Source organism: Tursiops truncatus, chromosome 5, assembly GCF_011762595.2.
Source record: "Tursiops truncatus isolate mTurTru1 chromosome 5, mTurTru1.mat.Y, whole genome shotgun sequence".
Lineage (NCBI taxonomy): Eukaryota > Metazoa > Chordata > Mammalia > Artiodactyla > Delphinidae > Tursiops > Tursiops truncatus.
Window position 1 is genome coordinate 86,388,478 of NC_047038.1, and position 72,089 is coordinate 86,460,566.

Genomic DNA, 72,089 nt, shown 5'->3' on the forward strand with positions numbered 1-72,089 from the left:
TGAATAAATCTGTGTATAAAAGAACAGATGATGCAGTCAAGAAAGAAAAGAAAATTAGTGAGCATGATACCAAAAGAGGCATTTAACAGAAGCTAATTTCTCTTTATCACCCTGTTCCCTTCTTATGACAACAAATGATCTCTAATACCCTCATCTAGTTCTAGAAGAATAGTCATTGAATATATATGATAATAACCATTGATGCATTTGTTAATCATTCTTAGTTCCCTTGTTATGTTTAGGTTTCAAATGAATTGTAAGAAATACATACCCTCCCCTAAGGACCTTATAACCTTTGCAAAGAGACAAAGTATATTGATGTACCATTTAACTAACAGGTGATAACAGACCCAAAAGAGTGGTGCAAGCATTAATTTCTACATGACTCCCCCAGGCAGATTTAGGACTACACTAATTCTCACTGCCTCTTATTTACTAGATTGCTATTACAATAACAAAATATGTCCATTTGCACGTCTCTCCACTCTTTACTAAGGGCATCCCTCTTTCCAGTTTGTACCACAGCTCCTAGTCAAAGTCTGATACAGAAAGTGCTCAATAAATGTCAAAACAGGGAAAGAGGTTAACATAGAGTTCAAGATAGAAAAGAGGACTGTATGTATAGTTCATCAAAAAAAAAAAAAGCAAGGCACAGTGACACAATTTAAGTAGCAGGCAAACTTAGAAACTGCTAGAATACTAAATCTTCTAGACATTTATTCTGTCTTTAAACATATACAGTGGAAATTTACATTAGTTACCTGTCAGAACATAGCTACATTGGCTTAACTGCCCTAATGTAATACAAAAAGAAAGTACAGTATTTTTTTGTTCTAAATTTGGGAAATTGCCTCCGAATGAAGGTTGTCTTACCTCACTGCTTGAAAGGCTTTTCACAGTCTGTAAAGGAAAAAAGAAATCAATAATCAGTTGAGTCTTCTACTAGATCATCAGAAATTGTTATTACTTTATGGTTGGAAATTTTTCTCTGAAGAAAAATATCTTACCTCACTGGATACAATGCGTTCTTCTTTCTATAGAGAAAAAACAACACCATTTTAGTTCCCATAGCTAACCCATTATTAAACATTTTTCCTACCTAATTTTTACCTTCCTTATGGAGAGCTATTTCACAAATTTGAGAAATAAAAAATGTTATATGTCTTTTGAAAGACTTGTAATTGCTTTTACGGCTTTCAAATTTAGTACCTTTTTATTGGTAGATTTTTATTTTACCTTAATGAAGAGTCTTTTTTATGGGTAACAGAAAAGGAGTTATTTTAATTTGTATTGAACACTTTTTTATTATGATTATGAATATGTTTATGATTATTCATCTTCTGGAGTACCATCCTCTGTTGAATATACACAGGTAAGAATCAGCCCAGTTCCCTAGAGTAAGAGATATGTATATTTCATCACTGGAATAAGATATATTTATCAAGATTGCACATGCATGCAATTGTATTTGTGCAATATTACTCATGTTTTTGTTCTTATGTGTGTTTCTTCTTGTTTGTCTGCTGCTTATTGGTCTGTTTGCTTTTCCTTTAGGTACTGGTGGCACAATACTGTAGAAGAATTTGACCCAGATTTGTGGTCCTATAGGATTCTGTTGAGATAGAGGGTGAATGTAAATGATTTTCTTCGAAGTCAAAAAAAAATCTGGGATCCTGCATTATTTATACATTTAAAATGTTGGTAATACTACATTCTGCAAATAGGCAGATAGTACTATTTCTTAGTTATTTCAAGATATTTTTCTGTACTTACCTCTCTTGCAAGGGCAAGAGCCAACAAGCAGGCAAGGATGAGGACCTTCATGGCTATTAAGTCCTGTGAATGGGGAAATGAGGAAATGGTATATTACTTGTCAATCTAATGCATTTTCTTATTTGGGTAGGATTACTTTCCTTTAAAAGAAACCAAAGATAATGTAAAACAAAAATGTCTGGGGACTTCCCTGGTGGTCCCGTGGTTAAGATTCCATGCTTCCACTGCAGGGGGTGCGGTTCAATCACTGGTTGGTGAATTAGGATGCCGCATGCCACATGGCATGACCAAAAAAAGAAAAAAAAAAGAAGAAGAAAATGTCTGTATTGTAGAAAAAATACTAATAGAAGTTTTATCGTATGACCAAGGTCAAAATCTACTATGGCTCCTTAATCTTACATACCAAGTTTATATTTCATTGCCAGCCATTCAGATATTTTCAGCTAACAGCCCTATCCTACTTTATTCGTTTTCATCTCATTCATGGTACTTATGAGGGCTTTTTAGAAAGACAGAAAAAAAGTTACAAATATTTACAGAAAGATTAATTAGTTGATTCATTTATTCAAAAATATTTATTTAGGGGCTTCCCTGGTGGTGCAGTGGTTAAGAATTCGCCTGCCAATGCAGGGGAGATGGGTTCGAGCCCTGACCCGGGAAGATCCCACATGCCACGGAGCAACTAAGCCCGTGCACCACAACTACCGAGCCTGCGCTCTAGACCTGCGAGCCACAACTACTGAGCCCACATGCCACAACTACTGAAGCCCACACGCCTAGAGCCTATGCTCCACAACAAGAGAGGCCACCACAATGAGAAGCCTGCACACTGCAACGAAGACCCAATGCAGCCAAAAATAAATAAAAATAAAATTTTAAAATATGTATATTTATTTAGCACCTTTTATTGTCAGACATTGCTTAGGTGCTGGGATTTTAGCAATGAGCAAAATATTAAGGTCTCAGTCCTGTTGGAGCTTCAGTTCTATTGAGAGGCAACTGATCAAAGAAAATGTATACAAAGAAGAAGATCATATTTTATTTTTATATTATTCATATCTTATTCATATCTTTATTTCCAATAAGACCACCATTTTCATTTTAGCATTTCTTTTATTTGCTCCACTTATCCAGACATTTTCTTGGACTGATTGGACTATCTCTTCTCCATGTATATCCACCTCTCAATCTTCATCCCCACATGCCTAATGCCATCTCTTCTCATTTGTCGCACATAATTTTAGAGATCATACACTCTGTTTATTTTCTCTCCATAAAAATGTATACTTATCCCTTGATGATTTACCAAGGTGTCAGGTTCTTTGGTCCAATCCCCACTCTAGGCTACTTCTCCTTGGAGCATAACGTAAAATATGTTATCACTTTTCACCAAAATGTACTAAATGGTTGGTCTTGTTGCATTTCTATAAGTTCTTGTAAAAAATAATGTTTGTGTCACCAATATCCCTTGACACACAATCTTCAATCCCGGATTTTCAAACTAAATTAAAAATTTTTTTCTAGATTTTTCTCATGGGTGTTAATTCTATATTAGTTTTACTTTACCTAACACTTCTATAAATTTCTAAAAATTTTTTATTGTCATGACTCAAAAAAAGAGTATGGTACTATACTAGAATTCATTACAAGTAGGAGAATATTATTACATTTTCTTTATTTTATAATTAACATTTTATATACAGATTTTCAAGCAAGAATTTTATTATTGACTAATATACTTTGAGCTATTCTTTCTTTCAGATCATATATTTCCTTAATTTTTGTTTCCTGGTCATCTCTGTCAGATCTAGAATTTTTGTACAAAGTAAAACACTTTGTTTCTTTTTAACTTAATTCTGTGTTTCATGTATCTATTTTAATATTTTTAAATAGTATAAACTAAATGATAAACTGGGAATTTGGATGTTCTAAACAATTTTGATAAATACACTCTTCTTCTAAAAATATTGTCCATTTCTTCACTACTCTATTTCTTGACTCAGTATGCTACTTCTATAAACTATTTGTTGGCTAACACTTTCTCAGTGAAGAACCTAGGGGTAAGACGAGAATAAAGACACAGACCTACTAGAGAATGGACTTGAGGATATGTGGAGGGGGAAGGGTAAGCTGTGACAAAGTGAGAGAGTGGCATGGACATATATACACTACCAAACGTAAAATAGATAGCTAGTGGGAAGCAGCCGCATAGCACAGGGAGATCAGCTTGGTGCTTTGTGATCTCCTAGAGGGGTGGGATAGAGAGGGTGGGAGGGAGGGAGACGCAAGAGGGAAGCGATATGGGAACATATGTATATGTATAGCTGATTCACTTTGTTATAAAGCAGAAACTACCACACCATTGTAAAGCAATTATACTCCAATAAAGATGTTTAAAAAAATTAAAAAATAAAAAATATTTACTTCAAGAAATAGATCTTTTAATATAGCCTGTTAACTAGTCATGTACTAAAGAAAATAGCAATCACTGTTACTACATTTTGTTAGACTCAGAAAACATATGCTGTCATTATAATTTTTATCAAATCTTTACAGGTACTTCTATTTTTTCAAGCTAAGTGCTAAAAATATTGTTAGAACTATCTTAAATACTCTAACGTTTAAAGATATATTTTAAGTAATTATATTCTTTCTATATCTCAACTTAGTTTGAAATAAAGATGAGGAGAGGATATATTGAATTATCTGAAATTCTTACCTTTTTTCTGAAGTAGAGGAAAAGAAGTGAAGAAGGAGCTGAGTGGATAATGGTCTGCTTTTGTGGCTCTTTATATAGAGTATTTAATGGCATGCTAATTTTGTGGTTGAAATAAAATCAATAGTGAGTTTGAATTCCAAGAAGTCTGCATGATTAGAAAATGAATTCTTCCTCTTATCTGTCCCCAGAAATTCTGGGGATCATTTTAACAAGGGAATAATTCACAATCTGATAAAGGAAGTGAAACTGTCCAGTACTTACAGACATTGGCTGGGGGACAGTGATGTTCTGGCCCAGTCCCCAAGTTATTGTAACCAAAATAAAGTCTCTTAGTACTTGGTGGGTCTTCAAGATCTTAATTGTGGGGAAATCCTAATAGACACCAGAGAGACACAAGCCACACAAAGGACACAATTTCATGCTAACCAGAATAGCTGTAGTGTTTTATGCTATAATGCAGAAAATGACAAGCTAACAAGTCCATGACGGTAGCTTAGACCCAAAGAGGGAAGAGAGTTATAGGCTAAAAAGAAAGGAAGAATAGGGTCTTGAATATGAGAAAGAAGACACTACAATTAAATCAAGTAGTGAATCTGGGTCATGAATTGCAAGGAGTAGGGAGTAAATGGAGATGAGAAGAGAGAAAGAGAAAGGGGTCAGATAATGATGGGCAAAGCATACAATGATCCTAAGGAACCTAAATTTCATTCTCTAGATAGTGCAGATTTGTTGAAGGGTATTAAGACAGAAAGTAACATTTAGAGAATACTTCTACAAAATGAATGATAGTGGTACAAATTTATTAAAATGGGGCAGCCCAGGTTTGGCCTCATATCTTTTACAGTGAGTCAATATTTATCAGCTAGTATACATGGAAGGACAAATGAGGGAAGGAAGGAAGAAAGAAAATGAAAACCCAAACAGGAGGAGGGTCTTACCCAAAGTACTACAATAGAGTCTGAGCCAGACCTCAAAAGTACTTTTTAGGTGCCCATTTACAAAAGCAGTCTTCAAGTTTCTTTGCCTCTTTAGCAATTGATGTTCATAAATGTAGTTGTATTTGACACTACTCATTTTTAGAAGGTTTGTTTCTTCTATTCATTGCCTGTAATAGATATATTCAGGGCTTCAGGACAGATAGATGCCCTTCTAAAGTAAGCACTTTAGCATAATTAATAATTTTTCTTCACAATATACTTCGCATTCATATCATGCTAGATGTGTGTGGGAGAGGAACACACCTGACTGTCATACAAGTTTTGTATTGCTTAGAAAACCCAAGTCAATGTCTGCTATGTATTTGAATTATTCAGCTAATCTTCATTTTAAGACTGTTCATAGGGAGCCAGGAGGAAGCCATGAAAAGAAATGACGAAATGACTTCAGTGTCATAGGTATAACTAAAAAAGGCCTTGGCTGCTCCATGTGCCTTTATGTGTTAGCTCTTGGTTGCCAAGGCCACAGCCAAAAAAGTGTGATTTCTGAGAAAAGGAATACAAAAGCAAGCATGCCCTACTCATTCAACACTTCCTTTTTATTTTCTCAGCAAGATAGTTTACATATTGTGCAATAAACACAGCATTGCCTTATGACTGTCTCTCACCAAGTTTGAATTATATTAATTGTTATATTTATGGACTCAATTGGGTCAGAAAAGTAGGTTAAAACCTTGATCAAGGAAATCACTAACAATACACTAGAGAAAGGAGCTTGTCCAAGGGAACATTAAAAAGACTGAGATTTAAGATGACATCAGGTGTCACTGGCCAGGTAAGCTTCAGAACACAAAGACCAATAAGAAGTAAAGTGCCATGTGGGCAACCCAAGCTTTTGCAATGTATAACTTAAGAGTTACCATTTTTATAAGGCAAAATGAGAATTTCGTACAGGGAAATTTTATAAGATAATCCTGGGTGAGGAGCAAGATATAATCTAAGCAAGATGTTCTAGTACTATTTGTTATAAGCAGAATTTGTTCAGCCAATGCTTTTTCCCATATTGAATGATGGATCTGAAATATGCAGTCATTCGTTCTGGATATATTCTAGCTGAAACCATGTAAGTAATACCCTCAAGAAAGAGAGCAATAGAAAAGTTGGATAAAGAGTACAATAAAGGGACCAAAAAATGTTCAGAAAATAAGAACTAGAAGAGATATCAGGAATTCCCTAGTGGTCCAGTGATTAGGACTCTGCGTTCCCATTGTGGCGGGCATGGGTTTGATCCCTGGTCAGGAAACTAAGATCCTGCAAGCTGTGTGGCATCGCCAAAAAAAAAAAAGTTAAGAGATATCATCCATTTGATGTCTTAAATACATTTTAGAGAAGAGGAAAATGAGGACCTGGGAATTTGTATTATTTTTTCAGGATACTATAGCTATTTAGAGATAGAGCTGTTAACTAAAAACTTCAGTTTCCTAAAAAATATTTGAGGTACTGTTTAATAACTTCTAAAACATGGGGGCAGGGAGAAGGAAAATAAATAGGATTTATATAATAATTTAGACTTAGGAACAACAGAACACAGAATTACTTAATTCTGACAAATTATTAGGTAGGGATATATAGTTTAGCTTAGCATTATTTATATAGTTGGAGTATTTTAATTCTTTCCATTTGATTATCCAAATATAATAAAATAACATCTTGTCTATGTGAAATATAGCTATTAAGATTAATTTATAAAGTTAATCAAGAATCAGGGAATAAGAAATATGTTCTGTGAGCAAGCAGACACCATGAAAGCATAAAACCCAGAACCCTGATTCATAGGACAGGCTCTTAATCCTAATTACTCTCCCTTTACATATGAATCACCACTCAAGTTCAAGATACATTTATTGAGCACATACTAGACCAGTATTTTTCAACCTTCATGCTATTGATATTTTGGGCAGGAGAATTCTTTGTTGTGGGGGTTATCCTGTGTGTTGTAGGATGTTTAGCAACTTCCCTGGCCTCTACCCATAAGAAGCCAGTAGCACCAACCACACAGCTATTAGAACCCAAAATGTCTCAAGAAATTTCCAAATGTCTCCTGGGACAGGACAGTGAAAAATCATCTCACATTTAGAAGCACTGTACTGGATGACTTGAAAAGTCACACAAAGAAAAAAGACAAAGATGGTGTGGTTCCATCCTGTCAGTGTTTCAGTGCCTTTGAATTCCTTATGTCTATATGCCCCTCTTTTCCCACTTTGAATTTCAAGGGAATTGCTATTATCACACTTGTATACAGATATTCAAATCCCCTACTTGTCTCTGATTTTACTATACTGTCTTACCTAAATCATATCCCAGGTTAATCCGAATTCTACCTTCTGCCCCTGTGAATGTAGCTGACAAAACATATTCAACCATGGCAATTGTTCTCACTATAAAATGAAGTGCAGCAGTCACATATTCTCCCCAACTTTCTTAGACTATTTAACATTCAAAGCAACAACACCTCTACATACTGCCTTTCATTGGTTTCCTGACACTCCCAGATTAAAATCCAAAAGTCATTACAATGACCTAAAATACCTTACATCATCAGGCCCCCTGTTGCCTCTTTGACCTCATGTTCTGTATATTCTCGGTCTAGTTCCTGCTCTGTCCTGCTGGCCTCTTTGCTATTCCTTGAGCACAGTAGGTGAGCTGCCACCTGATAGCTTTCCATTAGTCTTTTCCTCAGTCCGGAATTCTTTCCCCAGGTAAATGCATGGACCACTCCCCACTCTTCTCTTATGTCTCTACTTAATTTTTCTGTGAGGCTTTTCCTGACCATCTTCCCCAGTACTCCTCCTGACATTTCCTACCCCACTTCCTTTACCTATTTTTCTTCTTTTCATATAATATAATGTAAATACTATACATTTTACTTTTTATCGTGATTTTTTTTTGCTACTTGTCTTCAATTGTTTGTGTTTCTGTAGCTCTGTACACTTATTAATCTGTTTCCCTTAAAAGAATGTAAGTTTCATGAGGGCTATATCCCAGGAGCCTAGAATAATACATCTAGTTACTTGTAAATAAGTCTAAGTAGCTTATGTAATAAAATTAAATTCATTTATTTACATAGTTTAAATAACTGTTGACTGAGTAAATGAATTAATTAACATGTGACTGACTAAAATACAGCATCAGTGTAAATACTCTCTTAAAGAACACACCAAATAAGCAAGCACTAGACCTACCCGAGGCTTGGAGGATATTGTCACAGAAATGTTCAAATTTCAACTTTGTCTTGGAAAATACATAGGAGTTTGTAAGTCAGAGAATGTGAAGAGAGAGCATTCTCTGTCAGAAGGAAAGACATGAAGACATGAAATTATGGAATGGAAAAGTTGTATATGAGACATAAGGAGAGGCAAGAAGTAAGGCCAGAAATATCTCCCCAGAAAGCTGTGAAATGGTCTTGAATGCTGTGTTAAGACCTTGGATATTATTCCATATATAATATGAAACAATTAAAATAGTTTTTGCAGTAAAATGGCTTCTCACAACAGTTTTTGCAAAATAATTCTGAGAATAATGTGGATAATGACCTAGAAAACTGTTAGGTTAGAAGTGGAAAGACCAATTAGGAAACAAATTACAATTACCTAAGAAAGAACAAAAGATGTGAATGAGGTGAAAGTTGAATGTACAAGTTATGGAGCAAAATCTACAAATGTAAATCTTTTCGGTTGCTCATCTAAGTATTTGATGGTAACTGGTAGGAGAAAACTGGTGATGTAGCTGAAGAAACAGGAAATTATGAGACAGTATTTGTAGAATATAGAATGGGGCAAAACTGATGGTTTGTCTAGGCTAAAGAAAGACCACTGGAAATGAAGCAAAGATGTAAGAGAGAAAAGGGATAAAATAGAATGGTGATGATCATGTAGGAGGTATTAAGAGCCGATCTACCCAAGACAAATGACTGATTCAGAGCTTCTCTGGAGAGTTAGAGAAATGAACAAGCATGGTTGTGAAGCCCCCAAACTAATGGATGGAGATGCAAAAATGATTAAAACAGATCAGATATCTTGCCCTCAGGAAACAAAGCTTTTTAAAATAGATCCATACAAAACATTATGACTGATAAGCAGTCATAAAAATGCATAAGCAAAACAATATGGTTAATAGGAGACATAAAAATCAGAAACAGGAAAAAAAGCAATTTCAGGAAAATAATTTTATGGTGCTGAACTACTTTAAATTTGTCAATGACTGTAAATAACATATATATATATAAATTCATTATATTTAGTGTTTCAGAATGTAGTAAGGTGTGGTAAATTTTAAAAATTCTTCTACATAAAATAATTAGGAAATTAAAAAATATCATTATGCTTAAAAGTTAATTTTTAAGTTGATTCCACTTAGCTTGCCAGAATGATTCATTCTCCAGTAACACAGAATCACATTTGTGATCTCTTTATTTTAGCAAACCCAGCCCTTCAATGTGTTTTTTTGGCAAAGAAGATATTTTAAGGCATGTTTTAAATTTGTTGATAGCCTGTAAATATCAGAAGAATTCACACTTTAAAAACTCCAGACTTCTGATTTATCTCCTAAAATAATTTGCAGAATCTGGTAATACAGAGTAATAATTTTTCCATGTCAAAAACTGGCTGGAGCTGAATATTAACTGCTTCCTTCGACCCAGGCTCGAACTTTCTAGGAGGCCATAATCCATATTTTATCTTACCTTTTTTTTTTTTCTTTTTTGCGCTACGCGGGCCTCTCACTGTTGTGGCCTCTCCCATTGCGGAGCACAGGCTCCAGACGTGCAGGCCCAGCGACCATGGCTCATGGGCCTAGCCGCTCTGCCGCATGTGGGATCTTCTGGACCGGGGCACGAACCCGTGTCCCCTGCACGGACCCCCCACCACTGTGCCACCAGGGAAGCCCTATCTTACCTTTTTTATGTCTAGTGCTGTTTTATTCATTTAAATCACTTGGTTGGTCTCTATGGTTATTTGAATTTGTAAATATTTTCTGATTTAGCATCTTCCACCTAAAAAATAATATTTTCTATTACATACACTATTGCTAAACTTTGCAATAATACACACACACACATATATTTAATTGACACCATCTTACAGATGAAAAACCTGAAGACAAAACTTATCTACTCAGTTTATAGTGCTAATAAGTAGTGGATACAAGTCATTACATTGTGTGGCTTGTCATTTAGGTAGACCAAGTTTTTATATTTGATAGATGGCTACCAAGCTTCAGTTCTTCATTCATTCAAATAATGAAGCACATTTATTTTTATAATAATGAAATTTTATTACATATCCAAATGTTTTTCAGATACGTGTTCAAAGAAAATAGAAAACATCTGCGAAATTCTTTTTGCCTGTAGCCAACTAAATTTATGCAAATGAGAAAATGAGACTAGGAAAGACTTATGAACTTCCTTGAACCAAAAAACTAGACCATGGCAGAGGTGAGGTTACATAAAAACAGAATGTTAATAATCAATGAACGTAATAACGTCTTCATTTCCTCTAATCATGTTCTAAATCATCCTGTATGAAATACTCCTTAGAATATGTGGGTACAAAAATTGGTCAGAAAAACAACATGTGATCATAGTGAGTTCTTCTTAGAATTCAAGTAGGTTACTTGTATTTTAAACCACAGAATTACCACATGATGGAGAAACAAGGTTTAAATAGTTTTAAGATGAACTATCTTAGCACATTCACTGTCTGGACTTCTTTTCTTTGTTTTACAAAACAAGGTAATATTTTCATATATCCTTTCTCTCATACTTCTTACCTATGAAGAATATCTGTACAACAAATACTATTATTTAGAAAAAAATACAAACAGTATTTTAAAAGATAATAAAATGTTTTAAAGAAGGTTTCTTCTAATTAGCCCAAGACTCTTATTTATCATTCTTTACCAGGTTTTTCTTGATGAAACTGACATTTAGACACTAGAAACAGTTTATTGTATTTTTTTTTTATTATTATGTGCTCAGACCTTGCTTTTGATGCAGGTAATTCAAAATAAAGATTACAGAAACTCAGGAAAATCTTCATCTGTAAAATAGAAAAAAAATTATTCACCTTACATTACTCTGGTGCAGAAAATACACATAACATGACTAGCAGAGTGAAAATAGCAGATGCTGAGTGATTAGTAGATCTTTTGTTTTATTTTTTAAACCTACATTTTAAGAAAATTTGTTTCTCATTTAATTTTTTATGATACAATTTATTTCATTAATCTAAAGAAAATTCCTAACTATAACATATTGGGAACAGCTGTGGTGAATAAGCTTATTTCACATCATTAAATGTCACATAATATTAAAGATGTTCTAATGAAAATGTCCTTTGTTATATGAAATTTAACTTTAATGTGCAATGTTAAGGAAAATACAATTTTAATCTGTCTACTTAAATATAAGTAAATTTATTTATTTATATCAAAACTATGTAACAAATATACTATATGAAAAAGAGAAATTATGCAGCTTACTACTTGGAAATTATTTATTAATGCAAATCTTAAGATAGAAAATTGAGGGAAGGAGCTTCAAGATGGCTGAAGAGTAAGACATGGAGATCACCTTCCTCCACACAAGTACATCAGAAATACATCTACGTGTGGAACAACTCCTACAGAACACCTACTGAACGCTGGCAGAAGATCTCAGACCTCCCTAAAGGCAAGAAACTCCCCACGTACCTGGGTAGGGCAAAAGAAAAAAGAAAAGACAAAAGAATAGGCACGGGACCTTGCACCAGTGGGAGGGAGCTGTGAAGGAGGAAAGGTTTCCACACACTAGAAGCCCCTTCGTGGGGCGGAGACTGTGGGGGGGCGGAGGGGGAAGCTTCAGAGCTATGGAGGAGAGCGCAGCGACAGGGGTGCAGAGGGCAAAGTGGAGAGATTCTCACACAGAACATCGCTGCTGACCAGCACTCACCAGCCCGAGAGGCTTGTCTGCTCACCCGCTGGGACAGGTGAGGGCTGGGAGCTGAGGCACGGCCTTCAGAGGTCGGATCCCAGGGAGAGGACTGGGGTTGGCTGTGTGAACACAGCCTGAAGGGGGCTGGTGCACCACAGCTAGCCGGGAGGGCGTCCAGGAAAAGGTCTGGAGCTGCTGAAGAGGCAAGAGACTTTTTCTTGCCTCTTTGTTTCCTGGTGTGAGAGGAGAGGGGATTCAGAACACCGCTTAAAGGAGCTCCAGAGATGGGTGCGAGCTGCGGCTATCAGCGCGGATCTCAGAGACGAGCATGAGCCGCTAAGGTTGCTGCTGCTGCAGCCACCAAGAACCCTGTGTGTGAGCACAGGTCACTATCCACACCGTCCCTCCCGGGAGCCTGTGCAGCCTGCCACTGCCAGGGTCCTGTGATTCAGGCAGAGGTGAGGCTTACCCAGGAGAACAAACAGCAGGTCTCAGGCTGCTGCAACATCACGTCAGCCTCTGCCACCGCAGGCTCACCCTGAACTCTGTACACCTCCCTCCCCCCAGCCTGAGGGAGCCAGAGCCCACGAACCAGCTACTCCTTTAACCCCATCCTGTCTGAGTGAAAAACAGATGCCCTCAGGCGACCTACATGCAGAGGTGTGTCCAAATCCAAAGCTGAACCCCGGGAGCTGTGAGAAAAAGAAGAGAAAAGGAAATTTCTCCCAGCAGCCTCAGGAGGAGCGGATTAAATCTCCACAGTCAACTCGATGTACCCTGCATCTGTGGAATACCTGAAGAGACAACGAATCATCCAAAATTGAGGAGGTGGACTTTGGGAGCAACGATATACTTTTTTTTTCTCTCTCTCTCTCTTTTTCTCTTTTTGTGAGTGTGTACTTGTATGCTTCTGTGTGTGATTTTGTCTGTATAGCTTTGCTTTTACCATTTGTCCCAGGGTTCTTCTGTCCGTTTTTTGTTTTGTTTTGTTTTTTAGTACAGTTCTTAGTACTTGTAATCATTGGTGGATTTGTTTTTTGGTTTGGTTACACTCTTCTTTTGTTCTTTCTTTTTTGTTACTTCTTAAATTTTTTTTAATAATTATTTTTTGTTTTAATTATTTTATTTTACTTTATGTCATTTTACATTATTTTATTTTATCTTCTTCTTTCTTTCCTTCTTTATTTCCTCCCTTTTATTCTGAGCTGTGGGGATGACAGGTTCCTGGCGCTCCAGCCAGGCATCAGGGCTGTGCCTCTGAGGTGGGAAAGCCAAGTTCAGGACACTGGACCACAAGAGACCTCCCAGCTCCATGTAATATCAAATGGTGAAAACTTCCCAGAGATCTCCATCTCAATGCCAAGACCCAGCTCCACTCAATGACCAGCAAGCTACAGTGCTGGACACCCTATGCCAAACAAGTAGCAAGACAGGAAAAAAACACCATCCATTGGCAGAGAGGCTGACTAAAATCATAATAAGGCCACAGACACCACAAAACACACCACCAGACATGGACCTGCCCATGAGAAAGAAAAGATCTGGCCTCATCCACCAGAACACAGGCACTAGTACCCTCCACCAGGAAGCTTACACAACACACTGAACCAACCTTAGCCACTGTGGACATACAGCCTGCGAAAAGGAGACCCCAAACAGAGTAAGTGAAGCAAAATGAGAAGACAGAGAAACACACCGCAGATGAAAGAGCAAGGCAAAAACTCACCAGACCTGAAAAATGAAGAGGAAATAAACAGTCTACCTGAAAAATAATTCAGAATAATGATAGTAAAGATGATCTAAAATCTTGGAAATAAAATGGAGAACATACATGAAAAGCTTAACAGGAACCTAGAAGAACTAAAGAGCAAACAAACAGTGATGAACAACACAATAAATGAAATTAAAAATTCTCTAGAAGGGATCAATAGCAGAATAACTGAGGCAGAAGAACGGATAAGTGACCTGGAAGATAAAATAGTGGAAATAACTACTGCAGAGCAGAATAAAGAAAAAAGAATGAAAAGAATTGAGGACAGTCTCAGAGACTTCAGAGACAACATTAAACACACCAACAGTCAAATTATATGGGTCCCAGAAGAATAAGAGAAAAAGAAAGGGACTGAGAAAATATTTGAAGATATTATAGTTGAAAACTTCCCTAATATGGGAAAGGAAATAATTAATCAAGTCCAGGAAGCACAGAGAGTCCCATACAGGATAAATCCAAGGAGAAACACACCAAGACACATATTATTCAAGCTATCAAAAATTAAATACAAAGAAAAACTATTAAAAGCAGCAAGGGAAAAACAACAAGTAACACATAAGGGAATCTCCATAAGGTTAACAGCTGATCTTTCAGCAGAAACTCTGCAAGCCAGAAGGGCATGCCAGGACATATTTAAAGTGATGAAGGAGAAAAACCTACAACCAAGATTACTCTACCCAGCAAGGACCTCATTCAGACTTGATGAAGAAATTTAAAGCTTTACAGACAAGCAAAACATAAGAGAATTCAGCACTACTACACCAGCTTTACAAGTGCAAAGGAACTTCTCTAGGCAGAAAACACAAAAGAAGGAAAAGATTTACAATAATAAACCCAAAACAATTAAGAAAATGGTAATAGGAACACACATATTGATAATTACCTTAAATGTAAATGGATTAAATGTTCCAACCAAAAGACATAGACTGGCTGAATGGATACAAAAATAAGACCTGTGTATATGCTGTCTACAAGAGACCCACTTCAGACCTAGGGACACATACAGACTGAAAGTGAGGGGATGGAAAAAGATATTGCATGCAAAGGGAAATCAAAAGAAAGCTAGAGGGCTTCCCTGGTGGTGCAGTGGTTGAGAGTCTGCCTGCCAATGCAGGGGACACGGGTTCGTGCCCCGGTCCGGGAAGATCCCACATGCCGTGGAGCGGCTGGGCCCGTGAGCCATGGCCGCTGAGCCTGCGCATCTGGAGCCTGTGCTCCACAACGGGAGAGGCCACAACAGTGAGGGGCCCGCATACCACCCCCCCAAAATAAAAAGCTATAGTAGCAATTCTCATAACAGACAAAATAGACTTTAAAACAAAGACTATTACAAGAGACAAAGAAGGACACTACATAATGATCAAGGGATCAATCCAAGAAGAAGATATAACAATTGTAAATATTCATGCACCAAACATAGCAGCACCTCAATACATAAGGCAAATACGAACAAGCATAAAACGGGAAATCGACAGTAACACAATCATAGTAGGGGACTTTAACACCACACTTTCACCAATGCACAGATCAACCAAAATGAAAATAAATAAGGAAACACAAGCTTTAAATGATACATTATACAGGATGGAATTCATTGATATTTATAGGACATTCCTTCCAAAAACAATAGAATACACATTCTTCTCAAGTGCTTATGGAACATTCTTCAGGATAGATCATATCTTGGGTCACAAATCAAGCTTTGGTAAATTTAAGAAAATTGAAATCATATCACGTATCTTTTCCAACCACAATGCTATGCAACTAGATATCAATTACAGGAAAAAATTTGTAAGCAATACAAACACATGGAGGCTAAACAACACACTACTTAATAACCAAGAGATCACTGAAGAAATCAAAGAGGAAATCAAAAAATTCTTAGAAAAAAATGACAATGAAAACACAATGACCCAAAACCTATGAGATGCAGCAAAAGCAGTTCTAAGAGGGACTTTTATAGCAATACAATCCTACCTCAAGAAAGAAGAAACATCTCAAATAAACAACCTAAAGCAAGTAGAGAAAGAAAAACAAAAAAAAAACAAGAGTTAGCAGAAGGAAAGAAATCATATAGATCAGATCAGAAATAAATGAAAAAGAAATGAATGAAATGATAGCAAAGATCAATAAAACTGAAAGCTGGTTCTTTGAGAAGATAAACTCAATTGATAAGCCATTAGCCAGACTGATCAAGAAAAAAAGGGAGGGCTTCCCTGGTGATGCAGTGGTTGGGAATCTTCCTGCCAATGCAGGGGACACGGGGTCTAACCCTGGTCTGGGAAGATCCCACATGCCGCGAAGCAACTAGGCCCGTGAGCCACAACTGCTGAGCCTGTGTGTCTGGAGCCTGTGCCCTGCAACAAGAGAGGCTGCGACAGTGAAAGGCCCGTGCACCGTGATGAAGAGTGGCCCCCACTTGCCACAACTAGAAAAAGCCCTCACACAGAAATGAAGACCCAACACAGCCAAAAATAAAAATAAATAAATACAAATTAAAAGAAAAATGTATAGCATTGTCTAGAGTCTGTGCCTGTACTTTATTTCTAAAAAAAAGAAAAAAAGGGAGAAGATTAAAATCAGCAGAATTAGAAATGAAAAAGGAAAAGTACCAAATGACACTGCAGAAATACAAAGAATCATGAGAGATTACTATAAGCGACTATATGCCAATAAAATGGACAACCTGGACTAAATGGACAAATTCTTAGAAATGCACAACCTTCAGAGACTTAACCAGGAAGAAATAGAAAATATGAACAGACCAATGACAAGCACTGAAATTGAGATTAAAAATCTTCCAACAAACAAAAGCCCAGGACCAGATGGCTTCACAGGGGAATTCTATCAAACATTTAGAGAAGAGCTAACACCTATCCTTCTCAAACTCTTCCAAAATATAGCAGAGATAGGAACACTCCCAAACTCATTCTACGAGGCCACCATCACCCTGATTCCAAAACCAGACAAAGATGTCACAAAGAAAGAAAACTACAGGCCAATATCACTGATGAACATAGATGCAAAAATCCTCAACAAAATACTTGCAAAAAGAATCCAACAGAACATTAAAAGGATCCTACACCATGAATAAGTGGGGTTTATCCCAGGAATGCCAGGATTCTTCAATATATGCAAATCAATCAATGTGATACACCATATTAACAAATTGAAGGAGAAAAAACATATGATTATCTCAATAGATGCAGAGAAAACTTTCGACAAAATTCAACACCGATTTATGACAAAAACCCTCCAGAAAGTAGGCATAGAGGGAAATTTCCTCAACATAATAAAGGCTATATATGACAAACCCACAGCCAACATCGTCCTCAATGGTGAAAAAATGAAACAATTTCCACTAAGATCAGGAACAAGACAAGGTTGCCCACTCTCACCACTATTATTCAACATAGTTTTGGAAGCTGTAGCCACAGTAATCAGAGAGGAAAAGAAATAAAAGGAATCCAAATCAGAAAAGAAGAAGTAAAGCTGTCACTGTTTGCAGGTGACTTGATTCTATACATAGAGAATCCTAAAGATGCCACCAGAAAACTACTAGAGCTAATCAATGAATTTAGTAAAGTAGCAGGATACAAAATTAATGTACAGATTTCTTGCATTCCTATACATTAATGATGAAAAATCTGAAGGTGAAATAAAGAAAACACTCCCATTTACCATTGCAACAAAAGGAATAAAATATCTAGGAATAAACGTACCTAAGGAGACAAAAGACTATGCAGAAAATTACAAGACACTGATGAAAGAAATTAAAGATGATACAAAGAGATGGAGAGATATACTATGTTCTTGGATTGGAAGAATCAACACACTGAAAATTACTATACTACCCAAAGCAATCAGTAGATTCAATGAAATCCCTATCAAACTACCACTGGCATTTTTCACAGAACCAGAACAAAAATTTTCACAATTTGTATGGAAACATAAAAGACCCTGAAGAGCAAAAGCAATATTGAGAAATTAACACAGAGCTGGAGGAATCAGGCTCCCTGACTTCAGACTATACTACAAAGCTACAGTAATCAAGACAGTATGGTACTGGCACAAAAAAAAGAAATATAGATCAATGGAACAGGATAGAAAGCCCAGAGATAAACCAACACACCTATGGTCACCTTATATTTGCAAAAGTAGGCAAGACTATACAGTGGAGAAAAGACAGCCTCTTCAATAAGTGGTGCTGGGAAAACTGGACAGCATGTAAAAGAATGAAATTAGAACACTCTCTAACACCATACACAAAAATAAACTCAAAATAGATTAAAGACTTAAATGTAAGGCCAGACACCATGAAACTGTTAGAGGAAAACATAGGCAGAACACTCTATGACATAAATCACAGCAAGATCCTTTTTGACCCACCTCCTAGAGAAATGGAAATAAAAACAAAACTAAACAAATGGGACCTAATGAAACAAATGCTTTTGCAAAGCAAAGGAAACCATAAACAAGACCAAAAGACAACCCTGAGAATGGGAGAAAATATTTGCAAATGAAGCAACTGACAAAGGATTAATCTCCAAAATTTACAAGTAGATCATGCAGCTCAATATCAAAAAAAAAACAACCCAATCCAAAAATGGGCAGAAGACCTAAATAGACATTTCTCCAAAGAAGATATACAGATTGCCAACAAACACATGAAAGAATGCTCAACATCATTAATCATTAGTGAAATCCAAATCAAAACTACAATGAGATATCATCTCACACCAGTCAGAATGGCCATTATCAAAAAATCTAGAAACAATAAATGCTGGAGAGGGTGTGGAGAAAAGGGAACACTCTTGCACTTTTGGTGGGAATGTAAATTGATACAGCCACTATGGAGAACAGTATGAAAGTTCCTTAAAAAACTAAAAATAGAACTGCCTTATGACCCAGCAATCCCACTACTGGGCATACACACTGAGAAAACCATAATTCAAAAAGAGTCATGTACCAAAATATTCATTGCAGCTCTATTTACAATAGCCAGGACATGGAAACAACCAAAGTGTCCATCAACAGTTGAATGGATAAAGAAGAAGTGGCACATATATACAATGGAATATTACTCAACCATAAAAAGAAATGAAATTGAGTTATTTGTAGTGAGGTGGATGGACCTAGAGTCTGTCGTACAGAGTGAAGCAAGTCAGAAAGAGATAAACAAATACCATATGCTAACACGTATATATGGAATCTAAAAACAAAAAAAAAAGGTCATGAAGAACCTAGGGGCAACACGGGAATAAAGACCCAGACCTACTAGAGAAAGGACTTGAGGATACAGGGAGGGGTAAGGGGAAGCTGGGACAAAGTGAGTGGCATGGACATATATACACTACCAAACGTAAAATAGATAGCTAGTGGGAAGCAGCCGCATAGCACAGGGAGATCAGCTCGGTGCTTTTTGACCACCTAGAGGGGTGGGATAGGGAGGGTGGGAGGGAGGGAGACACAAGAGGGAAGAGATTTGGGAACATATGTATATGTATAACTGATTCACTTTGTTATAAAGCAGAAACTACCACACCATTGTAAAGCAATTATAGTGCAATAGAGATGTTAAAATAAATAAATAAATCAATAAATAAAATAAAGATACAGTTTTGTAAAACAAAAAGAAAAAGATTGCTCAGTAAAGAAGTGGGGTGACAGAATACTCTTGAATATAAAAATCATTGGAATAAAAGTCAGTGTTTCCTTGCATGAGTCCAACTGTGTCTTTATACTCATCAGAAGACTTCCCTGGACCTCACTTCCACTTCTGGTAAAATTAGAGAACCTTCTACCTCAGGTATTCCTTGTATCTAATTACTGGGAACATCATACACAATTAGTGGCAATACTCCAAATACTAACACATGCTGTATTCTGAGTTTAAAATTACAAATGAGTTATGAAACTATCATTTACTACCACCTCATATGGCATGGAAAAGAAAGGGGGGGGAAAACAGAAAAGAAGAAAAATAAGCAGCTTAATGAGCCTATCAGTAAAGCAAATATTTGAATTTAAGAAATTCTTGTTTTTTGAAACTGGGAAACATCTTTATTTTAATATGTCATCACTAGTTATATAATGTCTTTAAATAGAATTTGTTTGTTTAATATACAAATTATCGAATGATCTGTATCAATTCTATGTTTAATCATGATAGTGGCACTGTGGTCATTTTAATTTTACCTTAGGAAATTATTTGACAGTCTATGTAAATATTCAATGTGCATATACCATGTGACACAGCCATACCATTCCTCTGCCTTATCAGAGATTAAAAAAAAAGTCTTCAAAAATCCTTGTACAAATAATATTATAATATCTTTATTCATGATAGTCCCAAACTAGAAATAGCCATGGTGTCCTTCTAGAGGAGAGGCATAAACAAAGTGCATACATTCTTACAATAGACAACTCAGCAATAATTACCCTGGATAAATCTCAAAAACATTATGTCATGAGACAAAAGCTAGATACCACAAAGTGTATGCTTTATGATTACATACAAAAGATGCTCTAAAACAGAAAAAATGAATTATTGATCAATTCAGATGAGTGATGGTTTCTGAGAGGGGTGATCAAGTGGGAAAGGGTAGGAGGAAACTTCATGGGGTAATAAGAAAGTAACATACTTCGACCATGGTAACTGATCCACCTATACACTTAAAATATGTGCATTTCATCACTCATAAATAATACTTTATTAAAAGACTTTAGTTAATGAAAAGAAAATAAATTTTGTCACTACAACTGAAGCTTCATTGTCCCCACTCAATTCCATTCCCATCCCTAACTCCTCAGAGGTAATCAGGATTTTGAAATTAGTATGTATGTTTCCCAGGCATTATATTACGCCTGTACTACACATGCATATAGCTCTTCCAATAGATAGCAGACATTTCATTTAAAAGGGTTTTTTTCTGTGTAATAAAGTAACATTTTGACATTAAAAATAGAAATAACTGGGCTTCCCTGGTGGCGCAGTAGTTGAGAGTCCGCCTGCTGATGCAGAGGACACGGGTTCGTGCCCCGGTCCGGGAAGATCCCACATGCCGTGGAGCAGCTAGGCCCGTGAGCCATGGCCACTGAACCTGCGCGTCTGGAGCCTGTGTTCCGCAACGGGAGAGGCCACAACAGTGAGAGGCCCGCATAACGCAAAAAAAAAAAAAAAAAGAAAGAACTGTGTATGTTTTAAGTTTTCATAAGACTACATTCATGGATTTCTCAAAGTGTATAAAATATATTGAATTAAACTTCTTTTTAGAAAAAATGGTTAGATACATTTCCCATAAGTTATTCTTCACAGCTTACATAGCTAATGTATTTTTCTGCCAGAGACCATTTCATTTTAGACTTAGAAACTAATGAAAGTTTCCACATTTTCAATGAGCCAATATTCACTAATCAAGTAGTAACATTTTTTAATGATAATTAACATTTATTGAATTATTTCTAGCTCTTATGAACCTGTGTTCAAGTTTCATTTCCATCCTCAGAGGTCTGTTGGCCTTTTTGTTTGCTTATGACCTAACTCTCAATTCCCTCAACTTTGCACAAACTCCCTCCATTCATTATTTTCTTTCTGGACTACCTGATTCTTATACTTACGGACAGTTCTGTATATAAGTAAGTGTCTTGATGAACTATCGATATAGTCATTGTAATGTATTAAACATATGACAAGAGATATATACCCATTGAAATAATATGGGACTTCCTATATTTTAGGATTTCCTTTCTTTTTTTATTTACTTATATCCTACAGAACTTATCTACTCCAGGCCTTTTATTTCTAACTGGTGGTAAGATTTTCCTTTTCTTTATGTTCTCATATTAGTTGTACATCAGTAGCATCAGAAAAGGCTGAAATCATGATGGTTGGTAACACTGATAAGAGCTTTGCCTGTAGTCTGTTCTTTAATAATTTTCATCAATCCCATTAGGTAGTTAAGTATTGTTGTACACTGTTTACTCTGTATTCCAACCTAAATTTCTAACTGGAACTTCAAATTTAACTTTTATAAAACTAAGCTCCTAAAAGAATAGATATATGTGTATATATAACTGAATCACTTTGCTGTACACCTGAAATAACACAACATTGTAACTCCCATGTAAAATAAATATTTAAAAATTTAAAATTAAACACATAAATAAGATAAGGGGGGGAAAATATCTAAGCTCCTAATAGTTTTCCCCTAAACTAGCTCCTCTCTCAATATTTGTCATATCAGTAGGTAGTAACTACATTATTCCAGGTGATCAGAACAAAAACCTGGAGTAATTGTTGACCTTTTCCTTTCTCTCACACCTCACCTTTAATCTATTAAATTCTATCTTCTTTAAGTTTCAAAGTATATCTAGAATATTACAATTTCTCACCATCCCCTCTGCTGGCATAAACACATCTAGATTATTACAATAGGCTCCAAATTGATCATATTTCTTCCTTTGACCCTTTCAGTCTACTTTTTAGTAGGTAATCCCAAGTTATCTTCTACTTGACATCACTTTCCAGTCAGTGTAACTGTTTCCTAAAGTCTTTTCAATACCTAAGAACCTTGCCTTATTGGTCCCATTTGCCCCTTTGACTTTGTTTCCACCAAATTCACTATTTTTCAACCATGCTGGTTTATCCAAAAATTTTCAAACTTGCCAGGAATACTCATAAATCAGGGCCTTTGCAGATGAGTTCTTCCCGAACTATCTACAGTACAAGGTTTATTTCCTTTAAGTTTTTACTCTTTTGCTCATGGAGACATTTCCTGGCCACACTATCTAACAGTGACCACCCCATCCCTGCTAATACTTCCTATCCTCTTTCTCCAGTTTTCTCCTTAGCATGCATCATAATCAAACCAAGAATGTCTTACTTATCATGGGTCTATCTCTTTCAGCCAGTTGAAGTATAAGCCCCATGAAAGCAGAGATTTCTCTTTTGTTTATGGCTTTCTCCTAGATGCTTAGAATAATTCCTGGCACATACTCAAGAATTATTCACCGATTATATCTTAACTACATTTCCAACTTCAACAACTGTCCAAATATTTCATTCATAGCATATATTAACAAGTTCAAGTACATCGAAGATTTGGGAAATCTTTTCACAGATGGCTCAAATTTCAACTGTATCTTCAGGAACACTTGGGCATTTGCAAGGCAGGTAATGTGATAGAAGCGCATTCCCGGTCAGAAGGATCATGGGACATTTCATGGTGCCCTGGAAAGATTGTGAATGAGGAATACAACATGTCAAGAAATGAGGCCAGAAAAATCTCCTGGGAAGATTTTGAATGACCTTGAATTCTATGTTAAATATCTTGAACATTACCCTCCACAGTATAAAAAAAACATAGAAATGTTTTGATTCAGTAAAATTACTTGTTACATTGATTATAGAAAGAAAATATTTGTGGAATTTATGGAAAATGCATTTTGGAGATAACAGATGAGAGGTTACAAGATCTGTTAGAAACTGTAGTTATCTAAACAGTGGAAGATAAATTGGCACAGAAACAATAGATTGAAGAGGTTAGGAGGAATAAGTCACAAGTATGAAGACTTCCAAGAAATTTGGTGGTGAGTGAAAGGAAAAAAATGGGTGCAGTGTCCAGTTAGTGACAGAATGATGAAATGGTATCTGTAGAATGAAGGCGAATTCAGGATATTGTAAGCTAAGCAAAGGAGCAAGTACAAATGAAGCAAATAAAACTGTAAGATGAAAAGGGGATAAACGTATAGGTAAGTGCTTAGAGGATGAGAGAGAAGCAGGTGGACCCACATCTCATAGAGAAGCTACTCATAAAACAGTTACTGGAGAGCCACACAAATGAACAAGCATGGTTGTCTGATTTTCACACTCTCAAAAGTTAAAAGCAATGGAAAACTGTGGCTTCTAAAGGCAAGTAGTCCTGATTGTAAAGGGAAATTAAAGTGTTTACTAAGTATCCACCAAGTGTCAGGCCAACTTAAACAGCAAATATGTAAAGATGAAAAGCCAGATTTCTTCTGCTCCAGAGGACAAAGTGATTTAAATAATTCCATAAAAACAAGATGATTGCTAAGCAGAAGCAAAGGAGACATAGAAATCAGAAACAGATTTAAAAAGGGCAGTTTCATGAAACATAATCCTATGGGGGAAACAGCTTTAAGCTCTTAAATACCATGTGTAATAATTGGTTTTCTCTAGTTTTAAGAATGCAGTCACACTGTAGTAAATTTCACAAAGATTTCTATGGAAACTTAGGAATTTTAATAACTTGATGCCTAAACATTAATGCTTTGTTTAACCAGAATATGTGGTTTTCCAAAATGATTCATTTTTCAATAATTACATGTATCTAGAAACTAACATTATCTCCAAAGATCTCAAATTGGCAGCACTTGGGCAAAATCTAACTGCGCATGGGTTCTGTCTTCAGACACTATATTTTAAAATAGTTTTAACGTATTGACAATCAATATACAAAAATGTTCTGAATAAATAATAAAACACTTAGACTAGCCTAAAAAGTGGAAGATTTGGCAACAATGGGGCATATATATTACATGTCAAAATTGACTGGAGCTGAGTATTTCCAGGCTTGCACTTTCAGGAAGACCACATTACAGTCCCTGTGATACATTCTTTTTCTTAAACCTAGGCCTACTTCAGGTAATTACGTTACCTGCCTGGTTATTATAGCCATTTCATTCTGTGATTTCTGAAAAAGTAGGTGCCATGTAGATACCAATTCACTTTACATAAATTATTTCTAATCATTACAATTTTATAAATTGGATTCAATATGAATATTATTATTTTAAAGATTCAGAAAATACTGAGAAAAGTTAAGAAAGTAAATGCTTATGAAAGTTACTGCTAACTAGTTGGAGCGCTGAGTTTTCCAGTATATCACATAGACTTGCATATGGCTAACCATATTTTTAGTGTTGGCAAATGATAAGCAATGAATATGAAAAATGTATTTTTTCACATATTAATGAAATTTTAGTTGAAATATCCAAAATTTCATGTGAGACATTTATTTAAAATGTTTTAGATTAGAAGAGGTACTGAGGTACTTCTAGGAAAACAAACAAACAAAAAGTTTATCCTGAACGACCCAACTAGTACATGGAAGAGGTGAGCTACACAAACATGAAATATAGATAATCACTATACATTATAAACTCCTCCTTACCTGTTATCATGTTCTAAATCAACCTGAGCGGAAGCACCCCTTGGACTATATGGTACAAAAATTGGATGGAAAAACAATTCTAATCTTCATGACTTCTTAGAATTTGAATTCTGTTTAGGAATTTCAAACCACAGAATTACCATGTTATGGAGGAACAAGGTTTAAATAGCACTGTGATAACCCGTCATAGATCTCCCACTCTCTGGACTACTTGTCTTCCTTTTAGGAAACAAGGTAATATTTTCATTTATCTTTTTATTATTCTATATAACTTGTAATATTGTAAAACCTAATAACATTGTTCTAAAAAGTATTTTTAAAGAAACCAATGTCAGTGTACCTTAAGATTCTTTGAGAAATTGGTAACTAACATAGCTACTGATTTATCTCCTTTTCAGTGCTTCTGAATACAATCAACATATAGACACTGGAAACTATTATAGTGCTCTATCTTATGATGAAATGCCACAATCTTATTTTAAGGATGAGCTCATCATAATGAGGTTTTTGGAAATCCACGGTACTGTGTATTTGATGTATGACCTCCTGAATCATTTTCTTCATCTGTTAATCAGACTCATGTACCTAACAAAATTGTTCCAGAGACTAGACAAAGAACTTACAACATACCTAGCACAATGTCTGGCAATAGCAGTTGCTTAGTAACTACAACTATTTCTATGGTTCTCATTTATCAACATGCTAAAAGCATTTCTTTAACTTTTAGTTAATGTTTGCCCATGTTCCAATTTCTTTCATCCATGGAAAATAAAATCTTAAGTAAAATTGAGGTAAATGGCTATATATAATAAATTTATTTCAGAATTTATATTATAAAATTTAATATATATCTAATCTTATTTTAAAACGTACTCATTATGAAATGCTTCTAAAGTGAGTGTCATATGCCTCACCCTGTAAGAGTAAACAAACATATCTGAGATTCTTTAGTAGGAATGAGAAATTAATAACAAAATCAGGCAATGCAAATCTTAAGATAGAGAATAATTCCCATGCATACACATTCTCTAGATGTGCATAGGTAGAGATCACCAGTAAATTTAGCAGTTTGAGTGAAATAAAATCTTGCCCTTTAAGAATAATTAATTTCATATTTGTAGATCTACAGAGTAAAACACTGTTATATGTCAAAAAGGCATTAGAATAACTTTACTTCACTTTTCAGTTCTCTGTTTATCCACTGGAAAAGTTGAACTGATATGTGGTCAGCAAACCTGGGGGACTTATATGTAGTCACAGTATTAGAGATGGAGCTGGAGGAGGTCTTATTAATCAAATATTTTTAGTTAAACCTCTCTTTGGCTAGATATTCAAAGTGAGGTTCAGTGATGTTCAGTGACTTGCTCAAGGTTCAGCAGCCTGTCCCAGGCTGATCTGGGATCAGCAGGCCTCCTTGTACCCATCACAGTGTTATTTCTACCTGCTAATTCTTCCCCTTATGAGGGAGCCAGGCTCTTTTTGCCTCACCTGAAATCTGATTTCAAAATGATTTTGCATTTCTGATAGTGATTCTCTACAAGATTAAAGAAGAATTGTAAATAATGTGGCCTTATTAGTATAAGCATAACTTATTATTTTCACCACTGTATCTTCATGTCTAGAATGGTACCTGACACAGGGTAGCAAGTATTCATTGAATAAGTGAGTAAATTAATAAATAAATTAACCATTTATACATAGGGTCAATTATTCTACTAACTTGCTAAACCCCAAAGGAACTTCCACAATTTAGAAACTAAGATTTTTCATTATGTTGTGTTAATTTCTCCTTATAAAAAACTCATCATATTCATATCCATGTGTTTCTCGGTGAATCTGCTTTTATCAGTCTTCATTTCCCTTTCCTAATTAACTGGTACAAAGATAAATAACACATAATTAACAAGGAAATATGTGATTTTAAGGAGAGTAAAACTATTATTGATTAGCTCCCTATCTATTTCACAGGACCAAGTAAACATGAAGTTCTTCCTTTTTACCTGCCTTTTGGCTGTTGCTCTTGCAAAGCATGTAAGTATAATAAGATATTTATGAGTATCTATTACCTGAATATAAGAATAGTGAATCTTTTATGCAGACAACGGCAGGGGTAGGCAGCAAGGAAGTGTGACGTTTAAAACCTATAATCAAAGATGGCGTTGGCCTCACCTTACACAAGATATCAAGGTGGACAAAAATACTTTTTATAAAGTATTCTCCTTGTAGGGTTGGAAAGATTTTAGTCTTAGGTTAAAAGGCATACACTTTCTTCCATATCTGTTTGAATTTACTGGGGAACTATTTTCACTCCAAGAACCACTTCCTAAAAGTTAGAAACATATTAAACCATAACACGGACATCGTTCAAAGTTCGGGAGAGCGACAGGTAAAATGTAGATTCCCAAACCATCTCTCAAGCACATGTCAGAATTCCGTCATTCTTGACTACAGTACCTCAGCAGATATGATTCTTAGACAGGAAACAAGCAGGTGTTGAAGAGTGCTAACTTTGAAAATTACTTGCCAAATAACCTAACGCAAAGTCATCCCTTAACTTCTCAAAGCATCTTATTCTTCTAGTGAGAATGTAATAATAATATTCATATCACATGATGACAAAGAAGGACTAGATTCTTCATGTGAAGTGCTTCGAATACACAGGCACACAATCTATTAACTTCCTCAGGAGTAACTCAGTTTTTCCCTTACCCTGCAGCCTGTGCTGCCAATCCCTCTCTCATACCCAGTGTCTCACTCCCTACAAATGCACTATATCATCAGGGTAACCAGAGTTCTTTGCCTCCTTTGCATTTCCATATCTCACATATCAATCTTGAAAGGTTTTTGTTATTAAGTTTACAGCCAATCCAAGAGCATAGCCAGAGTAAGAATTCTAGTTAGGCAAACAGAAAAACATAGTAATAATGCTTCAGTGATCAATTTTACACCAAGCTTCATTGTTTCTTTCTTCTGTTTATAATCTCCTAGTCTTAACTACTCTTCTCCCTTTCTCTCTAAATCAGTAATTGTCAGTATTTTCCTTAAGATTAATTAAATCTATCAATTAACATAAATGAAATAAAACAAAATGTGATGGTATTATAATATTTTAAGATTCTGTAGCACATCTGCACATACATCATATTATATTTTAAAATGTGACATGATTAATATCAAATACTGAAAAACTAAGAACCCAACACTTCCTAAAAGCAATAAATACATTAAGCTATAAAAAGGATTCATTTGAAGTACAGAATGATTTGCTTATTAATATTAGAGCATAGAATATTACAATAATAATAAAAAAATCAACTAAACACTACACATTTCCAGAAACAAATTTCTAAAAGTCTCTTGCCATCAAAACAAGAACAATAAAAACAAAACAAAATAAAAATAGTGAGATAGCTTGGCATTTAAAATCTACCATAAAACTGAAACTTGTATTTGTTTTTGTTTCTTTTATAGGAGATGGAACATGTCTCCTCCAGTGAGGTAAGACACTTTGGTGTCAACATAAAATCCTTTCACTTAGTAAAAACATAATATGTCCTAAACTCTTGTCCTTAAAATATTTTTTCACAAGTGAGTCTAGAACTACAGTCAGAGACAATTAGAAGTGAAGTCATAAGAAAAAAGTAGATATGGAGGAGTAAAGACCAAGAAATCTACACATTCAAATCACCAAGATTAGATTTGTGCATTTTTTCTGAAGACCTCTCAATATTAATGATGTTTGTTCACAAGTCGTGATGAACATTTTGTGAGTACAATGACAGGAATCCATTCTATGTTTCTGCAATGAGGACTCAAGCTTTTCTGGAACTATGTTAAATGCTACTTTCCAAATGACTTCCTGGCCATAACAGATGCCCACAGACAACTTCAAGGTCACCTAAGCATTTTCTTGTTTTCTTGTGATGTATTTAATCTCTTTTAAAAAGACAAAACATGATAACAATAAAAAAAAAGAACATTGGAAATTGTACAGGGGAAATATTTTCTTTCTTCCCTGTGGCTGATATTTGGGAGAGATTTTGATTCAGTTATTCATAAACCAAAGCACAATGCGAAATTAGTTAGTTATCTGAAATATAATAATTATGTAGAGGGAGTGAAACTTTGGCTAACTTTGTTGTGTAATTCAGGTAAAAACTAATATGTTATCTACCCAATGGATAATGGTTGTAGATTGATATTGTATTAAGCTAGAATGAATTTAATTTAGGTAAATAAGTAATATTGTCTTTCTCTTTCTAAGGAATCTATCAACATGTCCCAGGAAGTAAGTCCTAAATTCTTAAATTAAATATATTTTAACTTTCTTTTTTTAATCAAAGTTATAAAATAAATTTATTTAGTTCGTAGAAATATAAGCAGGGAAAGAATGTGGTCCTTCATCCTAGCAAGGTACATCCTGATTACTTTAGTCTGTTAATCTTCGATTGATGAGACTGCTTTTTCTATCAAACATGGGTCACTTTCTCATTCAGCCAAAAAGATTATTATTTTTAATTATGATTGTGAAAATGGTGATGTTTTCATTGTTTTGCCAAAATGCTATGGACTAATATGAAAAGAATTCCAGGAAAAGACTTGTGAGCCATTTTTGAGCCACAATTTTAAAGCAGAATATCTTAGAAAGAATTTCTTGTTAAAAGTTCATCACCTTTACTTTTCTTCCTTAATTCTGTACCCTTTTGTTCAAAAAATTATATTTTCTTTGCTATCACTTTATGCTCAAGAATATTACCCTGGATTTCAGTAAATGCTATATCCTTTTGGTTTTGTTTTCTTTTAGGAGAACATTTGTTCCACATCCTGTGAGGTATATATTGATTTCACATCAGTAGTACAATGTGAAGTAAAATATAGTATTAGAACCACATTGAAATTAACCTGGATTTGGAAAATATATTTCAAGTCAATCAAATTTGAAAACCAAGATTATCTTTAAAGAATGAGACCAAAAGTATACCATCTTCTCTTAATTCTATGACTAATTCAAATGAAGAAAATATATCTTCCCATGAATCAACTAATACATTTCATTCCCAGATTCTATGAGGAATGAAGAACTTGTCTTTTAATGGTTTTCATTCTTGAAGTCTCAAACTTATTTTCTTCTTTTTAAAATTATTTTTCTATTGCAATATTTTCTTAAAATTGACTCAATCAATTTGTGTATCACAGAAACAATATATATTTACTTCCAAAGGCATGTTAGTTGGGTTAATGATTTATTTTTCCTAATACATAATAAAATAAGTAAGGACTATTACAATGAGAAAGAAAAGCTTATCCATGCCTTGCCTAAAATTATCTTGTGCATCCATTCATTCCCTTGACAAAGCATTTATTCAACAAGAACTATGTCCCCAACACTACCTTAGCCTCTAGGAGTACAATAATAAATATGATAGTCTCTGGAGATACAACAATAAATGCAATAAACAATGATAAATACCACTGGTTGTATGTTTATCACCAAATAGAAAATTCTATTATAATTCATACAAAACTCTTACAATGTATATTGGTGCTCTTTGACAGACATATCAGGTATCTGACTCCAGAGGAAAGTACATTTTAAATCAAGCCAGTGTCAAATCAAGAACCTATCATTCACCTTCAGTGTAGTTTTAGCCTGAAAAACCTCTTAATATTGCGTAGGGCAGTGTTTCTCAAAGCGCTACCTTTCAACTAGCAGCATCAGCATCACCTGGGCATGCTTATGCACTTTAAAATTTGAGAACCTCTTGTTTAAGCGGGGGTGAAAGAGGGAATGGTCACTAGTATAATAAAGACATGCTGTGGTAGAAATATCCAAGCAATGAGCACAGTGGGAAAAAGTGTCTGGAAAGGAAGAAGCATAGCCATGGCCCGGAGCTTTGTGTCCTGAGGCATAGCCTGAAGACTTCCTACTTAGTGTCTAGGAAGTCTGCTTTACGGTTTCTCTAAGCTTCAGGTCTGTCTCAAACGGAGAGCCAATAGCGGCCTCTCATAAATAACAATTGTGTCCTGTAGAAAGGGTTTGCAGGATTTAGTTTGTCACACACCTCACTAGTCCTACTTTGTAATATTTTTATCACCTGTCTACACTCCCTAGGCATCTGATATTGTATGAATAACATAGAATTGATGAAAACTTTAAAATGAAACATACTTTCAGTCACATGTTATTAATTTGACATAGAGTGAGGGCTCTCAGTAATTTATTTAATCTGTAATAAATAACATAATTTCTCAGTAATAGTAGCTTGGGCCATAAATATATTTAAGTAACTGCCCCTTCTACTCTAGTACAACTTTAAGGCTAAATCATGCAAGTTAAGTTAATTCTTCTTTTCTTCCCCTAAGGAACCTGCTGAAGTTCCCAGGGAGGTAAGTAATTTTCATTCAAATAAAATGGAATTCATATCACCCAGCCCTGTTTTCTTTTTGTGTATTTTTATAGCAAGTGTTTTTGTTTTCTTAACAGAAAGTTAAGGTTACTGTGGAAGATAAGCAATACCTGAAACAACTGGTAAATTTCTCGTACAAATTATAATTTCAAGTAAACCATGATAGTATTGCTGTTTCTTCTCCCAAATGTTCACACAACTCATTCCATCCCAATGAGTTATTTACCCCCAATTTATAGTAAGTAATATATTTTTTGTTACTTTAATTTCCAGCTATTATCTTATCAAACTTGTGGATTTATAGTTTAAGAAAAATGAGTGTTGAGCAATTATCCAACTGATTTTGAAGGAATTACAAACTTTAGAAAATGTGTTTCAAGTTTAAATGGTGTGAGTGAGATACCAGTGTAGTTGAGGTGTCACATTTTTGTCCACTCAACTTTTCTTTGACAACAGTGTCATAGAAAGACATCGCAAGTGTAAAGGTTTCCAAGCCATATATAGGAGGTCATGTAACCCATCCTCTGCGGATTAGAGAAGCTTGCTGTGTGCACAAGGAAAGAGCACCTGCTTTGGAGTTAGCAACTTGTATTCCAACCACAACTTCACAAATCATTACTTAACCTCTCCAAGCTACAGTTTCCTCAACTAAAAATGAAGATAGTTATATTGACCCTGAGGAATTACATTAGATGATATGTATTTCAATTATGCAAAAAATTACTTGGAGCACAGTAGTTAGGTGCATCTAAAAAGAAGGTAACAATTATTGTTATCATATCCCTACACAGAGCAGACATACCTGCTAAAACCTTTAGAACAGAAGCAGTCTTTCTTTGAATACTTAAAAATTGGGACTCCCCAGATAAGACCTCTCTTTTTAGGAAATTCTGACTGCTAGAAAGACCATTCTTAACTTTATCAAAATGCTTCTAGTAGCATTTTCCTTTTGTACCACTCTTTTAAGGTAATTCTGAATTCATCCAATAATTATTCCCAGGCAATTCTAAAGACCAGTTGACATTCTACATGCCCATTTATTTTCAAATCTCTATGAAATTAAAATTCTCCTGAGTGAAGATGCCACTGTGGCTTTATATTTAGTCTCTAAAAAAATCATCAGAGTCAGATCAAAGGCTCTGGAATTTACTAGAATATTTATTGAGCCTGATAGATAGATAGATAGAAGATATATAGATAGATAGACATAGCAGGCACTATGAAAACTGCTATATATTTTAACAAATATAATCCTACATGGTAAATAATGCTCAGATAAATTAAGCAATATGAGCAGGGTCATGGATTCCAATACCCAGGATTAAGGGAATTAAAGTTCAGTTCTATCAGACTCCAAAGACCAGACTTCTTACATACATGGAAAAGAAAATGACAGACACTTACCTTCTAATTCAAGAAATGTTCCTTTCCTTTCTTATACATACCTTTGTTTTTTCCACATAGATATTGTTCTGGAGGCCTTAATAATCAGACAATTTCTTTAATTTTGCAATTTATTATAAATGTAGGAACAGTTACAATAAATGTTATGTTACTAAATTATTCTTGTTAGGTAAATTTGCCACCATTTATAAATAATCTAATTCAATAAAGTTCTAAGTAACTTGGTTCTTCCAAAATCTGCTTTTGACACAAGGAGGAAATTCAGCATTGGAGTAAATATCGATAATTTTCTTTCTCTCTAGAGCAAAATAAGTCAGTTTTATCAGAAGTTCCCCCAATATATCCAGGCTCTATATCAAGGTGCAACTCTTATGAACCCATGGGTTCAAGAGAAGTGCTGAGCCCTTTATTCCCACTGTGGTGAGTGCTGCTTTTTTGTTTGTTGTTTGCTTGTTTGTTTTTCTTTTTGTTTTTGGTGAGGGATGAGATCAGGATAAATATATGTAAAATAGCTAGAGACAAAATGTCCCAATGAGTTGTAACTGAGAAAGCAGAACAAATGCAAATAAAATCTTGTAGTTCAGAAATTAAATAGCAAACAAAAAATAGCCCAAATGTAGTAACAAATAACAATAGTAACCATAGTGACAAATAAGAAATTTAATTTGAATTGTTCTAAGTGTATGTTCCTACATCATTTTGCTTGGCTCCTCAAACAAGTCTCTAATATATGAGGGGATAGTAATCATTAATTTCATGTAACAAAAATATTGTATTATTAAGAAAATATGAGAAAGTGAAGTAACTTGCCCAAGTTCCAAGTACTGTCTACCATTTTGTTTCATAAAACAGTCTGTCTTAAGGAACTTTTTCTCATATGAGGAATAAATAACAAAAGTTTTCCTGACCCTTTTTTTGGTTACAAAGCACACAGCAGATCTCTACCAGTGAGGTAAGGCATTTTCCTACAAAGTCAATACCCTGGTAACTAGCAAGATATTATACACTAGGGCTTCCCTGGTGGCGTAGCGGTTGAGAGTCTGCCTGCCGATGCAGGGGACGCGGGTTCGTGCCCCGGTCCGGGAAGATCCCACATGCCGTGGAGCAGCTGGGCCCATGAGCCATGACCGCTGAGCCTGTGTGTCCGGAGCCTGTGCTCCGCAAAGGGAGAGGCCACAACAGTGAGAGGCCCGCATACCAAAAAAAAAAAAAGATATTATACACTTATTATACACTGTACTAGACAGTTTTTGATGTAGTTTTTAAGCAATAAATCTAGATTTACATAATATAGGAAAATCGGATCTTCAGATCTCAAAGAAAAATCTGGGAAAGGCAGAACAAAAGTGTACACATCCAAGGATACAAAGATTAGATCTGTGCTAGTAGACCTTGCCAAAAATGTTAACACTACTTCTTTTTTAAATGTCACCATTAATATTGCTATCACACCAGAAGACATGGTGTAGATATTACATTTTATAAACAGAGTGGGAGGAATCCAATGTATCATTCTGAAATAAGAACTCTAATTCATCCAGATCCATACAAAGTGCTGTTATCCAAACGTCTTCCAGCATATCACACATGATTAAATACATTTTCACGTTACACAAGAAATTGCCTAGTTTTTTTTTTTTTTTTTTTTCTTTTTTTTTTTTTTTGTGGTACACGGGCCTCTCACTGTTGTGGCCTCTCCCGTTGCGGAGCACAGGCTCCAGACACGCAGGCTCAGCGGCCATGGCTCACGAGCCCAGCCGCTCCGCGGCATGTGGGATCTCCCCGGACTGGGGCACGAACCCGTGTCCCCTGCATCGGCAGGCGGACTCTCAACCTCTGCGCCTCCAGGGAAGTCCAAGAAATTGCCTAGTTTTATTCCTACTTAATAATGAATGAAAAAGTTCAGAAAAGAGAAATAATTTTACGAGTAAGATTAAATGCATCATTTCAATTTTTTTTAAGGAATCTGTCAGCTCCTCTCAGGAAGTAAGTCAAAACCACTTATATTAAATATAGTTAAGAAATTACTTTTTAGTTTGTTATGGTTATAAAGTAAGTATTACTTATTTTGCATAAATATAAGCGGGAAACAATGTGGCTATGCATTCAGTCAGATAAAATATATTTATATATTTATTGGTTCATTGATGAGATATGTCATTCATCACTCACTTAAGAAATATGTATTTAGCAAGTATTATGTCCTTACATGATCTTAGATCTTTGGGATACAACAGCGATTGAAAAAACAATAAAAATAAAATTAATTATTCTTCTTTATAAAAGAGGGGTTTTCTGCATATATTCAAGATGAAATTATGTATAACCAATACAGTGAGAATAAAATGTTTAATTCTTTTTTAAATTTTTTTTAAGGAAAATTCAAAGAAGACTGTTGATATGGTAAGGTATTATTTCTATATGAAACTATTTAATTCATATTTTCAAAAACTAATATGAATAGTTAGGTCTATCTGAAATGTTCTGCTTTTAATAAAATAGAGTTATATTTGTAAGTTACTTAAAAATATAATTTCTCTCCACCTTTTAATGTGTTTCTCTCAATTGCCCTGAATTCTTTCAATTAATCCTTCCATGTAAGCCAGACTTTCCACATAAGTTTTATATGGTTCCACTGCCTCTTTCTTTTTTTTAATCAAACTTTTACTATTTTTTGAACTGGAAATTTTACTTTTTCTTTTTTACCTTTCATACTAATATCCTTTTTGTAATATGAGAAATATCTTTAATTCCACAAATATCAAAAATATACTGCTAAGGATTCAATCATCCTGGTCCCCAGATTTTGATTACATTTTTATTTCTCAAGGAATCTTCTAGTAGCTCATATAGTGAGGAGAATGGTACTTTTAATATAAAACAGTTAGTTTATTAAGAAATACTGTACTTTTCTGCTGTTAATTATTTTAAGTAAATTAGGTATTGATAATTTTTTAACAGAGCCACATCAAAATAGCCAGTAGACATAAAGAAAAACATGTGTAAGAAATATACACAGAGTCATTTTAGAGGTCTGAAATGACGAAGATACATAGCCAAGAGTAGCTGTTTTACCCCATGCTTTTGATAATGTTCAACTGGACTCTGGTTAATTGGTAATAGTAATTTTTAAAATAAGCCAAAGCCAAATCAACATCCTGTCAATTGCCTTCACCATAGCTCTACCCTGAGTCTCTCTCACTGTTTAAAGGGTTGAATACTGGATTGGGTTATGAGTTGTGTAAATCACAGGTTCAAGAACACTTGCTGTGTTACAATGAGCCAAATGTGTAAGCACAATGGGAAAACTTCCTGGGAGAGGAAGTTTTGGAGAGCATGGATTGTGGCCCACAGTCTTGTGGCCTGAGGCACAGCCCAACATCTTCATCTTCACTGAAGGAGGAAGCATTCTTTACCCTTTCTCTCAAATTGAGGGTACCCAGGCACTAAAAAAAAGAAAACAATGATCTTCCCAGAAAGGGCATGCAGGCTCTGCCACATACCTCAACAGCCTGATTAGTTTTAGTTTTTCTCCTTTCTCTCTCTCTCTCTCTCTCTCTCTCTCTCCCCACCTTTGCATCTGCATATACTCCATGAGAATTTGACATTATATGAACAATATAGGTAAATGGAAAATTCAAAACATATTTTCAGTCAAATATCATATGGACACAGAGAATGCTCTGATAATGAATATTTAAACTCATTAAATCCATAATACATTCCTATAAAGTAGTACTTTGTTTTTTGGTAACAGTGGTTTTGCCTTGAATTATTAAAATAATCAGCTCTAGTTTTCTACTATAATGTTATAGACAAAATTACTCGTGAGCTCTCTAAGTAAAGCTGATCCTCATTTTCTTTCCCTAAGGAATCAACCAAAGTACTCACTAAGGTAAGTAATTTCCATTCAAACAAAACTAATTACATATTATCCCATATTTTCTTTTGTATTTATCGCAGTTTATTTTTATTATTAACAGAAAACTACGTTGACTGAAGAAGGAAAGAATCGCCTAAAATTTCTGGTAAATTTTCCATGCAAGCCTTTGTAGCACAACCAGTCTCAGCTTGGACACTGAACTGCGACCCTCTCAAAAAAGAAAAAATAAAAACAAAAAAATGCTATTTTTAATACAGTCTAATTTCTATAAAAGTCTTCCCTATACTTTGTCAAAACTATTACAAAAACATTCTCCCACTGTACTAATTGGATCATTGCCATGTATCCACCCAACCATTATTCCCCAGTTATTCTAAAAACCCATTGATTTTTCATTTTGTAAAAACAGGAAATTATCCTGAAGGCAGATGTCACTGTGTTTATTTCCAATTTTAATCTCTCTAATAATCTATAGTTGGACCTATATAGATGGTTCAAACTACAACACAGAGGAGAGGGATATTTATTAATAGGTGACAGGCACTATACCAAGTGCTCTCTCTATATTAATTCATTTACTTCTACAAGGTAAGTGACACTCAGAGATTAACAATTGACTCAGTGTCACAGATTCTTCTAAGATAAATCACACATTCTATATGACTCTCAGGACAAGGGTGTTTCCACGAGACATGGAAAAGAAGCCACAATCTGAGACACTTATTTAGTAAATTAAGAAATTATCCCCTTGCCTTCTTACACACACCTTTTTTTTCTTTTCTCTTTTTTTTCTGCTTAAGCATTTTGGCATTGGGGTCTGAAATAACCAAAGAATATTCTTAATCCTACAGTTTATTTTATGAATGTAAGCATAGAGTTAATTTTATATGAATAACCTCTCCTTTGCTTAAGTCTGTTTGGTATCATTTAGAATTTATCCAAATAAATAAAGCTTTAGTTTATTTGGTTATGTCCAAGAGTGCTCTGACGCATTGGATAACGGAAAAATTATATTTCTTTCTAGGACAAAATCAACCAATATTATCAGAAATTAACCTGGTCCCAGTATCTCAAGACTATTTCTCAGTATCAGAAAACTATGAAGCCGTGGAATCACGTTAAGACAAATGTTATCCCCTATCTGGTGAGTTCTCCCTTTTATTTTTAATTTTAAAAACCGAGTTATCTTTTATAGTAAAAATAAGATAGGGAAATTAAATTCCAACAAGCTCTCAAGTAGAAGCTGAAACAAAATTAAGTAAAAATTCTAGGCTGGAAATTAAATTAATCGTATAGTACCAATATAGTTACAATAAGCAGAAATAATTATAATGATAAATTGTGTTTACATTGGATTTAAATTTCTTAAGTGTTTGCTTATAATATTTCAGTTTATTCCTACAGCAATTTTTCAAGGTGGGTCAGCATAGAGAATATGACTTCCATTTCACAAAAGTATCTGAAATTCCAAAAAGTAGCCTGACAAAGCTCTAATTAACATTTCTCCTTTATTTCATTTTTTTAAAAATGTGACTTAGGAAACTTTTTAAACATTAGGAATAAGTGGGAGAGCAGGAAATTGCACCCAGAGAACTGACAGTTTAACATAAAAATATAAGATTGGAATCAGAAGCCCTGACATAAATAAGCTTTTGACTTTGGTCAAGTCACTTCATTTTTTCAGGATTTTTAAAATATGATTTAATTTATTAGATATACATGTAGCATTTAAAGATATCTGTCCCATGATTAGAGAAAATAAGAATTTAGCATCTGTAGTTTGAATATGAGATGCCAAAATGATGCTCTAAATATTTCCATGGGGTGGTAAATATTCTTTTTGTTTTTTATTATAAGCACATAGCTAAAATATATTATTCCTTTCTCTTTTAAAGAGATACCTTTAAGATTCTTGAATTAACTGCTTCCACTTGATTATGGTAAGTATCTTTAGGCTTATAATTTAAACAATAAAGAGGATTTTTGTGTGAAGAATGCATAATGTTAATAGAGTTTCAACTTTAATTAAGTCATACTTGGTTTATGAAATATTTTAAATTTTGCTTACACCTTTTTGATTCACAAATGTAAGTGATCTGTGTATTTGCATGCATTTTATAAATATTTTGAAAATAAATTATAGGAAAGTTTCTCTATAGCTGATAACACATTCAGCCAGAAGCAACAACTCTGGGTGGAAATTGTCACAAGCTTAATGGTCACAGGGATGTTAACTTATCACCTTTGAGTTCAGACTCAGAATTTCAGTTTGGTGGAAGAGAGTTTTCCTACACAAGCTAGTTTAAAACAAATTCTCTGCATTATTTTCTCTGGAAAAATCACCACTGTTTTAAATACACAAAATCTACTTTTCTTAGTGTCTCTCTTTGACATTTTAACCATTGCTTTAAAGCCATGATGAAGGGCTAAGGAAACGAATAAACATCAGTGTTGCTTTTTTGTGCAGTCACCTTTTCTTTTTCTTACGTTGTCCTTGCAGTATATAGGTCATCTCCAATCTTGGAATTCTGTCCCACTCAAGTTATCTTCTTGTTCCTTTTATATGTCCTGCAATGAGACAAAGTAGGTTTCAGAGAAATGAGTAATAACAGTGGTAGTAATTTATTGAGGCCTTACAATGCTAGTCACAATTCTAAGCCCTTTGCCTATATTAAAAAATTTCATATTCACAAAAAACCAAGGAGGTGGTTAATATTATCAGCCAATTTGAGATAAGGAAACTGAGGCCCATGGAAGTTAAAAAAACTTGTTCATAATCACCCTGCAAAAGTGGAAGAGCCAAGACTCTAACACAGATTTCCAGCTCTAGGACTCCAACACACAACTACTGATGCCAAACTACACCTAAAGTCCACCTAGGGGATTTTTTGGCTTTAAGTACATTGTCACAAACATGATTTGCTTTGTCATGTCATTTTGGCTCTCCAAATGATGAAAAGGGATCAGACAACTTCAAAAAATGATTTTATGTGAGAAAAATAATAACTATTGTGAATAAGAGCTGAAATCACAGCTGTATTTTATAAATAGCAATATTTCCGTTGCTATAGTTATTTATACATTTATTTTACACTTTTAAAAAGCTGATCACGTATTCTATACTGTGAGAGACATGAGGGAGACAGAAATAAGGTACCAAACTTATCCTCATTAAGCTCTATTCTAGACAAAGATACAGGAATGGCAATATGAGGTGCCAGATGCTAAATTAGAGGCATGAGAAGTAGCTGGTAGTACAAAAAGGTCGTGATGCATCAGACTTAAGTCATAAACTAAGTCTTTCAGATAATTAGAACTAGACTAAGCAAAGCAATGGCAGAGAAAAAACAAAGTCAAAAGGTATTGAATTGGCAGAAAAATTACAAAAGAAATAGAGAAACAAAAAAATGCACATAGATTTTAAAGATTTTAATAATTTTAAGCAATTTCTTAAAGTATCAACCCAAGGTCATTTTGCATAATGATTTTTTTTCCTAAAACCTAGATTTCAATTAGATAAAAGGGTCTTAAATGTAGAAAGCATTTTATGTCTAATAAACTATTTAGAAAATAAGAATAAATTTTCCTTCAAAATTGGCTAAAAATGTAAATATTTACCACTTAATGAATAAATATAAATATTACTTTTATATGCAGGATTGAAGAACCTGGCTATCAATTTTCACTCATTCATTAAACTGCTCCACAAATAGTTATTAAAACCTTACTATGGGGCTTCCCTGGTGGCTCAGTGGTTGTCAGTCCACCTGCCGATGCAGGGGACACGGGTTCGTGCCCTGGTCCGGGAAGATCCCACATGTCGCGGAGTGGCTGGGCCCATGAGCCATGGCCGCTGAGCCTGCGCGTCCGGAGCCTGTGCTCCGCAACGGGAGAGGCCACAACAGTGAGAGGCCCGCGTACCGCAAAAACAAACAAACAAACAAACAAACAAAAACCTACTATGTGCTAGGTATCATGTTGGACACTAAAATATATTAACTAATAATCATTATAAATAACAACATTCTGCTAGAATAGGATGGATGGGTGTGTGTTCTGTATACAAGCATACATTGTTTCTTGAATATAAATCTAATAGATAATATAGTATTATCTTTTTCTTTTTAGGCTTGCCTGGAAAATCTATCTTCTACATTTTTTTATCTACCACTTCACTTCATACTACCAACATGTTTGGAGAGGCCCACTAATAAGACAGAAATGTTGAGGGAAAGGACGACTGTGCAGAATATTTCCTGAATTATTTATATTCTTCCTTTAGTTCATGTTGAATATACTGGGTTTGTATGGTGGTTTCATAAAACTTAGCTGATGATTATTTAAAATCCTTTCCCTACTCTTTCTGAGTTGCAGAACTACATTTCTTTTCCTCTGAAAATAAAATTTCAAGTGCATTCTTTGGTGTGTAATCATCATTTCCATTGTTCATACTGGCCCACTAGGCTATGGATGATAATATAAACAGTCCTTTAACAATCACTTTAAACCAGCTTGATTACCACCAAAATAACTGTACACTTTCTGGGTAATGCAATTTTACTTCTCATAATGGATAACCTTGAACACTACAAATTATATTCTCCAAACACAGCTAGGTTTACAGTACTATTCAACCATTGTTTTACCAATTTTTGATTTATTTGTGCTCATAATCTGCCACAGCATTAATCCCAAATCTTCACCAGATCCCTCAATCCTCCTCTCCCGGGTCACATTGTCACACTAAAGTAGGGAGTCAGGCATAGAGAACATAAACCTTCCAAGGCCCCGCATTAATGGTATCAACAAATGGAGAAACAGGAAAAGCAAATAAGTGGATTCATGCATGGAATGTAAGGGAAAACTCTAAGGGGGTGACACGTCCAAGAAGACAAAGGGATAGGGAAAGATAAAGGAAAGTGGATTTAGGAGGAAGGGATAAAGATGAAAATTATTTGAGCTTAGAAATTTGTGTTAAGCATCTGCTTATGATGGGAAGACATTGGAGGAGTTTTCACAGGGGAGTGAAAGTTTTCACAGGGGAGTGAAGGTACATGATATGTACCTTTGATGAAAAGATTTGAAAATTGGAGACTTTTTCTTAGACACGGTAGAATACTCCAATCCTTTAACCCTCTCATTGTATTCCATTCTGTCCAAGCCCTCTTAGGCTCGCTTCTTATTCAAGCTGACACTGAAGTGTTTTTCAGAAGGAGGTAACATATGCCATATATTTTGAAAGGGTAAGAGGTAGAAGCTAAGATAATTTTTCTTTGCCTTCGTAGAACACTCCATCCCTTTTATCTTTGTCTTCGTAGAACACTCCATCCCTTAACACTCTTATTACATTCCATTTTCTCTATTTCTTATTCGCCTCACTTCCTTTCTTGCACAGCTCAGAATTCACCCTTGATTTTTTAAAATATCATCTTGATAACTCATGTAACTCTTTGCACCTCTGTACTTAATCCTACTGGAAAACACCCAACCAGGAACTAAATTTCTATTGCCACTCCATGCAAGGAGCTGAGCACTAAAGTAAGTTTGTTTTTTAACATTGTTGGTCACCAAAGACTACTTATCAAACTTTGTCTTGTTGGCATTAGAGTTAGCAGCCTTCTTCAACACTCCCTGGAAAAAATCTCACTGGAAAAATATTTGCCTTTCTACTTTATTGACAAGTATTTTGTCCATCAAGCCTAAACACTATCCACATCCCTAGTATGACACTTCAATAACTTGATCTAACTCTGAACGTAACTTTAACTGTCTCCTTCAAGTCTCAAGGGATGTGGTGATCTTCCTCTAGTTCAAAGCTAACAGCTCTTTTGGTGCTTTTTAAAATTTACTCTGTGGGCTTTCCTGGTGGCGCAGTGGTTGAGAGTCCACCTGCCGATGGAGGGGACACGGGATCGTGCCCCGGTCCTGGAGGATACCACATGCCACGGAGCGGCTGGGCCCGTGAGCCATGGCCGGTGAGCCTGTGCGTCTAGAGCCTGCGCGTCCAGAGCCTGTGCTCCGAAATGGGAGAGACCACAACAGCGAGAGGCCCGCGTACCACAAAAAAAAAAAAAAAAAATTTCCTCTGTAATCTATCCTTTTCAATGATGTTCAGTGGGGCAAAGTAATAATGATGATTATCATATCTAAAACAATTTGAACAGCTATGTGCAGGGTAATTTATATATTTGTCTCAATTATCCTTACAATTATTAATATTACTCATATTTCTTTTTTTTAGAATAGATTAATGTTTATTACATCTGCCATATTAATTTAATATAGGCCACATTTACGATCCAGTAAAGGTTTTTTATGTGTTATGTGCGGCCTTTAGTGTACATATAAGGGTCATTAAAATTATTGTGCTCAATACATTTAAATATATATATATTTTTTAACATCTTTATTGGGGTATAATTGCTTTACAATGGTGTGTTAGTTTCTGCTTTATAACAAAGTGAATCAGTTATACATGTACATATGTTCCCATATCTCTTCCCTCTTGCATCTCCCTCCCTCCCACCCTCCCTATCCCACTCCTCCAGGCGGTCACAAAGCACCGAGCTGATCTCCCTGTGCTATGCGGCTGCTTCCCACTAGCTATCTACCTTACCTTTGGTAGTGTATATATGTCCATGCCTCTCGCTTTGTCGCAGCTCACCCTTCCCCCTCCCCATATACTCAAGTCCGTTCTCTAGTAGGTCTGTGTCTTTATTCCTGTCTTACCCCTAGGTTCTTCATGACATTTTTTTTTCTTAAATTCCATATATATGTGTTAGCATACGGTACTTGTCTTTCTCTTTCTGACTTACTTCACTCTGTATGACAGACTCTAGGTCTATCCACCTCATTACAAATAGCTCAATTTCGTTTCTTTTTATGGCTGAGTAATATTCCATTGTATATATGTGCCACATCTTCTTTATCCATTCATCTGATGATGGGCACTTAGGTTGTTTCCATCTCCAGGTTATTGTAAATAGAGCTGCAATGAACATTTTGGTATATGACTCTTTTTGAATTATGGTTTTCTCAGGGTATATGCCCAGTAGTGAGATTGCTGGGTTATATGGTAGTTCTATTTGTAGTTTTTTAAGAAACCTCCATACTGTTCTCCCACCAGCAGTGCAAGAGTGTTCCCTCTTCTCCACACCCTTTCCAGCATTTATTGTTTCTAGATTTTTTGATGATGGCCATTCTGACTGGTGTGAGATGATATCTCATTGTAGTTTTGATTTGCATTTCTCTAATGATTAATGATGTTGAGCATTCTTTCATATGTTTGTTGGCAGTCTGTATATCTTCTTTGGAGAAATGTTTATTTAGGTCTTCTGCCCATTTTTGGATTGGGTTGTTTGTTTTTTTGTTATTGAGCTACATGAGCTGCTTGTAAATTTTGGAAATTAATCCTTTGTCAGTTGCTTCATTTGCAAATATTTTCTCCCATTCTGGGGGTTGTCTTTTGGTCTTGTTTATGGTTTCCTTTGCTGTGCAAAAGCCTTTAAGTTTCATTAGGTCCCATTTGTTTAGTTTTGCTTTTATTTCCATTTCTCTAGGATGTGGGTCAAAAAGGATCTTGCTGTGATTTATGTCATGGAGTGTTCTGCCTATGTTTTCCTCTAAGAGTTTGATAGCTTCTGGCCTTATATTTAGGTCTTTAATCCATTTTGAGCTTATTTTTGTGTATGGTGTTAGGGAGTGATCTAATCTCATACTTTTACATGTACCTTTTACATATACATGTCCAGTTTTCCCAGAACCACTTATTGATGAGCTGTCCTTTTTCCACTGTACATTCCTGCCTCCTTTATCAAAGATAAGGTGACAATATGTGCATGGGTTTATCTCTGGGCTTTCTATCCTGACTTCAGACTATACTACAAAGCTACAGTAATCAAGACAGTATGGTACTGGTACTCTTATATTTCTAATAGCTATTAATATTATAACTTGCAGATGAGGAAATTTTAGTAGAAGAAGAATAAGTTGTCCCTAGGGGCATCATTCTATTTGGACCTGTTGATATTTACTTCCTGGTAATTTTTCCGTTGTGGAGCACAGGCTCCGGACACGCAGGCTCAGCAGTCATGGCTCACGGGCCCAGCCACTCTGCAACATGTGGGATCTTCCCAGACGGGGGCACGAACCCGGTGCATCGGCAGGCGGCAGGCATCGGCATTCTCTGCATTGGCAGGCGGACTCTCAACCACTGCGCCACCAGGGAAGCCCCCTGGTAATTCTTATAATGGTCTTTATCTAGCTACTTTTTATAGGTATTTTGCAGGACTTCTTTTCTTTCTCCTGCACAAACATTGATATTCTCTAGGGCTCTGACCTCAGCCACTTCTTTTCAAATTCAACATATTTTTTCCAAAATATGTTATCCACTTTAAACATTTTAATTGCCACATAACAATCAGCTGATAAAATCAACTCCTAATTATCTAGATAACTTCAGCTCTAAATTTCTGTCCCCCGATATTAGACAGACATACCCAATTGACTTCTGAAACTCTCTCTATATGGTTAGCTTCCCAAGTTAAAATGTAAGCAATATGAGGGGTAACGTGTAAGCAGAGCTTCACTTGAGTCCCCAGTGTTAAAACATTATCTGGTATTTGGATGAATTCCATATATTCCATATATTTCAGACCTAATATTTTATTACAATAGATTAAGCTGGAGCATAGCATTTATCATAGCTCCTAAATTTTTATGTCATAGCACATGGTGAAAACACCTTTAGGACCTGAAATGTTTCCCAGTAGGTGATACCAATCTCCCAGTGAAGCTATAAAAAGAAAATCTCAATAAAGCACCCATAGAATGGCTACTTTTAAGCAATTTTATTTCCTGGTAAGCCCTCCAAGACAAATTAATTGCAAAGTGTATCCCTAGGTAAGTAAATGAGGTGACTTCCACTTAAGGAAGTTTAGCCAGAAGCCAATTAGTTGTTGAAAGACATCTGCCAAAAAACATAGTTTGGGCTTTGATGTCATTTATGTTAGGTAATGCTGACAATAGTTAAATAGCGGGACCAGATTTTATGTGAAGGGTCTTCCTAGTCAGACTAATAAAGCCATACATTCTTTTGTCACTCTCTAGAAGAGAAGTACAAAATACATTGTATATTTTCTGAAACAACCAATTTATAATATTAATGTTCATAGGGTCAATCAAAATGAAGCTTTTATTTTGGGCCTGCATTGTGTGTGTCGCTTCTGCAAGGGTGACCAAATGGACTTTTTAAATTACAGCAATAATATACCCATCAAGTAATTATAGACAGGGATTCGTGTTAATGGTATAAATTATTATAGTGTTGATAATGATGCAGCAGAGAGATATGTTAATGGACATGTGGTTTGCTGTGCCAAACTTTTCAAAAGAAATTTTTAAAAATCTGAATTTAAAAAGTTGTGTAATCTGAAAATGAATAAACAGGAAGGAGAAGAAGTGAATTCAGAAATGCAGTGGGCTGGAGAAAGATAAAATTAAAGGGAACCAGAATTCCATGAAGATGATCTTCACTGGTTATGTCTTCAAATTATAGAAAACTGGATTTGGCTTCCTCTGGCAGTGAAGTCCCACTGCTGGAGGTATTTATGTAGAGTCACAAGGAATACTTGATGGAGTTAAAGTAAATGGACATAATGACTACCAGTGTATTATAAATAGATGAGCCTCTAATGTAAGAAATAGCTGATGGAAAATTCTTAATCCTAGCCAACAAGTGAGCTAAATATCCTCTTTTGGAAAAAGAGAAAATTATGACATCTACTCCATAGGATGGCTTTGAAGATTAAATATGATAATTATGTAAAGTACTTAACAGAGCACCTATGATATAGTAGGAGCTCAAATGCTACTTGATATTATTAACTATTATTATCAGATTATTGACTGATACTACTAATTATCACCCTGTGAAAATTTCAAGATATTTTCCAATCTCCTAAAATCACCTGACTTAAACTCTAATTGTTAAAATAGTAAATGATGAGTTTCCTACACTATCTTGTCATTCTTATCTCATACTCTGTTGTATAATCTGTGAGAAATTCATAAAAGATATTGAAGCTTAACTGGAAAACAACTGGACATATGTTCCTTCTGCAACTGTTAAGAGGTGGCTATGAACCACATACATACAGACAAACACAAACACAAATGCAAACAAAACCTGAAAGGTGAAAGAGAACAGCAAAACAAGATATATGAAAAAGACTGAATGATTTTTCAGATGGTAAGATTTATGTACATGTAGAAAATTACAAACCGAAATCTATCAGCCAATATAAAATTTCCTGAGACAATGGTCTACGTTAAAAAAATATAATGATGATAACAATAATAAACAACTAATTTATACTAGCGATTTATATTTCAAGAAGAAATTAACTATATTAATAATACAGTTGTACAAATTCTTCAGTAATAAAATCTGGGTACAGATGTTTTCAAATGAATAACCATAGTCAATTAATATTTTTCCTTTTGTTTTAGAAGTGTTTCTACTTCATTGATGAGGTAAAACTTTTTTTTCATCTGTGTATAAATGTATTTGTTTTTACCTTAAAGTATATTTTACATTTTAAAACTCTCTGATTTTTTACAAGGCAATTTTGTGACAACTATTGCTGTTAAAATATTAATGCTATTAATCTCTTCTTATTTGATAGAAAAATATTTGTGGAGTATAAATATATTTGTGTTAAACATATTTACTGTAAGGTCTTTATTTCTTTTAAATGAGCAGAAGCATTAAGTAAGTGTACTCCCTTTAGAGTGTGATAAAATTTTTGCTATACCCAGGTTTCCTCCTCATGCCTCTATGAAATTTTATGACAATATTGTACTAAGTTTACTTCAGCAAACTAAGAGATTAATCTGGGAAGGCTTTGCCTGTATTAAAGATTAGAGCAGAAGAAAGCATGACCTAGGAATTACCAGCAGGAGGAGTATGTCCCAAAGTGCTAAATGACTTCTGTGCAGCAAATACTCATAAATTATCATGACGCAGGACACTAAAACATTCATCACTTGACATATATTAGAATTTTTTTAGTTCTTTGTCATTTTTGCCTCAATTCTGATGACAGGAGCATGCTAAGAAAATGATACTGGTATCTATCCACAAGCATGCAGTAGATAAACATGACAATCTAGCAAGGAAAGGCCAAGAGATATGATCTGGATGTGTGCAGTTTGAACCAAATACCATTAGATATATGGAGAAGAAGTAGAAAGGTTTTGAAAATAATTTTTTAAATGAAAACAATGAGATACTACTTTGAATTTCTTATATGAGTTAAGATTTTAATTATAAGAATCTAGGGCTCTCTGGTCACAGTATGAATCATTGACATTTGTCTCTGTGAACACTCTGGAACATCTATCACTTGTGTATTATGCATCATACCTTCAGGTGACAATATGATCCAGGAGCAAATATTTTATCTCAGTAATTCAGGAAACCAACCTAAAATTGGAAAGAATATGATACACAATATTAAATTTTAATGAAGAAGCTTGATAGCTGGGAAACAGTAACCCAAACACAAGCAAAGAAACCTTGTCTGTTCTTTCCAATACCTAAGATCTAGCACGTGGACAGCACAGAGGAGGCACTCTTTTTCTTTTTTTAATTCTTGAAAATCTATCAAGAAAAACAAAATATCCCAAAGCTACTGAGGAAAAATCTATATTCATTGAGAAGTTATATTGCAAAGCCTTGTTTAGTCCCTAGGGATTTTGTGATAAACCTAAATGATGATCTAATGTAAATATCTGGTGTAAATAAGTCACTAGCCAAAGAATTAATCAAAACACTTGGTTCCCTGTACCTAAGTATTTGTAAACAGTTATGAACAAGAAAATTTAAAGAGAGTGTAGAAACACTGGAACCAGTAGGACATTAAAATCAGTCATTGCCGATCTACTTTGTAATAAGGTATTTAGAATAACAGGACTGGGTCTACACAGTCATAGGTAAGCAAGGTAAACAACTATATTGCTTAAGAAAGAAAATTCTACATTACTCACAGAGTTTTGGCAGTTATAGTCACTCTGAATGCCAGTAGAGATCTAAAGAAAGATTTTTTTCAGGGGTCTGAAACTTAAAACCAACTTTGTTTTCTTTGTTGTTTTAGAATTTTGTCTCATCCAGTGGAGAGGTAAAATATATCTATATTTGTTTATATTTTAAGAAATATAAATATATTTTAAGAAATATATTTTATATTATTAATTTTCTTTTTAAAATAGCATTTTCTGTCTAATAACATTAAATAATTCAGTATTATTAAGTTTTTCCATGAAAAGCTAAATAATTTCATAACATGTTATCTTTTCTTGCTGTGATGGTCTCATTTAAAAATGCATCTATAAGGATGAGCATATTTATATTCACACATATTGTAATTTTTTATTCATATTGATATCCTGCCCAATTTCACTGCCACTTCATTAGGTAAATACTTTTAAATGAAAATTATATAAATAAAGTTTTATATCATAGAAATGTATTGCTGATTAAAAAAGGCAGTAATTTCCAACAAATATGAAAATTGGGTCTATGTTTATCAATAGTGCATGTTACTGACAGGTTAACTTGGAATACATGAAAAGAAAATAGCTCCATCAACCAGTTACCATTAAAATAAACATATGATAAGAAATATTAAATATGGCTTATTATATTTTAAATGATATTTATGTTATATAAATTTTTACTTTCTTGGATTATAATTGGGCTATGCAATGAATCAAAGAATCTAGAGTCTTAATATATAAACAAATGCATACCAAATTTGCTCAGAAAACTGACAAAGTTATAATAGGAAATAAAACTTCATGTGTGTGAGACTAAGAAATGTCTTAATTTTCTATAAATTCTTACATAATGTTGTGACCTTGGAGCTCCCTGACAGTTTTACATACATGTAATAGACAAAGCTAGAGAAATTAAAGGAAAATGAGGAGGTCCTTCTACCAAAAAATAATCATGTGAAATGTAATAGTAAATGCATTAGTAATATTTAGAATTTTCTCATTTAAAACACTATCGGGAAAATTAAATATGAAAAGCCCATAGTACATATTGTGAAATGATCATCACAATTAGTTAACATCCATCACCATGTATAGTTACACTTTTTTCTCATGATGAGAATTTTTAAGATCTGCTCTCTTAGCAACTGTTAAACACACAATATGGTATTGTTAACCATAGCCAATTATATCTCAATTGGAAAAAAAAAAAAGCCAACAGTCATCATCCACATCCAGTCTGCTTTCCTTCTTAATAACAATTTAAGATGCCTAGCCTTGAAGGAGTAGAAGCTTTGAGGAAGGGTGGGAGGAATTCAGAAGGACAGATAGAAAAGGTATAACTAAGTGAATGCACCCTTGGGGGCACTTTAGAGACTCAGCGGGTCCTGAAGGCATCCAGCTAGGCGTGCTGTGCAGATAAAGAGGCTTGGAAGGACTGATCCTACACTGTGCATCTTCTTTTCTTCTATTGTTGTCCTGGCCTAGCTGGCATATTGTTTAGTTTATAACACTCCAGTTCACTGACACACAAAATATTTCCTTTTACATTGAAGTTTATTCCATTTTCTTCAGAAATGATTAGTTCTTATTTTGTAAGTGATGCAAGCACATTAGCCTTGAGAATGAGACTAAATTGGAATTCTTTAAAAAATAACCTTTACTCATTGTACATCATCACAGTCATAACATAAGTAATGTAGCGATAAGATAGAGGTAATAACTTTAACTGACTTCTTTGCTCTCGTTTAGGATTACAGCGGCAATCCTGACAGTCCTTACCCAGTTAACCCAACTCTGAATATTCCTTATCCCATACCAGACAGTGATTTCACTCCTCCTGTCTATCCTACAAGGAATAAGTTCCCCAATTACCCTGGGAATCCTGACCGTGATGCCGGGGTACCCTCATATCCCTGGGTTCTCACTGCTCCTGGAGCCCTCCTCTACCACATTTCTAGTTTTCCCATACCTTCTTGGTTGTCCCATCATCCGCCCCCTCCTTGGGCTTTCCGCCTTCTTCCTCCCTCAAAAAGACCTATGGGACCTTATTTCCCACCTGATACAGCTGCACCTACTGCAGCCGATCCATATGTACTTAAGTCTCTTGCCCCACCTACTACAAACCCATCTTCTATCCCAGAGACTGAGCCACCTGCTGTGACAGAGCCTGATGAAGCAGAAATTGCAGCAGCTGCCCCAGGACCTCAGTCCTCTATTTCTCTTGACCAGGTGGGTTGCCTCAGTCTTACTCCTGTGATGCATGAGAGGTGTAGGAGCAGGAAAGAAACAGTCTCTCCACAAGCAAATATATACTGTATCAGCTGAAATATTTTGTACAGCTTTACTGAGACACAATGTCATACCAATATTGAAAGTGTATACTTTGGTAAGTTTTGACATATATATACACACCCATGAAAAAAATCACCAGGATAATGAATATATCCACCACAGCCAGAAGGTTCCTCCTGTTTTTTTTTTAATATTCCCACCCTCCCTTTTTTTCCTGTCCTTGATCTATTTTCTGTCAGTACAGATTGGTTTGCATTTTCCAGAATTTTATATAGGTAGAATCATACTGTATATACTTTTTTGTGTCTGGTTTCTTTCACTCAGCACAATTATTTTGAGATTTATCCATGTAGTTATGCATATCAATAGTTCAGTTTTTTTATTTTTTTGGAAAGTAGTATTAGATTATATGGATGTATCATAAATTTTTACCCATTTATTTGCTGATGAACATTTTAATTTCCAAACTTGATGCCATTTATTTATATCCAATTATATAGTGAATACTGTACTGGCTTAAATTGCAATATTCAATAAAAAGGATTAGATGGACAGCCCTGCCTTGTTTCTGACATGAGGAGAAAGTTTTATTTTAGGATACCATTAGGTTACTGTGATTTTCACATTTAGTAAACAGGAACAGAGAAACATTTTGATCTAAGGCTAATTTTTCCCATTGCAGAGATCAAGCTATTCTGAGTGCCCTGTGAAATCTGAGCTTTTTTTACTCTGGCTTGTGTGATCAAAAACTTTTTCCTGCTCTGTGCGAGCACTAGATATTGTTCCATTTTGTCCTTTCAGGTGGTTCTTTACCTGACCTGAGGTAGTATCTTCATGTGAATAATATATACTTGGTTGAAAGCCTTAGGATAACATATTTATTTATTTATTATTTAATTTATTTATATTAAAGTATAGTTGATTTACGATATATTAGTTTTAGGTATACATCATAGTGATTTGATATTTTTATAGATTATACTCCATATACACTAATATGTATAAAATAGATAACTAATAAGAAAAAAAGTTGAAAGAAAAAAAGAGTTATTACAAAACAGTGGCTATATTTCCCTGTGCTGTACAATATATTTTTGTTGCTTATCTATTTTATACATAGGAGTTTATATCTCCTAATCCCATACACCTATCTTGTCCCTCCTAGCTTCCTTCTCCCCACTGATAACCACTAGTTTGTTCTCTATAATTGTAAGTCTTTTTCTGTTTTGTTATATACATTTTTTTAATTTTTAGATCCCATATATAAGTGATAACATAGAGTATTTGTCTTTCTCTGTCTGACTTATTTCACTAAGCATAATACTCCTACATCCATTCACGTTGTTGCAGATGGGAGAATTTCATTCTTGATTATGCCTGAGTAATATTCAATTGTGTGTGTGTATATGTATATATATCACATCTTTATCCATTCATCTATTGATGGACATGTGTATTGTTTCCATATCTTGGCTATTGTAAATAATGCTGCTATGGACATAGGCTAACCTTTTTAGATCTTTGTATCTATGTCTTTGTCCCCCGTTTTCCTTCAGATTCTCTGCCCTGTGAATTTCAGCTATCTTGGTCTTCCTGGGCACCCAGGTCCATCTCCCTTCACTAAGTCCTGGAAACAATCCAGGCAGTAAGATAGGACAATCATAGGGTTCATCTCCTTTGCTTCCTGTCTCTTAGGGATTGGTGTCCTTCATAACTTGATGTTTAGATCTTGAGAAACTGTTGCTTCTCATATTTTTGTTATTTTTAAAATTTGTTTCAGGCAGTTTCTCTTACTCATATTGACCTAAAGAATAGTTCTCTGAACTTTTTTAAAACAATGATTTTTTGAAAAATATTTAGAAGCACTTTGTCCCCAAGTTTTAGTAAATGTGCCTATTTTATAAAGGGGAAAGTGGGATTCCAAAGTACTTCAAAGATACTCTGAACCCTGGGCACAGGCTGAAAACAAATGAGAGCTTAAACCCAACAGTGAATAATTTCTAAAGTATATTGTTACTAATTGAATACTCCTAGTAGTTGTTTCCTAGAAGGGGGTACCAACTTTTCTTCTTGTTCCCTTGTTCTGATAGGGATGAGAATCAAGTTAAATGGTTGCTTGGAACTGCTCCAGAGAAGTCTGAAGAGCCATCATTATTCTCCAATACTCCACACATTAACATGTTTCTTCAGTAGGTTTCTTTGACACAAAACACTCTCCTTCTACCAGTATATACATACTTGTAGTTCTTCATGACTCACACGAAGGTAGAGAGAAATTTAAGAAAGTATGGATAAAAAGAAATTGATAAAAAAGGGCCTTGAAAACACTGCTAAATATCTTAGACTGTTTCCTGTAGCCAAAGGAATTTATAAAGGACCTTCATTGAGTAATTTGACTAGTTCTTTGTTTCCAAAAGCTAAGTCTGATGGCTTAGAGTATTCTAAATATGAGTTATGAAGAAATCACCAGGGCACAACTTCTTAAGGAATAAAGATTACCCAGAAAAGATAGGTCTAATACTAGGAAATGAAGTACATTTTATCATTTTGTTGTTTGTTTTGTTTTGTTTTTTAGGTAAAGAAATGAAATTTTCAAGAGAAAAGAGTACCATGCATTTGTTTCTGTAAGTCATACATGATCATGAGATTTTAAAATGATGAATTATATAGATGTCATCTTCTGAACCCACTTTTGAATATATTTTTACTATATGAAATTCAGAAAGTGGGGTATGGAGAGGTACTGCCAGTCTGTGCCTAAGATCTCTGAAATTAGGAACACATACCCTGTGTAAGAAACTCAGGCAACTTTTGGACAGTTCTTCCTGACATTGATCCATATGGATTATGAATTGAATATCCTAAAATAATAGAGGTCAATATAGGGAAGAAACTTCCATAGGGGGAAAAGGGTTGAGTTATGGGTGAAAGAAACCACTGTTAAAGTTCTCACAGATCATTTTCTATGTTATTTATTCAATTGCCATTCTTACCCCACACTGAGAACCACTGCTTTAGAAAACAAATAAACAAAGAGACAATTTAGATCTCAAATCTCCTGTCCCCACCTCCTCCCCTGCACCAGCCTTGCCCCCCACTTGTCATTACACACTGTCCTGGGAAGAAAGGCACTGGTCAACTAGCTCATTGGTTACACTCATTCCAAGCTCTTATTCCTTTATCCCTTTGTAAAGCTGTTCCAATTTTACTGTTATAAACATTCACTGGACAGGAAAATGGCAAGGCTTTATTTGACTGTCAGCCAAATCAGAATTTCTACTGAGGTGACATCAGTACTTAAAGTAGAATTGAAGACCAAACTTGATAGCCTTTAGTATTGTTGATGATGCCTCTTAACAGCAGCTTTGCCAAGGAAATTAAAAGGCTTAAATGTTGAGTTAAACCCTGTCTACTGCTATATTCTTTGGGTTTTTTATTTGTTTTACTCTTATATAAGATAAAAGGATATTAATTAGGGAATTAGTTCAAGATATTATGTAAATTTAACAATTTTCAATAAGTATTTGCATTTCGTTCCTTATTATATTAATTACTTAATTCACAACAGATAAAGGAAAGAGTACTACTTTTCTGGAAAAGTCTCAAGGCAGAGAAGGAATTCTACTTCAAGTTATTCAGTATTAGGAGACTGTTGATCTGAACCCAACACTCATACACAAAAAAGTTCTGTATAATATATACATATGTGCAAATAAATCATAGCAATGAATTAACATTGCACTTTTAAATTGTTACAAGAATGCATAATATCTACAAGAAGATAGAGGAAAACAAGCTTGATTCTCTTAAATGTGCCATTGAATTGTAGCATGAATTTGTACATGACCATTCAATATAGTCCCTTAACATTAAAATCATAAAGCAGCAAAAGAAATTCTCTATAATACAAGTCATTTGGTACGTTTTACACAAAACTAATATTTTTTTTTCCCTTTTCAGGAATAACTGGTGGAGAAATCAGTAAAAGCTAGAAAAATTTATTTTCCTTTCCAAAGACTACCATTCTGTTATATTAAAAATATACTTCAATAAAAAAATAAAATTTAAAAAAAATCAGTCTGACCATATTGGTTGGTTTGTGATATTTTTTCATTGGACTGAATTCATAGAGAAATGAAGTTTATGGTGTATTATTTTTCCAATTCACAGTTTTAAAAGGTTACTTCCTAAATATCTACATAATAATTGTCAGAGATTTAAACATGTGATGGCAATATGCGCCTTTCTTTTGAACAAACCCCATCTAAAAAATACAACACAGAAGAGCTTCAAGATGGCGGAAGAGTTAGATACGGAGATCACCTTCCTCTCCACAAAAACATCTACACGTGGAACAACTCCTACAGAACACCTACTGAACACTGGCAGAAGATCTCAGACCTCCCCAAAGGCAAGAAACTCCCCACGTACCTGGGTAGGGCAAAAGAAAAAAAGAAAAAACACAGACAAAAGAATAGGGACAGGACCTGCACCAGTGGGAGGGAGCCATGAAGGAGGAAAGGTTTCCACACACTAGGAAGCCCCTTCATGGGCGGAGACTGTGGGTGGCGGAGGGGGAAAGCTTCGGAGCCATGGAGGAGAGCACAGCAACAAGGGTGCGGAGGGCAAAGCGGAGAGATTCCCGCACAGAGGATCGGTGCCGACCAGCACTCACCAGTCCGAGAGACTTGTCAGCTCACCCACTGGGACAGGTCGGGGCTGGGAGCTGAGGCTCAGGCTTTGGAGGTCAGATCCCAGGGAGAGGACTGGGGCTGGCTGCGTGAACACAGCCTGAAGGGGGCTAGTGTGCTATGGTTAGCCGGGAGGGAGTCCGGGGAAAAGTGTGGCGCTGCCGAAGAGGTAAGAGACTTTTTCTTGCCTCGTTGTTTCCTGGTGCGTGAGGAGAGGGGATTAAGAGCACTGCTTAAAGGAGCTCCAGAGAAGGGTGCGAGCCGCGGCTATCAGCGCGGACCCCAGAGACAGGCATGAGACGCTAAAGCTGCTGCCACAGTCACCAAGAAGCCTGTGTGTGAGCATAGGTCACTATACACACCTCCCCTCCCGGAAGCCTGTGGAGCCCGCCACTGCCAGGGTCCTGAGATCCAGGGACAACTTCCCCGGGACAACGCACGGTGCGCCTCAGGCTGGTGCAACGTCACGTCGGCCTCTGCTGCCGCAGGATCACCCCGCATCCGTACCCCTCCCTCCCCCAGGCCAGAGTGAGCCAGAGCCCCCGAAACAGCTGCTCCTTTAACCCCATCCTGTCTGAGCGAAGAACAGACGCCCTCAGGCAACCTACACGCAGAAGCGTGTCCAAATCCAAAGCTGAACCCCAGGAGCTGTGCAAACAAAGAAGAGAAAGGGAAATCTTGCCCAGCGGCCTCAGGAGCAGCAGATTAAATCTCCACAATCAACTTGATGTACCCTGCATCTGTGGAATACCTGAATAGACAATGAATCATCCCAAATTGAGGAGGTGGACTTTGGGAGTGACGATATATATATATTTCTCACTTTTTCTCTTTTTGTGAGTGTGTATGTATATGCTTCTGTGTGTGGTTTACTCTGTATAGCTTTGCTTTTATCATTTGTCCTAGGGTTCTGTCTGTCCATTTTTTTTGTTTGTTTGTTTTTTAATTACTTTAAAAAATTGTTTTCTTAATAATTATTTTTTTATTTTAAAACTTTATTTTGTTTTACTTTATTTTATTTTATCTTCTTTCCTTCTTTCTTTCTTTCATTCTTTCTTTCTTTCTATCTTTCTTTCTTTCTTTTTCTCCCTTTTATTCTGAGCTGTGTGGAGGACAGGCTCTTGGTTCTCCAGCCAGGCACCAGGGCTGTGCCACTGAGATGGGAGAGCCAAGTTCAGGAAACTGGTCCACAAGAGACCTCCCAGCTCCATGTAATATCAAACGGCGAAAATCTCCCAGACATCTCCACCTCAATGCCAAGACCCTGCTCCACTCAACGACCAGCAAGCTACAATACTGGACACCCTATGCAAAACAACTAGCAAGACAGGAACACAACACCATCCATTAGCACAGAGGCTGCCTAAAATCATAATAAGGCCACAGACACCCCAAAACATACCACCAGATGTGGACTTGCCCAACAGAAAGACAAGATCCAGCCTCATCTACCAAAACACAGGCATTAGTCCCCTCCACCAGGAAGCCTACACAACCCATTGAACGAACCTTAGCCACTGGGGACAGACACCAAAAACAACAGAAACTACGAACCTGCAGCCTGCGAAAAGGAGACACCAAATACAGTAAGTGAAGCAAAATGAGAAACAGAAACACACAGCAGATGAAGGAGCAAGGCAAAAACCCACCAGACATAAAAAATAAAGAGGAAATAGGCAGTCTACCTGAAAGGGATTTCAGAATAATGATAGTAAAGATGATCCAAAATCTTGGAAATAGAATGGGGAAAATACATGAAAAGTTTAACAGGAACCTAGAAGAACTAAAGAGCAAACAAACAGTGATGAACAAAACAATAAATGAAATTAAAAATTCTCTAGAAGGGATCAATAGCAGAAAAACTGAGGCAGAAGAACGGATAAGTGACCTGGAAGATAAAATAGTGGAAATAACTACTGCAGAGCAGAATAAAGAAAAAAGAATGAAAGGAATTTGAGGACAGTCTCAGAGACCTCTGGGATGACAGTCAATGCACCAACATTCGAATTATAGGAGTCCCAGAAGAAGAGAAAAAGAAAGGGACTGAGAAAATATTTGAAGAGATTATAGCTGAAAACTTCCCTTATATGGGAAAGGAAATAGTTAATCAAGTCCAAGAAGCAGAGAGAGTTCCATACAGGATAGATTCAGGGAGAAACACACCAAGACACATATTAATCAAACTATCAAAATTTAAATACAAAGAACAAATATTAAAAGCAGCAAGGAAAAAACAACAAGTAACACATAAGGGAATCCCCATAAGGTTAACAGCTGATCTTTCAGCAGAAACTCTGCAAGCCAGAAGGGAGTGTCAGGACATATTTAAAGTGATGAAGGAGAAAAACCTACAACCAAGATTACTCTACCCAGCAAAGATCTCATTCAGATTTGACAGAGAGATTAAAAGCTTTACATGCAAGCAAAAGCTAAGAGAATTCAGCACCACAAAACCAGCTTTACAACAAATGCTAAAGGAAGTTCTCTAGGCAGGAAACACAAGAGAAGGAAAAGACCTACAATAATAGCCCCAAAACAATTAAGAAAATGGTAATAGGAACATATATATCGATAATTACCTTAAATGTAAATGGATTAAATGCTCCAACCAAAAGACATAGACTGGTTGAATGGATACAAAAACAAGACCCGTATATATGCTGTCTACAAGAGACCCACTTCAGACCTAGGGACACATACAGACTGAAAGTGAGGGGATGGAAAAAGATATACCATGCAAATGAAAATCAAAAGAAAGCTGGAGTAGCAATTCTCTTATCAGAAAAAATACACTTTAAAACAAAGACTATTACAAGAGACAAACAAGGACACTATATAATGATCAAGGGATCAATCCAAGAAGAAGATATAACAATTGTAAATATTCATGCACCCAATGTAGCAGCACCTCAATATATAAGGCAAATACTAACAGCCATAAAAGGGGAAATCAACAGTAACACAATCATAGTAGGGGACTTTAACACCACACTTTCACCAATGCACAGATCATCCAAAATGAAAATAAATAAGGAAACACAAGCTTTAATGATACATTAAACAATATGGACTTAATTGATATTTATAGAACATTCCATCCATAAACAACAGAATACACATCCTTCCAAAGTGCTCATGGAACATTCTCCAAGGATAGATCATATCTTGGGTCACAAATCAAGCCTTGGTAAATTTAAGAAAATTGAAATTATATCAAGTATCCTTTCAAACACAATGCTATGAGACTAGATATCAATTACAGGAAAAAATTAGTAAGAAATACAAACACATGGAAGCTAAACAACACACTACTTAATAACCAAGAGATCACTGAAGAAATCAAAGAGGAAATCAAAAAATACCTAGAAACAAATGACAATGAAAACACAACGACCCAAAACCTATGGGATGCAGCAAAAGCAGTTCTAAGAAGGTCGTTTATAGCAATACAATCCTACCTCAAGAAACAAGAAACATCTCAAATAAACAACCTAACCTTACACCTAAAGCAAGTAGAGAAAGAAGAACAAAAATACCAAGAGTTAGCAGAAGGAAAGAAGTCATAAAACTCAGATCAGAAATAAATGAAAAATAAATGAATGAAATGATAGCAAAGATCAATAAAACCGAAAGCTGGTTCTTTGAGAAGATAAACTCAATTGATAAATCATTAGCCAGACTCATCAAGAAAAAATGGGAGAAGATTAAAATCAGCAGAATTAGAAATGAAAAAGGAAAAGTACCAAATGACACTGCAGAAATACAAAGGATCATGAGAAATTACTACAAGCAACTGTATGCCAATAAAATGGACAACCTGGAAGAAATGGACAAATTCTTAGAAAAACACATCTTCTGAGACTGAACTGGAAAGAAATAGAAAATATAAACAGAACAATCACAAGTACTGAACTTGAAACAGTGATTTAAAATCTTCCAACAAACAAATAGGTGAATTCTATCAAACATTTAGAGAAGAGCTAACACTTATCCTTCTCAAACTCTTCTCAATGGTGAAAACCTGAAACCATTTCTTCGAAGATCAGGAACAAGACAAGTTTGTCCGCTCACACCACTATTATTCAACATAGTTTTGGAAGTTTTAGCCACAGCAATCAGAGAAGAAAAAGAAATAAAAGGAATCCAAACCAGAAAAGAAGTAAATCGGTCACTGTTTGCGGATGACATGATACTATACATAGAGAATCGTAAAGATGCTACCAGAAAACTACTAGAGCTAATCAGTGAATTTGGTATAGTAGTAGGATACAAAATTAATGCACAGAAATTTCTTGTATTCTTATACACTAATGATGTAAAATATGAAAGAGGAATTAGGGAAACACTCCCATTTACCACTGCAATAATAAAGAATAAGATACCTAGGAATAAACCTACCTATGGAGACAAAAAACCTGTATGCAGAAAACTATAACACACTGATGAAAGAAATTAAAGATGATACAAACAGATGGAGAGATATACCATGTTCTTGGATTGGAAGAATCAACATTGTGAAAGTGACTATACTACTTAAAGCAATCTACAGATTCAATGGAATCCTTATCAAACTCCCAATGACATTTTTCACAGAACTAGAACAAAAAAATTCACAATTTGTATGGAAACACAAAAGACCCCGAATAGCAGAAGCAATCCTGAGAAAGAAAAACAGAGCTGGAGGAATCAGGCTCCCTGACTTCAGACTATAATACAAAGCTACCGTAATCAAGACAGTATGGTACTGGCACAAAAATAGAAATAGAGATCGATGGAACAGCATAGAAAGCTCATAGATAAACCCACACATATATGGTCACCTTATTTTGGATAAAGGAGGCAAGAATATACAATGGAGAAAAGATAACCTCTTCAATAAGTGGTGCTGGGAAAACTCGACAGCTACATGTAAAAGAATGAAATTAGAACACTCTCTAACACCATACACAAAAATAAACTCAAAATGGATTGAAGACCTAAATGTAAGGCCAGACACCATAAAACCATTAGAGGAAAAAATAGACAGAACACTTTATGACATAAATCACAGCAAGATCCTTTTTGATCCACCTCCTAGAGAAATGGAAATAAAAACAAAAATAAACAAATGGGACCTAATGAAACTTAAAACCTTTTGCACATGAGAGGATGAGAGGAAAGCAGAAACAAGACTAAAAGACAACCCTCAGAACGAGAGAAAGTATTTGCAAATGAAGCAACTGACAAATCTCCAAAATTTACAAGCAGCTCATGCAGCTCAACACCAAAAAAAAAAAAAAAAAAAAACGAATCCAGAAATGGGCAGAAGTCCTAAATAGACATTTCTCCAAAGAGGACATACAGGTGGCCAAGAAGCACATGAAAATCTGCTCAACATCACTAATTATTAGAGAAATGCAAATCAAAACTACAGTGAGGTATCACCTCACACCAGTTAGAATGGGCATCATCAGAAAATCTACAAACCACAAATGCTGGAGAGGGTGTGGAGGAAAGGGAACCCTCTTGCACTGTTGGTGGGAATGTAAATTGATACAGCCACTATGGAGAACACTATGGAAGTTCCTTAAAAAACTAAAAATAGAACTACCATATGATCCAGCAATCCCACTACTGGGCATATACCCTGAGAAAACCATAATTCAAAAATAAACATGTACCAAAATGTTCATTGCAGTACTATTTACAATAGCCAAGACATGAAAGCAACCTAAGTGTCCATGGACAGATGAATGGATAAACAAGATGTGGCACATATATACAATGGAATATTACTCAGCCATGAAAAGAAATGAAATTGAGTTATTTGTAGTGAGGTGTATGTGCCTAGAGTCTGTCATCCAGAGTGAAGTAAGTCAGAAAGAGAAAAACAAATACCGTATGCTAACACATATATATGGAATCTAAAAAAATATCTATATATCTATATATATATATATATGGTTCTGAAGAACCCATGGGCAGGACAGGAATAAAGACACAGGCATAGAGAATGGACTTGAGGACACGGGGAGGGGGAAGTGTAGAATGGACTTGAGGACACGGGGAGGGGGAAGTGTAAGCTAGGCCGAAGGGAGAGAGTGGCATGGACATATATACACTACCAAATGTAAAATAGATAGCTAGTGGGAAGCAGCCGCATAGCACAGGGAGATCAGCTCGGTGCTTTGTGACCACCTAGAGGGGTGGGATAGGGAGGGTGGGAGGGAGACACAAGAGGGAGGAGATTTGGGGATATATGTATACATATTGCTGATTCACTTTGTTATAAAGCGGAAACTAACACACCATTGTAAAGCAATTTTACTCTAATAAAGCTGTTTTAAAAAAAAGGATACAACGATTATTAATCTTCTTGTTATATTTTAATAATTATATGTGTTTGTGTGTGCCTGTGTGTGTGTGTATTGAATGTACAATTATTTAGATATTAATCAAGAGTCACGGTATTACTTGTAATAGGCTCAGCATGCTGTGGTAATAAATAGTCCCCCAAATATTAGTGTCTTATGTAATAGAAGACTATTTCTTACATGGCTTTACATTCTGATACAGGTGTGATATATGACTTTCATGTGCTACCTCTGGACCTCAAGGCATCCAAAGTCCCAGCATCAGGATAAGAGAGAGTAAGGGGACACATGAAACTTCTTGTGGTTAATTGCCATAACCAGATAATGGCACACATGATACTTCTCACTGTCCATTTGTCAGAATTAGACATGTGGCTCCATCCTATCTTCATATAAAGGAGAGAATGGAGACTTTACTCTCTCAGGAACCATAACCCTATGTCTAACTGTGATATAGTAGCATTGGTATGTGTGTTTGGGGGGCAGAAAGAATTTGGAGAACAGTCAAATGGAATTAATACAACTTTTGGTTTAAATTTTGAGTGACTAGATTCAAATTTTATATCTTCTGATATGAACCTCTGAAACGTCTTCCTCCTAGAACATTGATTTGTATACGTCTTCAAATGAATCAAAATTTTATTCCATGTTCTTTTACTCAAGTGTTTGGTTCTAATATGATGTCATCTGTGGATTATATCATGTACACTAAAGAAAATGTATAGCAACAGTAATACCTTTGGAATTTGAATTTCTTTACTTTTCCTATTAAATCTCTTTTACAGGCATATAATTTATTGTTGTATTTTATTTCATTTCCTGAGGCAGTAAAGGCCATTATTTTTTGCTTGCTTTTCCTAACTTTTATGTCTCTGTTTTTACTAGTATCACATATGCTATCACACCCTTTACCACTCATCTAAACATAGCCAATTCTTTCTGTGAAAGACCCAAGAACAGCAAATCATAGACTAAGTAACATAGCTAAAGTAAAAGAACTTACCTTGCTATTCCCTGAACTCTGCTCCAAAGATATTCATTCAAAGAATAGCTTTTTAATCTCCTTTGTGCCAGGAATTGTTCTAGGTACTAGGAACATAGGTGTGAACAAAAATAAAAATAGCAAGAGACCTACTCTCATTGAAATTACATTACAGTGAAACTAGGCAGAAAATAAATAAATGAAAATTTATTTCATTTGAGGAAATTAGGGTAAAGCAAGTGCTAGAAAAATAAAACATGGTTCTGTGAGAGAGAGTTTTGAGGGATTTCTAAATAATTTGATACAAAAATTAAGCAACTGCTAATAATATACTTGAGTGTAGGAGCACATTTTCTGACTTCTCAATGAATCAGAGAGGAGGCTTTAATTGGATACCTCTTCAGATTTTCTTTCTTATATATGATGTATATTTTAAAAAAATATTAAAGTCATGTGGGTCATTCAGAATGCAAAATGCAGTAAATCTCAATTATTCTTATCCATTGACCAAGAAATTACCTTCACTTCATTCCTTTTATTCAATGAATATTTTTGATTATCTATTACAAGTCATGCATATAATAGAGGTGCTGGGGATAAACATCTATGACAATAAGACCAAGTTCCTCTCCTCGTGCACATATATTTTAGGGGTGCACTCAGGCAGTTAACAAATAATATGCAGTAAAATATAGATATTAAAGAAACTTATAAAGAAAAAAGCTGGCAGAATGACAGAGGGAGAGAAGATACATAATTTAGGGGGTCAAAGAAGTCTTCTTTGAGCAGGTGAGGTTGGTCAGAGAGCTGAATGGTGGGAAGGAGTAAGTCATACAAAGCTCCAGGAGAAGAATACTCCCGGAGGAGTGGCTGAAATTGCAAAAGCTGTGAAGTAGAACAGAACCTGCCAAGCTCAGAGAAAAATCCAGAACACTAGTGTGGCTAGAGTGGGTGAACAAGGGAAAGAGAAGTAGAAGATGACCCGCCAAAGAGGTATGCAGGCCCTGTACATTGATAAGGAATTTTGTACTTTGACTTACAACCAGAAAACATCAGAGTGTTTTCAGCAGAATACCACCCAATAGCCCATCCTGCTTGGAAATATGTGAGGTTTTCATGCTGAACTTCTTCACTTTCCAACCCAGACAAGGAAATACAATTCTACACACACACCAAAAATAATTATTAATATTTTGTCTAAAATAAGAGGCTTAGATAAGAATATAGAGTCATTTAATAACACAAAAGAGATGCAATAGAGTCTGACATCTTTTCAAAGCATATCCTTGGAAATTCTGCATTTTGTTTTCAAGGACGATTAATAAATGTCTTCATCTCAAAAAGAAAATTACCAGTTTGATATTATCTGACCCACCTGTAAACATACCAGTGTGATATCAAGTGACTTACCCAATACCCTGAAAGTTACTGGAGATGTGTTTGGGGTGTCAGAAGATTTCCCAGGGAGCTTCTCCTCTCTGTCAAAAACTTCTTCTGCACCCACAAACTTCATTAATAGTCTACTTCTAGGAAAGTTTGAGCTGGGAGTTTTATCCTGCCTGCTCGTTATGCATGACAATTGTGTAAAGGTTTCTGAGCCTAAAGCAGAGGTTTAAAAGGTAAACTTAAGCCTTCATAGCAGACAGGACTGACACCAACACTACAGAGTGAGCAAAGACAGAATATATTTGAGGACCCAGAATTAAAATCAGAAAACCATATGGAAGAATATTATTCTATTCATTAGCATAAACATTATATTTCTATTTTTCCTTAGTATTTAAATGATCATGGACATGATCAAAATGATCAGCATATTGACCACCTGACCATAGAACAGACTCTCCCTGATTCACTGGTGATCAGTATACCTCAGTTTTGAGCACACTATTAGCAGATGCAAGGTAACTTATGATTTACCCCTGAATGTAACAAATCAACTCTAAATTTCTTTGTTTTTAAGTTTTTAATACACTCAGATTAAATGTGTGTAATAGGTAGCATAATAAATTGGTTTGGCAGTTACATAATATGGATGCTGGAATCAGATAAAATAGGTTCAAATCCCAGATTCTGTAATTAAAAACAATGTAGCTCAAGGCAAATTATTTAATTTCTCTAATGATGATTTTCTCAACTAGTACTGTAGCAATACTATTGCCTAATGGAGTTGCAAGTATCATGTGAGATTAGGTTGCATATCTGCAAAGTATTAAGTATCCACTAAATTGTTAATGTTGTGACATTTTACGAATCAACAGGATTTTCCCTCCAAAAATTGTCTTTGCTGTATAAATAAAATCAAACAGTTGTATATGGAAAAATATTCATTTGTGGCTTAACCCTCTGACTTGTCTACAATATAAAACAAAACATTTTCAGAAACAGTTTAACATCAAATTACTTCTGCTCTTCCAGAAGAATAGGCCTTTAAAAACAAACATTGGCTTGCCCACTGTTTCCAGGCATTATCTTTTATGCTTTCATATAAAATCTATTTTTTAATAATAAACAGAGGATAAACATTATTCCAATCATCCTTTACTCCTCTGTTTGTCACATGCCACATATGAGATCATCAGTAACTCATAATACCACTACCTTCAAAATATATCCAGAATCCAGTCACTTGTCATGATCTACACTGCAAGTACCTGGGTTACAATCACTATTATTTCTCACCTGAGTTTCACAGTAGCCCCCAACTGAACTGCTTGCTTCTCCTACCCTTTTAGAATCTATTCTCAACACAGTTGCAACAGTAATTCTTTCAGAATAGGAACTATATCTTGTTGCTAAGAGAGCACATATCAAGTTTTCTCACTACATACACACAAATGGTAAATAAATGAGAGGATAGAAATGTTAATTAGTTACATTGTGGTAATCATTTCACCATGTACATGTATATAATATTATCACATTATACACGTTAAATATATGTAATTTTTATTTGTCAATCTTACCTCAATAGAGTTAGGGGAAAAAGTTGCAGTGAAATTAAGTAAAAGTCTTTCTGCAAGTAAATGTCATGCCTGATAGTAAAGGAGGAGAAATTGTGCTTAGTTGGTTGTAATTGTGGCTAAAATCATCAAATAATTATGGAAAGGAGTAGATTCACTCTAATAAATTCAATAGAAAATCAGGACAATGCACATGAAAAGGGAATTCAACTATGATGTCTGCAAATCCTTTCATTTCCCTCCAATCATGTTATTAAATGTTCATAGGTACAAATGAATTTTCACATTAAAAATATGAAATACTAGTGGGAAGCAGCCTCATAGCACAGGGAGATCAGCTCCGTGCTTTGTGACCACCTAGAGGGGTGGGATAGGGAGGTTGGGAGGGAGACACAAGAGGGAGTGGATATAGGGATATATGTATATGTATAGCTGATTCACTTTGTTATACAGCAGAAACTAACACACCATTGTAAAGCAATTATACTCAAATAAAGATGTTTAAAAAAATTTGTAATAAAAAAAACATGAACTGTACTTCTTTGTATTGTCTAATTTCAACCCCTGCTACCTCATTGTAAGCTCTGTTTCTATCACAAATTCTTACTGAAGAAAGAAAACAAAGCCTCCAATGGTGGCTCTAGAAAAATCTCAAAAGCAAATTTCATACTTTAAGTAGGGTGTTATGGGGAAGAGGTACAACCCACCACTTTAACTTTGTGCAATATAATTTCAAATACTTACGGTAATCAGTGGTCCGATTTTACATGAACCCAAACATCTCAGTGCTTTACCCTATATGCAAAAATCAATTTCCCAGACATTTAATTATTTCAATTGTTTCTCCGTGATGCCCTATAAATCTCCAAACACCTCAAATTACACATCTAGACACAGTAATATAAATAGTTGGCATTTATTTGCCTAATTTAGAATGAAATGATGCTTATTTCAGGATAGTTGTTCTTTAACTCCACCAACCCTAAGGGTCAAGAAAATTACAATACACAAAGGACAATTTTTAATGATGTCATCTTTGGGAATAATTATAAAATAGTCAAATGTCTTTAGTGTCCCCAGGCTCAAAAACCTATTCCCTTCTACCCTAATAAATGTTCACACTCATCCTATTCTATGCCTATCTAAACCTGGTCTTTCAAAGACACCTTAACAAATATGAGTGACCTTTTCCAACCACTTCTCTCTGGGGGCGACCTGCACTTCCATCTCTAACCTTCTGAGATTCTAGGTCCTTAGCATGTACTCATTTAGGTAAATGATTAAGCATTCTTTGTCAAAAAGCAGCATTTAGAGGCTCGAAGGGAAGATGGCGGAAGAGTAAGACGCGGAGATCACCTTCCTCTCCACAGATACACCAGAAATACATCTACACGTGGAACAACTCCTGCAGAACACCTACTGAAGGCTGGCAGAAGACCTCAGACCTCCCAAAAGGCAAGAAACTCCCCACGTACCTGGGTAGGGCAAAAGGAAAAAAGAATAAACAGAGACAAAAGAATAGGGACGGCACCTGCACCAGTGGGAGGGAGCTGTGAAGGAGGAAAAGTTTCCACACACTAGGAAGCCCCTTCGCGGGCGGAGACTGCGGGAGGCGGAGGGGGGAGCTTCGAAGCCGCGGAGGAGTGCACAGCAACGGGTGCGGAGGGCAAAGCGGGGAGATTCCCGCACAGAGGATCGGTGCCGACCGGCACTCACCAGCCCGAGAGGCTTGTCTGCTCACCCGCCGGGACGGGCGGGGCTGCGAGCTGAGGCTCTGAGGCTAGGGTTTCGGTTTCGGACGGAGCGCAGGGAGAGGACTGGGGTTGGCGGCTTGAACATAGCCTGAAGGGGTTAGTGCACCACAGCTAGCCGGGAGGGAGTCCGGGGAAAAGCCTGCACCTGCCGAAGAGGCAAGAGACTTTTTCTTCCCTCTTTGTTTCCTGGTGCGTGAGGAGAGGGGTTTAAGAACGCTGCTTAAAGGAACTCCAGAGAAGGGCGCGAGCCGCGGCTAAAAGCGCGAACCCCAGTGACGGGCGCGAGCCGCGGCTGAAAGCGCGGACCCCAGAGAAGGGCGCGAGCTGCGGCTAAAAGCGCGAACCCCAGTGACGGGCGCGAGCCGCGGCTGAAAGCGCGGACCCCAGAGACGGGCGCGAGCCGCGGCTGAAAGCGCGGACCCCAGAGACGGGCGCGAGCCGCGGCTGAAAGCGCGGACCCCAGAGACGGGCGCGAGCCGCGGCTGAAAGCGCGGACCCCAGAGACGGGCGCGAGCCGCGGCTGAGGGCGCGGACCCCAGAGACGGGCGCGAGCCGCGGCTGAGGGCGCGGACCCCAGAGACGGGCGCGAGCCGCGGCTGAGGGCGCTGACTCCAGAGACGGGCGCAAGCCGCGGCTGGAGGCGCGGACCCCAAGGCGGGCGGGAGACGTTGGGGCTGCTGCTGCCGCCACCAAGGGGCCTGTGTGCGAGCGCAGGTCGCTCTCCACTCCCCTCTTCCGCGGAGCCTGTGCAGCCCGCCACTGCCGGGTTCCCGGGATCCGGGGACGACTTCCCCGGGAGAGCGCACGGCGGGCCTCGGGCTGGTGCAGAGTCACGCCGGACTTTGCCGCCGCAGGCCCGCCCCGCATTCCGTGCCCCTCCCTCCCCGCCGCCGGCCTCCGTACGCCAGAACCCCCGAATCAGCGGCTCCTTTAACCCCGTCCTGTCTGAGCAAAAAACAGACGCCCTCCAGCGACCTACACGCAGAGGCAGGGCCAAATCCAAAGCTGAGCCCCTGGGAGCTGTGAGAACAAAGAAGAGAAAGGGAAATCTCTCCCAGCAGCCTCAGAAGCAGCGGATTAAAGCTCCACAATCAACTTGATGTACCCTGCATCTGTGGAATACATGAATAGACAGCCAATCATCCCAAATTAAGGAGGTGGACTTTGGGAGCAAGATCTATGATTTTTCTCCCTATTCCTCTTTTTGTGAATGTGTATGTGTATGCTTCTGTGTGAGATCTTGTCTGTATAGTCTTGTTTCCACCATTTGTCCTAGGTTCTATCCGTCCATGGTTTTTTCTTAAAATTTTTTTTCTTAATAATCAATTTTAATTTTAAGAACGTTATTATACTTTACCTTCGTCCTTTCTTTCTTTCTTTCTTTCCTTCCTTCCTTCCCTCCTTTAGACAACGAATCATCCCAAATTGAGGAGGTGGTCTCTGACAGCAAGATTTATGATTTTTCCCCCTTTACCTCTTTTTGTGAGGGTGTATGTGTACGCTTCTGTGTAAGACTTTGTCTGTACAGCTTTGCTTCCAACATTTGTCCTAAGGTTCTATCCGTCCCCTTTTTTTTTTCTAATTAAGAATTTTTTAATTCAATAACTTTATTATACTCTATTTTATTTTTACTGTATCTTCTTTCTGTTTTCCCTTCTTACCCTCCTTCCTTCCTTCCTCCCTCCCTCCTTTCGTTCCTTCTTGCCTTCTTTCCTTCCTTGCTTCTTTCTTTCTTCCTTCCTTCCTTCCTTCCCTCCTTCCTTCCCTCCTTTAGACAACGAATCATCCCAAATTGAGGAGGTGGTCTCTGACAGCAAGATTTATGATTTTTCCCCCTTTACCTCTTTTTGTGAGGGTGTATGTGTACGCTTCTGTGTAAGACTTTGTCTGTACAGCTTTGCTTCCAACATTTGTCCTAAGGTTCTATCCGTCCTTTTTTTTTTTTTTCTAATTAAGAATTTTTTAATTCAATAACTTTATTATACTTTATTTTATTTTTACTGTATCTTCTTTCTTTTTGTTTTTCCTTCTTTCCCTCCTTCCTTCCTCCCTCCCTCCCTCCCTCCTTTCGTTCCTTCTTGCCTTCTTTCCTTCTTTGCTTCTTTCTTTCTTTCTTCCTTCCTTCCTTCCTTCCTTCCTTCCCTCCTTCCTTCCCTCCTTTCCTTCTTTCTTTCCTCATACGTCTACTAATTCCCTCTACTTTTTCTCCCTCTTATTCTGAGCCGTGTGGATGAAAGGCTCTTGGTGCTCCAGCCAGGAGGCAGGGCTCTGCCTCTGAGGTAGGAGAGCCAACTTCAAGACACTGGTTCACAAGAGACCTCCCAGCTCCAGATAATATCAAACGGCGAAAATCTCCCAGAGACCTCCATCTTAACACCAGCACCCAGCTTCACTCAACGACCAGCAAGCCACAGTGCTGGACAACCTGTGCCAAACAACTAGCAAAACAGGAACACAACCCCACCCATTAGCAGAGAGGCTGCCTAAAACCATAATAAGGCCACAGACACCCCAAAACACACCACCAGACGTGAACCTGCCCACTAGAGAGACAAGATCCAGCCTCTTCCACCACAACACAGGCACTAGTCCCCTCCACCAGGAAGCCTACACAACCCACTGAACCAACCTTAGCCACTGGAGACAGACATCAAAAACAGGAGGAACTACGAACCTGCAGCCTGCAAAAAGGAGACCCCAAACACAGTAAGATAAGCAAAATGAGAAAACAGAAAAACACACAGCAGATAAAGGAGCAAGATAAAAATGCACCAGACCTAACAAATGAAGAGGAAATAGGCAGTCTACCTGAAAAAGAATTCAGAATAATGATAGTAAGGTTGATCCGAAATCTTGGAGATAGAATGGACAATAGAATGGACAAAATGCAAGAATCAGTTAACAAGGACCTAGAAGAACTAAAGATGAAACAAGCAACGATGAACAACACAATAAATGAAATTAAAAATACTCTAGATGGGATCAATAGCAGAATAACTGAGGCAGAAGAACGGATAAGTGACCTGGAAGATAAAATAGTGGAAATAACTACTGCAGAGCAGAATAAAGAAAAAAGAATGAAAAGAACTGAGGACAGTCTCAGAGACCTCTGGGACAACATTAAACGCACCAACATTCGAATTATAGGGGTTCCAGAAGAAGAAGAGAAAAAGAAAGGGACTGAGAAAATATTTGAAGAGATTATAGTTGAAAACTTCCCTAATATGGGAAAGGAAATAGTTAATCAAGTCCAGGAAGCACAGAGAGTCCCATACAGGATAAATACAAGGAGAAATACGCCAAGACACATATTAATCAAACTGTCAAAAATTAAATACAAAGAAAGCATATTAAAAGCAGCAAGGGAAAAACAACAAATAACACATAAGGGAATCCCCATAAGGTTAACAGCTGATCTTTCAGCAGAAACCCTACAAGCCAGAAGGGAGTGGCAGGACATACTGAAAGTGATGAAGGAGAAAAACCTGCAACCAAGACTACTCTACCCAGCAAGGATCTCATTCAGATTTGATGGAGAAATAAAAACCTTTACAGACAAGCAAAAGCTGAGAGAGTTCAGCACCACCAAACCAGCTTTACAACAAATGCTAAAGGATCTTCTCTAGGCAAGAAACACAAGAGAAGGAAAAGACCTATAATAACGAACCCAAAACAATATAGAAAATGGGAATAGGAACATACATATCGATAATTACCTTAAATGTAAATGGACTAAATGCTCCCACCAAAAGATACAGATTAGCTGAATGGATACAAAAACAAGACCCTTACATATGCTGTCTACAAGAGACCCACTTCAGACCTAGAGACACATACAGACTAAAAGTAAGGGGATGGAAAAAGATATTCCATGCAAATGGAAACCAAAAGAAAGCTGGAGTAGCAATTCTCATATCAGACAAAATAGACTTTAAAATAAGGA

At 36.1% G+C, this 72,089-nt stretch overlaps 2 protein-coding genes across 2 annotated transcripts in view; one reads left to right on the plus strand and one right to left on the minus strand.

Annotated features, from left to right (window-relative positions):
• CSN2 (casein beta) overlaps positions 1 to 1,836 on the minus strand; it is a 4,053-nt gene extending 2,217 nt beyond the window's left edge. Inside the window, exons 1-3 of the mRNA XM_073804668.1 lie at positions 1,774 to 1,836; positions 1,008 to 1,034; positions 874 to 900 (exon numbers count right to left, since the gene is read on the minus strand). Coding sequence (XP_073660769.1) covers positions 874 to 900; positions 1,008 to 1,034; positions 1,774 to 1,824 — 105 coding nt within the window. The 5' untranslated portion in view covers positions 1,825 to 1,836. The remainder of the gene's footprint in view (positions 1 to 873; positions 901 to 1,007; positions 1,035 to 1,773) is intronic.
• Positions 1,837 to 27,340: 25,504 nt separating this feature from the next.
• Positions 27,341 to 55,369, plus strand: PRR27 (proline rich 27). Its single transcript, XM_004317386.3, is given in 16 exon segments — positions 27,341 to 27,391; positions 28,832 to 28,858; positions 29,625 to 29,648; positions 29,732 to 29,773; positions 30,165 to 30,191; positions 31,724 to 31,747; positions 31,845 to 31,889; positions 33,474 to 33,553; positions 33,555 to 33,591; positions 34,106 to 34,123; positions 35,548 to 35,574; positions 37,043 to 37,066; positions 37,155 to 37,199; positions 38,079 to 38,198; positions 50,861 to 51,340; positions 55,364 to 55,369. Coding segments are annotated over 16 exon segments (1,077 nt in total).
• Positions 55,370 to 72,089: the final 16,720 nt, after the last annotated feature.